This window comes from Ictidomys tridecemlineatus, chromosome 2 (genome assembly GCF_052094955.1).
Source record: "Ictidomys tridecemlineatus isolate mIctTri1 chromosome 2, mIctTri1.hap1, whole genome shotgun sequence".
Lineage (NCBI taxonomy): Eukaryota > Metazoa > Chordata > Mammalia > Rodentia > Sciuridae > Ictidomys > Ictidomys tridecemlineatus.
This window is the reverse complement of record NC_135478.1, coordinates 220,144,173-220,214,712: the sequence shown is the minus strand read 5'-3', so window position 1 is coordinate 220,214,712 and position 70,540 is coordinate 220,144,173. Positions and strand designations below refer to the sequence as shown.

At 46.4% G+C, this 70,540-nt stretch overlaps 3 protein-coding genes across 10 annotated transcripts in view; 1 reads left to right on the top strand and 2 right to left on the bottom strand.

Annotated features, from left to right (window-relative positions):
* Zyx (zyxin) overlaps window positions 1-1,273 on the bottom strand; it is a 9,437-nt gene extending 8,164 nt beyond the window's left edge. Inside the window, exons 1-2 of one of the 5 annotated variants that reach the window (XM_013359283.4) lie at window positions 1,035-1,273; window positions 1-217 (exon numbers count right to left, since the gene is read on the bottom strand). The exon at window positions 1-217 is cut by the window's left edge and continues 3 nt beyond it. In XM_013359283.4, coding sequence (XP_013214737.2) covers window positions 1-205 — 205 coding nt within the window. In that variant the 5' untranslated portion in view covers window positions 206-217; window positions 1,035-1,273. Of the gene's footprint in view, window positions 218-367; window positions 657-1,034 lie in introns of those variants that run through there. The other 4 variants (XM_021727236.3, XM_078040688.1, XM_005326616.4 and 1 more) reach the window with 4 other exon arrangements.
* Window positions 1,274-24,916: 23,643 nt separating this feature from the next.
* Window positions 24,917-34,430, top strand: Fam131b (family with sequence similarity 131 member B). 4 transcript variants are annotated; one of them, XM_078040686.1, is made up of 7 exons: window positions 24,919-25,102; window positions 27,579-27,688; window positions 28,036-28,071; window positions 28,370-28,463; window positions 28,756-28,953; window positions 30,560-30,703; window positions 30,918-34,430. In XM_078040686.1, exons 1-7 carry the CDS (start codon window positions 25,075-25,077, stop codon window positions 31,388-31,390), a joined length of 1,083 nt encoding a protein of 360 aa, XP_077896812.1. In that variant the 5' UTR covers window positions 24,919-25,074; the 3' UTR covers window positions 31,391-34,430. The 4 variants fall into 4 exon arrangements, with proteins under 4 accessions (XP_077896813.1, XP_077896812.1, XP_021582909.2 ...); XM_005326615.5 differs by lacking the exon at window positions 24,919-25,102 and adding an exon at window positions 26,345-27,478; XM_078040687.1 differs by lacking the exon at window positions 28,036-28,071 and having other exon boundaries at window positions 24,917-25,102.
* A 79-nt stretch (window positions 34,431-34,509) lies between these two features.
* On the bottom strand, window positions 34,510-66,288 carry Clcn1 (chloride voltage-gated channel 1). Its single transcript, XM_005326614.5, has 23 exons — window positions 66,109-66,288; window positions 63,170-63,290; window positions 62,659-62,790; window positions 61,948-62,076; window positions 61,619-61,752; window positions 60,402-60,479; window positions 59,236-59,314; window positions 54,101-54,226; window positions 53,721-53,805; window positions 53,391-53,492; window positions 53,004-53,088; window positions 52,597-52,746; window positions 47,521-47,590; window positions 47,232-47,342; window positions 44,484-44,697; window positions 44,109-44,242; window positions 41,840-42,084; window positions 41,346-41,454; window positions 40,760-40,839; window positions 40,503-40,541; window positions 36,813-36,917; window positions 36,644-36,730; window positions 34,510-36,065 (listed from the first exon to the last, which is right to left on the bottom strand). The coding sequence occupies exons 1-23, from the start codon at window positions 66,286-66,288 to the stop codon at window positions 35,694-35,696; spliced, it is 2,967 nt and encodes a 988-aa protein (XP_005326671.2). The 3' UTR covers window positions 34,510-35,693.
* Window positions 66,289-70,540: the final 4,252 nt, after the last annotated feature.

Sequence of the window (70,540 nt, the reverse complement as noted above, 5' to 3'; positions counted from 1 at the left end):
CCGGGGGCGGCGGGGGGATCTCACCCACTCGGCCCATCTGTGCGCGCTGGGCCCCGGCCGCAGCGGGAGGCTCGCTGTCCCCCGGCCGGAAAGGATTCACTTTGGGCTTTGGGGCCACCACGGGGCCGAACTTCTTCTGCGGGGCGTAAAAAGCCGGGGCCGAGACGGAGACGGAGATCGCAGGAGGCGGACGGGGGGCCGCCATGGCCGGGCCGGGCTGCGGGGAGGTGATGGCCAGGTTACCCAGCGGCGCCGGGCCGAGGACCTCAGGCGGTCTCAGTTCTCTTCCGCGACCCCCCGCCCCTTCCTTGCACCCGGGATCCCGCGCCACCTCCCCGGAGACCTCGGGGCCTCTCCCGCGCCTCACCGCGGGCCGGGAGCTTACGCGCCGCGTCTGGGGTGACCGCCTCGGCACCGGTCCGCGGACTCTGTGTCCCGGTCCTGCAGCCTCCAGCCAGCCGGGGAGGCACGCAGGGAAGAGGGAGGGAGGGAGGGCGGGGAGAGCGCGACGCCGAGACCATACAAGGAGCGGCCCGGAGAGGGGGCGGGGAGAGGCGGGGAGGGCGGACAAGGCAGGAAACTCCCCCAGGAAGGGGCCCTGATCCTGCACGGGGCCGGAGGCTCCGCGATGGTCCGCCCGCCGCCGCCCCCGCTGCTCCGGCCCGGCAAGACCACCCTCCCCAAACACAGGCCTCTGATGTCATTTCCTGACCTGCCCCCCCCCCACCGCCCGACCCGCGGGTGCAGGAGATCTGACTCACGTCCCCAGTCCGGGAGAGCCGGCGGGCATGTGTCCCAGAGGTCCCGAAGCAGCCTCGTCCCCCCACTCCCGACCTGCCGTTACCTGCTCCCCTCCACCCCCTGCTGCTTCTCCACTGAGCCGTCAGCCCCGCGCCCCAGATGCCCTGGGAGGCTGGCAGGACTGGGAGGAAAGTGGGCTCCAGGGTGGGTGGAGTGGTGTAGGGGGAGTTCCCTCTCCTTGCACCATCACCTACCCCCGCCCTTTTGTGGCCAGAGGGTGTGTAAACACCAACCTCAAGCTATCTTGGGGGATGCTAAATTCCACCGCTGGGCAACCTCTTAAGGCTTCTAGGAATCTGCATCGCCGGCGCCCCCGCCAACCGTTGCGGGAGGGAGAGTGCGAGCAGCGGAATCAAGGTGGGAGGGCAGGACCTAGGTGAAGGTTGCCCGCGGATTTCGGACGTGGGAAGACAGACGTAGACGCAGGCGACACGTCCCCGCAGTTCTTCGCCTTCCGCAGCCCATCTGCTCAAGGAGCGACGGCGGAGCTCTCGGGGATTTGGAGACTTCACTCGGTGGAGCCCCCCACTGGTCCGACCGGATTCCTCAGCCTGCGATTCAGCCCCAGGCTACGCGTAAGAGACCAGACCTGTGTTCTTTCTTCATTTTAACTGCACGTGGAAACCTACCCAAGCGTTTCCTGAATTCTTCCCTACTCACCACGTCATGCTCTTCCTCCTCTAGCTCAATATGCACCCTCGGGCGCTCCCGTTTCTTGCATCTCGTCATTCCTGACTGATATCTGAGACAGTCTCTTGTTCACCCCCTATTCAGTTTCCAGTCCCTGACCTCCAAATCCCCTACCCCCCCCCACTGTCAAGGAACATCTAGGCTAAGATTTAGGGTCATGCAAAATAATCTCGTGACTTTATGATGAGAAAACGGGGTTTGTGAGCTGGAGAGATGGGCTCAGGTCACATGCAGGTCAGGGTTCATTGCCCCCTACCGTGTAAGTCTGAAGCAATTGCTGGCGGACGCTCAGAGCAGAGTGTAGCCAGAATGCGAAGTTCCAGCTTGATGCCCAACTGACAAGTTTCTTTCACTAGGCTTCACTTTCTCTATGAGGGTGATGGTATTCAGTCCACCCTCCTTGTTGGATTATACAGAGAAATGAGTGAAGTACTGTACCTGAAAGTGCTACATAATAGTATAATTCATTAAGTTCCAGTCCTGCCCAGAACACCCGAGTATCTTCCAACCTGATTAGCCTTAAGGCAATTTTCCCTTCCTGATTGCCAGGCCGACTTCTCATGGGTCTTGATGTATGTAGTGAGTGCCCTCTCCTTCCTTCAACTTAAGTCCTTAATTATATTTAAGACTACATCATCACTACCTTTTCAGACCCCACTCTTCTTTCTTTTCTTTTATTGTCTTTCTCACTAATATTTCTCATAGCCACAACATGTGTGGTCATGCATGAAAGAAAAAGAGAAGTGCACACCTCTCCAACTCGCACCAGCCAATCCTGAGCCTGCCCCTATGAAGATCTGTTAGAAGCATGGTTCTGGATTTCCTGTGCATGTTGGAGATTGTCTTTTGGGCTCCACAGGCCAATAGTTTCATCTCCTTCTAAATATGCTCACATGGGGGGGGGAATAGTTTTCAGATAATGTTGTAAGAGTCAAAGCCAGTTACTCTCTAGAAGCTCCTTAAGGGATGTGCATGTGCAAAATAGAATATGTGTAATTGTGAGGCAGATAAACCTATTTATAAATCAAGAATAGAAGGGTGCGTAGGCAGGCTTAGTTTTACTGACAACTAAGAGCATCTGGGATGCAGAATATTAGAGCTAAGAGTTTTAAACCAGACATTCTCAATACAAGTATAAACACAGAATTTCCCAGAAGGACAGATTCACTGGCCCAGAATATCTCAGTGGAGCTTAACAATCAACCTTAAAATGCAGACCATGAACAGGAACTGCCCTAATGACTCTTAGGTATTTTTTTTCTTTTTTCGGGGGCGGGGGAGGTACTGGGGATTGAACTTAGGGGCACTCTACCACTAAGCCACATCCCCAGCCCTACTTTGTATTTTATTTATAGACAGGGTCTCACTGAGTTGGTTAGCACTTTGCTGAGGCTGGCTCTGAACTCATGATCCTCCTGCCTCAGCCTCCTAAAACCATGGGGATTATAGGTGTGTACTACTAGGCCCCGCGGGTATTTTCTTAAGCAAGTAATTCTGATTGGTATCCTCAGGCAGTACACTTAAAGTATAGCGAATCAGTGGATGTCCTCACCTAAAGCATACCCAACAGCTTTGGCAGGGCCAGTGAGAAGTAAGAAAATAGACACTCACCTTTACTGCCTAAAACATCTGACACATCTCCAAGGATTTATGCTTTCCAGGTGCCAGAAAGTTTTCTTCAAAGGTACACCGCATAAAGAAGTTTAAAACATTCATGGAAGCTGGGCATGGTGGTGCAGGCCTGTAATCCCAGTGCTCAGGATGTGAGGCAAGAGGATTGCAAGTTTAAGACCAGCTTCAGCAACTTAGAAAGATCATGTCTCAAAATAAAAAAATAAAAGGACTGGGATGTAGCTCAAAAGTAAAGCGCCCCTGGGGTTCACTTCTTAGTAAATAATAATAATTAATAAATAAATAAAAATCATGGAACAAAAGGGAAGAAGCAGGTTAGTGGCAAAAGATGAATTCCAAAATGAAAAGAGGGATTCTGTCAGGAAGCTCAGGTGACCAGAGGAGCAATTTGGTACTAGGCACCATGTGAAGCACTCTTTAACAGTAGCAATGCACCACTGTGACAATAACAACAGCAGCAATTGTGAACTGTTAGGACTGGAGGTGTAGCTTGATGGTAAAAGCAATTGCCTAACGTGCACAAGGCCCTGAGTTCAATCTCTAGCAACATGCAGCCCACACAAAATAGCACGCACTGAGAAAATGCTTAGTGCGTTGTTACAGGTACAATGCTGAATTCTTTATATTACCTCCTATTTAATCCTCACAATAAACCTGTAAGAATAGACATGCTATCCCATTTTTTATTGAAGGAAACTGAAGCTAACTAGATGTTGGATCTTCACCTCCTAAAGTGCATAATTTTTTGCAACACAAATCTTTTGTTATTTAAACATTCCTGCCACTCCCAGCCACCTCCAGCCTCGCCTACACCCTTTTGTTCCCTGGCTTCTCTTCTGGAGCTCCAACCTAGCCCTCCACAGCCTTTTCACTGCTGCCAGGACCTGAACCCCCTTAACTTTGCATTCATGGACAACCATTTCCTTTGACACACAGCATCATCAAACTCCATCTCTCTATCTGCATGTAGACACACACATTCTGTATCTGAGTTGTACATGTCTGAGCTTTGGAGAACAGTACGTTTCCATAAGATTTCTAAAGAATTGTTAACAGCAGTTAGCTTTCGAGAATAGAATCAGGAATAGTTGCAGGTTTTGATACTGTTTATTTCCTCCTGAGAACATGTGTTATTTTTATAATCCAAAAGAAACAGAAGAGAAGTGAAAGATGGACCCTGTCTTTGTGCTTGACTCGTCCTGCGTACACAGCCTGCAGTTTCTCACTTGCTGCCAGATTTCCTGCCCTCCTGGTCTCCTGGGCTCTTGCTTGTCAATACAAAAATTTCCTCTCTGGTGGGACTGTAGACCCAATGGAGGGTGAGGTGAGGATGAAGATCTGGTGAGGGTTGGAGGATAGGGTTACTACCTGTCCTCCCACCCCACCCTAAATTCCTCCCATTACCTGGCCCTGCCCTCTAAGAGGGCCTACCAAAAGTAACTAGCTCCTCCAATGACCTGGCTCTGCAAAAGCCATATAAAAGCCAGACCCTTGGGGTGGCCTGCCGCCATTTTGCCCCCAAAGATGTGCCCCTCTGGGGCTGAACAAAGCATCGCTGGTCCATGAGGTCTCCCTGTCTCCCTTTTTCTTTTGCTTTTTATATTCTGTGCTTTCAAGGGTGAAGGGGCCAGCAAGATCCAGGGATCTTGGCAGTCAGGGCCAAAGCCAAGCAGCTTCCTCCTCTGCACAGGGACTTCTCCCCCAATAGAAGGGCAGGACTGACAACCACACACCCCTACCCCCACCCCCCAGCCCCACACCAAGCCTCCTTTCTTCCAGAGCATCCATTGCACTTTCTCTCCCCTTCCCCAACTTCAGTCCAACCAATAGTTACCAATAATATATATTCTAGGCATTCTCGATATAAAGACAAGTAATCCTTGTTTTTGTTCTCAAAAAAAAAAAAAAAAAATCTTTTCGCATCCCCACCCAGTAGTGTTTACTAGTTGTGGTAACACTGATGGACTTCTCACCATGTAAACCTCGCTCTCCTATCAGGTGTCTGCCATAGCAGTGAGGGTTCAGGACCAGGGCAGTGGAATCTGCACAGGGCATCTGCAGAGCAGAGGGCAGGAGTGCTCCACTCCAAGGGCTGGGCAGATGGGCACCCACGGGCACAGCAAGTGTCAGCAGGCCAGAAATGTTGGGGGGGCAGGGAAGGCAGATGGTCAGATGGCGAAGAGTCAGCAACCGTGGGAGCTGAGAAGGGCGGACAGGAAAAGAGTCCCGGGCACCCACAGCAGCACAGGCAGGTTGCTGGCACCAAGGCAGTCGTGAGCAGGGCATCTGCTGCTTCCTTCTCCCTGCTCCCAGAGGAAGCCAAAATCAGAGCCTGGCCCTGGAGTGGGAATGTTTGTCACTGAAAATAGCCAGCGAAGTCATTAGGGGGAGTAAACGTTTCAAGGAGTGGAGGTTGAACTCAGATAGAAAACCTGCCTCGCTTGAAATGGAAAGTCCATCTCTAGTTGGTCCTCCACCTCCCCTGCCTTTAAGAAGCTACCCAAAAGGCTGATAGCACAGAGGAAGTGGGCTCTGGTCAGCTAACCCTCAGAGCTTGCAAAAGCTTCCTTAGCCTGCGGGTCCTTCCACCCACTGAGTTGCTGGTTACCTCACCACCCAGAGGTGTGACCAAAGTTGCAGATGGACACTGTCTTAGAAAAAAAGGAAGGGTCTACCGGAACAAAAGATGCTGAGACTTGTCAACATGTGTTATGGTGTAGATATGAAGTGTCCCCCAAAAGCTCATGTGTGAGACAATGAAAGAAAATTTAATAATGAATGATTGGATTAGAAGAGGTTTAACCTAATCTGTGCATTGATCCCTGATAGGGATTAACTTGGTGGTAACTGAGATGGGTGGGGCGTGGCTGGAAGAGGTGGGTCCCTGGGTCCTGCTTTTAGGGTTCATATTTTGTCCTTGTTGAGCAGAGTTCTCCGCTTCCTGGTGTCAAGTTCCCATTGCCCTTCTCTGCCAGCACCCTTCCACCATGATGTCTGTCTGTGAACTGAGACCTCTGAAACCAGGAGCCCCCAAATAAAGTTTCCCTCCTTAAAATTGTTCTTGTTGGCTCTTTTGGTCTCATCACTGAAAAATCTGACAGAAACAACACGCTTCAGCAAACCAGTTCTGGCTTTTGCCCCCAAGCGTGAGAAGTACCTGGAGGATGTTCTGCCACGCAGCAATCTGTGTAGTTCTAGCAAAGGTGTTCTAGTCTGCTCTGTAGCAGCAGAGTAGGCCCCGCCCCATTCCTGGTAAAGATCCAAATGCTTATGTAATTACTGAGTGAAACTGAGTTGCAGAATTTTTGGAATTGCATGCTAGATCACAGTAGACCCTGTATTTGATAAAATATGAGGGTTTTTATGACATCTCGAGCCATTCATCTATTCATTCCCCAAATATTTATTGAACACATACTGTGTGCTGGGCTTTTTGTTAGGTGCCGGGAATATAATACTGAGTAAAAGCAGGCATGACTTGAGCCCCTCATGGTGAGTCCATGCCCGTAGGGGATACTCATCCAATAATTATGGCCCAAAACTGCAATGGTCACAGGACCTGAAAGAGGATATAATTGGGAGATGTGACCTGGCCCTGGAGGTCAAAGAAGGGATTCCCAGCTGAGACCTGAATGATCAGCAGGAGTTCACTAGGCAGCAAGGGAGGGGAAGCATGCCGACAGAGGAGCAGCTCCTGGGAGGCCCTGGGATATCTGGAGACGGCCACGTGAGAACGCAGAGTCAGGTGCAAGCACTGCGGGGAAAGAAGGCTGGATGGTGTGCAGAGAAGCTGCAGGGCACAAGGAAGAGCTTTAGTTCTATCCCGAGGACAACAGGGAACTGCTGCTGAGCTTTAGATGAAAAGAAAGGCATGAAAAAAGTTGAAAATATCCCCCTAGAGGTGGTGTGCACCGAAGCAGGAGGGGCAGTACTGAAATACACACGGAAGAGGCTACTATCGCGCTCTGACGCAGAGGGGTGGTTTGAGGAGATGGATGAAAATGCACAGATTAGAGAGCTTTTTTAGGACACAAAGTTATGGGCAGAACTTAGCAATGGGTTGAATGTGGGGAGGGAGGCAGGGAGAGCCGTTGACCCAGCCCAAGTTCTGGCCCCATGCAGAGTGGTGCTTTCCATTCAGAGGCACAACTGTGGGAGTAAGAACATGTGCTTTGTTCTAGTCATGCCCAGAATGAGCCAGAGTACGATGGAGTAGGTTACCCACACCCAGAGAAGAGAAGGGAGCAGAGGAGAATTATAGGGAAGGTTTAAAGTCATCTGCTTCTGAGTAGTAATTTGAAGTTAATGATTGGCTGAAGAAATCACCTATTGAAGTTCTGTTAGCTTTCTGTCACTGTGACAAAATATCTCAAATAAATCAATTTAAAGGAGGAAAAAGGTTTATTTTGGCTCATGGTTTCAGAGATTTCAGTCCATGGTTGTTTGGCCCTGTTGCCCTTGGGCTTGTGGCTGCATAGTTCATCCTGGTAGAAGTAGATGGCAGTCAGAAAGCAAAAGGAGAATGAGAGGAGGAGGCGATTCTACTATCCCCTTCAAGGGCATGTCCCTTGACCTCCCAGGAGCTGCTCCTCTGTCGGCATGCTTCCCCTCCCTTGCTGCCTAGTGAACTCCTGCTGATCATTCAGATCTCAGCTTGGAATCCCTTCTTTGATCTCCAGGGCCAGGTCACATCTCCCAATGACCTAACTTCCTTTCATTAGGCCCCGCCTCCTAGATGTTCCACCACCTTCCAGTAACACCACAAGCTGGTGGCCAGGCTTCAACACACAGGTCTTCTGGGGATGTTCAAGATCCAAACCATAACACAAGTACTGCATGAAAATCGAGAGGACTTTGATGGAGTCCAGCATTTGGTGGCCTTGTAGAAGAGGGAGACACGCACCCTTCCTCAAACTCAGGTACAAATGCCCTTTCCCAGGCCTCCATGTCCCCCAGCAGAAATGAAAAAAGAACACCACTCCTCTGAACCTCCCTGTACTCAGGGCCTCACCTCCATCCATTCTGCCTCAAGACCACCAGAGCTCATTTTATTAAGTCCCATAACCCCAATATGCCAGTCCCCTAAAGAAGCCCCAGGTTCTCGGCTCACCCTGCATTTCACTCCCCTGCCAATCCAGGGGTGCCAACCCAGGGTGCCCTCTAGAGCTCATAGGCCATTCTCAGCTCATGCTCCTCTTCTTGGAACAGTTTCTGCCCTCTTGCCCTAACCCAGCCTCCTCTGAAAACACCCCTCCTCTGTAGCCCTTCCTAATGGCAGTGAACGTCTTTGCTCCACAACCTTCTTTCCATTGGTCCTGACTCTAGAACAGATACCTCTGTGAATCTTTATTGTTTTGTCCAGACCATTTTCCTTCCCCTTGTCCCTAAAATCTCCCAACTTCAAAATCTCCAGTTAGCTCACTACATGCTTCTATGCCCATTTGCATTGTCATCTATCACCCTGGGCCATACATCTTCATTTCTTGAACATCATTATGTTCTACTTCACTGTCACTCACTCAACCATGACTCTGCTATGAATTCTTAGTCACTTCAATATCTGCATAGATGATTCTTCCTTCCACTTGCCTCTGTGTTCCTTGAAATTCTCTCGCCAGATGACTTAATTCTACTTCACCAGCACCCCCATGAAAAAGAGAGAAATATCATTTGAGCCATATACATAATTTTAAAATAAAAAATAAATGACATTAATTTTAATAATGTACCTTAAGCCAATATATATCCAAAATATTATCATGTCAACATGTAACTAATATCTTAGAAATTATTACTGAAATATTTTACATTTTTTGGTACTAATTCATGAGAATGGTATATATTTTGCATTAGCAGCGTCTCAATTCAGAATAGTCCCATTGCAGTGTTCAGTGGTCACACATGGCCAGTGGCTACCATATTGCATGATATAACTTCAAATAGAATTTTTTCCATCTTCTCAATATCATACTTTTAAACCACCTTTTCTCCAACCAGCTCTTTTTTATTTTCTAACTCCTTCCCTTCTTTTACCTTAACTCAAATAAACCTTCAACCACTGAGACCTTTGGTTCATGTCAGCTCTTCTTTCTACCTCCCTCATCATGCCACCATACCAGTTTAAATTCCTTGGGCAATCATTAGAATCATTCCCATGTGTCTACTCTCAAAGCCCCCATACCTCTCTCATACTCTGATACTCACAAACCCAAGCCTAGCCACCTATTAAATGTATACGTGCAAAACAATATCTGAAAGGAAGCTGGGTGTGGTGGCACATGCGTAATCCCAGTGATTTAGGAGGCTTAGGGAGGAGGGTTGTGAGTTCAAAGCCAATCTCAGCAGCTTAGTGAGGCCCTAAGCAACTTAGTGAGACCCTGTCTCTAAATAAAATATTTTTTAAAGAGGCTGCTGAGGATGTCACTCAGTGGTTAAGCAACTCTGGGTTTAATCTCTGATACCAAAAAAAAAAAAACAATATATATATAGAGATAGATAGATAGATAGATATAGATATATATGAAAGGAAACACATCAGAATATGATGATCGATTTTCTTTTTATTTTTTTCTATGACAAGTGCTTGCTGGTTGTGCAATTTTTTTTTAAGTTAAAGAGAGAAATACACACACACACACACACACACACACACACACATATTACCTGAAGTTCCAAGCTTCCAGTCTCCTCTGGACTTTCTTGTCTGGGTGGGTTCACTGGTAGGCAGTTCTTGTCTACGACAATCTTTATTGACTCATTGTGTGAACAGCCCTCAAGTGGACCTCCATCCAGGATAGCAATGACTTATGCCTATCAGTTTACCACAGTGACAAAATCTTAACCAAACAATGACTCGAACACAAACACTGGAGTTACACACCTATTCTTAAACACAAAGAACAAAAGAACAGTTCACACTGGAACTCATAAGTTAGAAAGAACACCAGTCTTTTTAAAATTTTATTTTGTTCTCAGAAAAAAAAAATTTAACATGAGATCTGCTCTCTTAAAATAATATTCTTTATTATGCTGAGTAAAATAAGCCCATCCCAAAGAACCAAAGACCAAAGGTCTACTCTGATATGCAGATGCTAATTCACAATGAGGGGTGGGGAAGAATAGAGGTATTTTGGACTAGACAGAGGGGAGTGAAGGGGAGGGGAGGGGGCGTGGGGCAGAAATGATAATAGAATGAATCATACATTATTACCCTGTGTGCATATATGATTACATGACCTGTATAACTCTACATCATGTACAATCAGATGAGTGAGAAGTTATACTCCATTTATGTAGGATGTGTCAAAATGCATTCTACTGTCAGGTATAACTAATTAGAACAATTTTTTTTAATTGTTCTTTTAAATTCACTTCATCTGTAAGAAGCTAAGGAGTCTACCTGAACAAAAAGACACTGAGGAGCTTCTTCCACAGGAGGCCTAACGCTGCCGCTCTGTTACCGCCATGTCTCTAGTGATTCCTGAAAAGTTCCAGCACATTTTGCGAGTACTCAACACAAACATCGATGGGCGGCGGAAAATAGCCTTTGCCATCACTGCCAATAAGGGAGTGGGGTGAAGGTATGCTCATGTGGTGTTGAGGAAAGCAGACATTGACCTCACCAAGAGGGCTGGAGAACCCACTGAAGATGAGGTTGAACGTGTGATCACCATTATGCAGAATCCACTCCACGACAGTACAAGATCCCAGACTGGTTCTTGAACAGACAGAAGGATGTAAAGGATGGGAAATACAGCCAGGTTCTGATAGACCAAGAAAAAAGGCCCTGAATTTTGGTCAGAGTTAGGCCACTTACAAAGCCACTTAGAGTTATGTGGCTTTGAAGATCTGAGAGATAGGTTTTCCTTATCCGTGAAAGGATAGCAAGACTCTTGACTTTCAGTCAATTCCAGCATGTAGCCGTCTGCAGTTAATGCTCTGTGTACCAGCTGCTCTTTAATTTTCAGGAAAACACCTCTATGTGTCTCTCTGGACCCAGTGGACCGCTCATAGGAGGTGGCCGACTGCAGCCACGTCTACCCGTGGTGCATTATGTACCATTCAGGAAGATCAGGATGGCAAAAGAGGTTCAGGCAGGCAGACATTGCCAGAAGCAGATCTTCACCCAATCAAGCATTTACAAGAGGGGTTCAGGCTGAGGTTGCAGGAAATCTCCAAATCCAGAGTGGACACAGGGTTGGAAAACTTAGAAGAGAGTACATTCAGGAATCTGAGGGAGGCTGTCAGCTGTCCTTGGTGACAGAGACGGACTGACAGGAAGGTGTTCCAATCAAAATGCAAAAATACCTGCCAGGCCACTGTGGCAGAAAGGAGTCTTCCAGTTCCAGGTTCTCACTGGCTCTCCTGGAAGGAGGGCTATAAAACTGACAAGTCACAGCCACTGGGGCTGGAGAAGCAACCACCATCTGTATTTCATAGCCCATCCCTTCCTTTCTTTGTAAATGCTCTGAGATCTGTGGTTGCTGGAGCAGCTACTTTCTGAAGATCCCGCCTTGTTCTTTTCTCTGGGAATACGTATTATTTACCTGGCTCTCACTCCTGGTTGCTCAGACTCTCGGTCCTGCTTCTTGGGTCCTCGCAATTTAACTGGTCATCTTCCACTTGTGACCTGGTAATGATCATGGTACCCTGAAGCCCTGAATTGTCTGGGGTCCTGATCAGGAAACAGCAGGAATGTCCACACATTCTTCTGGGCCCTCTGAGAGAGATGCAGGAACCCCACAGCCTAGAACTCTCAGACTGGTCTTTCTCATGAGTAAGTCTGGGTGGTGTCTTAGCTTTCTTTGTGTTCTAAAACAAAATACCTGAGATTAGATACTTTATAAAGAAAGAGGTTTATATTGGCTCATGGCTTTGGAGGTAAAATATCCAAGTTTTGAGTGGTCACTTCTCAAACCTCATGTTGCATCAGACACGGTGGATGTCGTCATGGAGTTAGCTTGGAGCAGTACCAGCACTGAAGGATGGTGCCAAGCTTTACCACAACCTACTCTGACAGCACTCAACCCAGCCCTGAGATATCTAACCCACTTTTGCTTAAGGGCACTAATCCCTTCAGAAAAGGTATCCTCAATGACCTTTAATCACCTCCCACTAGGATCTACCTCTTAACCACTTCTCCACCTCTCCAAACTGTTATATTAGAGACCAAACTTCCAGCACATGAATCTTTGGAGCACAAATCATATCCAAACCATAGTGGATGGAACTAGGGAATCTGAAGTAGTTGTCTTTCAGACTTTCCCACAGACCTATCTCCCCCCTCCAAAAAAAAAAAAAAAAAAAAAACTAGGCAAGTCCACTTACGTGTGATCTGAAGCACAACTTCTACGAGAGTCTGCAGGGAACATTTGCCTGGGCACTCTCCTCTGCTGAACAGGAACCACAGGATCCTGTACAAGATGGATTCAGTGATGCTGAGCTGCCCATGCAGGAAGCTTCACATGGAGATGTGTACCTGGCGGTGCACCAAGGTCAGAGCACCAAGGCCTCTACTGGTCCTCATCTAAACACCAGAGTGAATGCACCTAGAACCCGGTATTTTGCAAAGGCTTCAAACTTTATCAAATAAGCAATCCATGCTGCCCTTAAGGCTTCTGTCTTCCTCAGTGTCCATCAGGTCAGAGACTGATCAAATGAGGCCTTTTTTCTCCACAACTGACAGAAACTAGAGGGTTTTGCTCTGGACCATGGCTTCCTCTATAACTAACTGCTCTGAGATGTCCTTCCTTTACCAGCCAACTTGTTCTGCTCAGGGAAGGGCCCTGCCTTAGCATGGAGGCCTGGGACATTATTCACTGATTGCTTGGGAAACCCAGCTAAGGGTGGGGACTGGAACAACCTAGCCCAGCAGGGCAGATTTGGCAGCCACTCCCTATTCTGTGCAAATACAACACCCACATTACCAGTACTCCCACTCATCTGGAACTTAGCTCTTTTCAGTACCCATATGTGAATGGGGTCCCTTGTCAGCAATCAAACTCCCCCAAACCCTACTCCTGGTGCTCTGTTCACGGAGCACTGAGGAAATTACTTCCTTTAAAAGAACACAGATCTGGGGCTGGGATTGTGGCTCAGCAGTGGAGCTCCCCCTTAGCACGGGTGAGGGCCTGGGTTCGATCCTCAGCACCACATAAAAATAAATTAATTAGTTAATGATATTGTATCCAACTACAATTAAAAATAAGTACATAAATATTTAAAAAAAAAAAAGAATACAGATCTGCATCATATCTAGTCCTCAGACCCTTGTGATTTCCACCCAGCCCCCAAGATTGTTTTTGCCAGTTTTCTAGCATCAATACTCCCATGTTTGGTGCCTTAAGCACATGGGGTCCCCTCTGAACCTCTAAAAGCTGACCCAAGGCTGAGCTGCCTGCATAACCTCCTCCAAGCCCCAAGATGCAGACTCCAGCCCCTTCCTACATGTTGATCACTGAGACTTCATGACAAAGCTCTCCTTTCAAGGTACTCTAAGGAAAGATCATCTCTGATCCACTTTAAAGTCTAGGAATGTAAGTAGCTATGGCCCTCTCTTCAGCTTATGGGCACACCTTTAAAAATGTCAAGAGTGGGCAGACCCCGCTGCCCCAGAGGCCGCTGCAGTGCCCAGAGGTCTTTTCTCTGGTCACTGCCGATGCTACTTCTGATGCTACCTCTGAGGTCGCTACCACTGAAGTCCGGAGGTCTCCTCTTCTATCAGCTACTGCCATTGCTGCTGCCTCCGATACCACTGCTGCCACCCCAGGTGGCCTGGAGTTCTTCTTTCTGGGGGTTGCTGCCCATGCTGCCACCCAAGACATCACTGACCCTGAAACCACTGACACCAGCCCTGCTGCTGCGTCCCTGAGATCGCCCACAGTCACAGTTGCAATCCCCACTGTAGCCACCACTGCAGCTGCTGCTGATGACACTTTTTCAGAACCACTGCTGCCGACAGGCTATCTGCTGCCACCAACCACCGACATTCCTGAGAGACATCTGAGACAGGGCTGAGAAACTGTTGAACACTCACAGAGACAGCTCGACTTTCCAGCAAGATTTATTTTATTTTGTTTTTCGATTCACTAATATCTGTACCATATTTGGAATAGGATTTTTTTTTATGCATCAGTGTGTGGAGGACAGTGATATATAATTGATGTTTTGCATTTTTGTTGTATTCTTATGTCTTTAATTTTTTATCTTTGTACTCTTCCTCTTACTCGTCTGTTTTCTTGGATTTTCTTTCCAACTTTTCTCCAACCAACAGCCAATCTCTATTGGCTCCCTTCCATTCTTCCTTCGAATTTTTGCTTCTAGCTTATCTCTTCCTCCCTCATGAACATTGTGTACTACACTACCTCTGTTCTCTCATCTACCATTCGAAATTGTACACCATTTTAACAAATTTTCTGTTTATACTATAGATAGTTATTGAACTTATCATTTTGGTTTAATGTGAGAAAGCGGTAGACGCCTTAGTGGGAACTATTAGTTTATTGTGAACACTGGGTGCTGTTGATATGGGTCTCACTAGTAAAAGCGAAGCGCTGGAAACCTTCAGGGACACAATAGGTCTACAGGGCATAATTTATCCTGCCTTAGATCCAAGCTTCTAGATGGGAAAACTCACTAACAACATGAGAAAAAAAAGGGGGGGGGAGGATAAAGCGTCTCAAACAAACCAAGATGCTTTAATGACAGAAGCCGCTGATAACAGTAGAAGAAATGTCCAAAAAGGAGTTCAGACTGTATATAGTTCAATTAATTTGTGAAGTAAAGGATAGTATAAGGAGGGAAATCAAAGATAAACTACAGGAAGTGAAACATCACTTCAATAAAAAGTTAGAGATTGTGGGGGGAAAAAGCAGAAATCCTTGAAATGAAGGAATCAGTAAACCAAATTATAAATGCAATAGAAAGCATCACCAACAGACTAGACCACTTGGAAGACAGAACCTCAGACAATGAAGACAAAATATATAATCTTGAAAGTAGAGTTGAACATGCAGAGAAGATATTAAAAAATCATGAACACAACATCCAAGAATTATGAGATAACATGAAAAGACCAAATTTAAGAGTTATCAGAATAGATTAAGGAGCAGAGATACAAAGCAAAGGAATGCACAATCTTTTCAATGACATAATAGCAGAAAATTTCCCAAACCTAAAGAATGGGATGCAAAATCAAATACAGGAGGCTTACAGGATCCCAAATGTAGAAAATTACAGCAGACCCACACCAAGACTCATTATAATGAGAATGACTAACACAGAGAATAAAGATAAAATCTTAAAGGTTATGAGAGAAAAAAATCAAATTACGTATAGGGGGAAAACAATTTGGATCTCAACTGATTTCTCAATCCAGACCCTCAAAGCTAATAGGATACTGGAATAATATATTCCAAGCTCTGAAAGAAAATGGATGCCAACCAAATATTTTATGTGCAGAAAAATTAAGTTTCATATTTGAAGATGAAATTAAAACCTTCCATGATAAACAAAAAATTAAAAGAATTCACAACTAGAAAACCTACATTATAGAGCATTCTCAACAAAATATTCCATGAGGATGAAGTGGAAAAAGAAAAATGTGAAAACCAGTAAAGGGAGGATCTACACTAAAGGAATATTCATCCAAAGGAGAAACTAAGTCAAATTAAAACCCAGAAATAAATTAAAATGACAGGGAATACAAATCATATCTCAGTAATAACAGTGAATGTTAACAACCTCAACTCATCAATCTAAAGACATAGATTGGAAGATTGGACTAAAAAGCAGGACCCAACAATATGCTGTCATCCAGAGATTCACCTCATGGGCAAAGACATCCACAGGCTGAAGGCGAAAGGATGGTAAAAAACTTATCACACACATGGATTGCGTAAACAAGCACTGGTTTCCAACCTTTTATCAAACCAAAGTTAATCAGAAGAGACAAAGAGGAACATTTCATACTTCTTAAGGGGAGTATATATCAGCAGGTCATAACAACTATAAATATTTATGCTCCAAACAATGGAGGGAGTATATATCAGCAGGTCATAACAACTATAAATATTTATGCTCCAAACAATGGAGCATCTATGTACATCAAACAAACCCTTCTCAATTTCAATAGTCAAATAGGCTACAATACAATAATACTGAGTGACTTTAACACCTCTCTCACTACTGGACAGATCTTTCAAACAAAAACTAAATAAAGAAACTATAGAACTAAATAATAAATCAATAATTTAGACTTAACAGACGTATAGAATATTTCATCCATCAATGAGTGAATATACTTTTTTTTCTCATAGCTCCTTTTCTAAAATAGACCATGTTTTATGCCACAAAGCAACTCTTAGTAAATAAAAAAAGGATGATATCCTGCATTCTATCAGATCACAATGAAATGAAATTAGAAATCAATGATAAAATTAAAAATATAAATTACTGTAAAAAATGGAGACTAAATAATACATTATTGAATGATGAATGGATAGTAGACGAAATCAAGGATAAAATAAAAATTCTTAGGGGTAAATGAAAACACTGATACAACATATCAAAATCTCTGGAACACTATGAAGGCAGTACTAAGAGGAAAGTTTATTGAATTGAGCGCATTCATTAAAATTAAAAAGTCAACAAATAAATGACCTAACACTACTACATATCAAAGCCCTAGAATAAAGTACAAATCAACACCCAAAGCAGCAGAATTAAAATCAGATCTGAACTCAATGAAATCAAAACAAAAGAAACAACTGAAAAAATTAACAAAAAGAATAGTTGGTTCTTTGAAAAAATAAATAAAATAGATGAACTCCTGGCCATGCTAATGAAGAGAAAAAGAGAGAAAACCTGAATCACTAAAATACAAAGTGAAGAAGAAACTATCACAACAGACATGTCTGAAATGCAGAAGATAATTAGACACTACTTTGAAAATTTATACTCCGATAAAATAGAAAATATTGAAGACATTGGCAAATTTCTAGAGACATATGACCTACCCAAACTGAATGAGGAAGGAGGTCATACATGATTTAAACAGATCAGTTTCAAGTAATGAAATAGAAAACACCATCAAGAGCCTGCTAATCACCAGGCGCGGTGGCTCATGCCTGTAATTGCAGCAGCTCAGGAGGCGGAGGCAGGAGGATCATGAGTTCAAAGGCATCCTCAGCAATTTAGCGAGGCACTAAGCAACTCACTGAGACCCCGTCTCTAATAAAATACAAAATAGGAATACAAAATAAAATACAAAATAGGAATGTGGCTCAGTGGTTGAGTACCCTTGAGTTCAATCCCTGGTACTCAAAAGCAAAAATTAAAACCAAACCAAACCAAAACAAAACAAAAAGCCCACTAACCAAGAAAAGCCCAGGACCAGATGAATTCTCAGCCAAGGTCTATAAGACTTTCAAAGAAGAATTAACACCAATACTCTTCAAATGAAATACTATCCCATGGAAGGAGAAGATCCAAGATATTCCACCAGAAAACTTCTAGAACTAATGAATGAATTTTCAGTCAAACACATTCCCATAAATCAGCGATGAATCCACTGAAAGAGAAATTAGAAAAACTACCCCATTCACAATAGCCTTAAAATAAATAAATAAATACAATACCTAGGAATCAATCTAACAAAAGAGATGAAAGACCTCAACAACAAAAACTACAGAACACTAAAGAAAGAAATTAAAGAAAACCTCAGAAGATAGACAGATCTCCTGTGAGCCCAGATAGGCAGAATTATATTGTCAAAATGGCCATACTACCAAAAGTGTTACACAGATTTAATGCAATTCCTATTAAAATCCCAATAACATCCTTCATAGAAATAGAAAAAGCAATCATAAAATTTATTTGGAAAAATAAGAGACCTAGAATAGCTAAAGCAATCCTTAGCAAGAAAAGTGAAGCAGGAGGCATCACAATACCAGAACTTAAAATATACTACAGACAGAGTTATAGTAACAAAAACGACATAGTATTAGTACTAAAATAGATTTGTAGACCGATAGTACAGAATAGAGGACACAGAGACAAACCCACATAAATACGGTTATGTTATACTAGACAAAGTTGCCAAAAACATTACCTGGAAAAAAGATAGTCTATTCAACAAATGGTGCTGGCAAAACTGAAATCCATATGTAGAGGTTTAATTAAACCTCTATCTCTTGCCCTGCACAAAAATCAACTCAAAGTGGATCAAAGATTTAGGCACTAGTACAGAAACCCTGTGCCTAATAGAAGAAAAATTAGGCCCAAATCTCTACCATGTCAGCCTAGGATCTAACTTCCTTAACAAGACTCCTAAAGCTCAAGAAGTAAAATCAAGAATCAATTAATGGGGTGGAATCAAATTTAATAAAGCTCCTTCTCAGCAAAGAAACAATAAAAAATGTGAGGAGAGAGCCTACAGATTAGGAGAAAATCTTTACCACATGCACCTCCAATAAAGCATTAATCTCTAGGATATAAAAAGAACTCAAAAAACTTAACACACACACACACACAAAAATGAATAACCCAATCAACAAATGGGCTAAGGAACTGAATAGACACTTTGCAGAAGAAGAAATATAGTTGATCAACAAATATATGAAAAAGTATTCAACATCTCTAGCCATTAGAGAAATGAAAATCAAAACTAAGATTTCGTCTCACTCCTATCAGATGGCAATCATCAAGAATACAGGCAACAATAAATGTTGGTGAGGATGTGGGGGAAAAGGTACACTCATACATTGCTGGTGGGACTGCAAATTTGTACATTTCCACCACTATGGAAACCATGGAGATTCCTCAGAAAGCTTGGAATGGATCCACTATTTGACCCAGCTATCCTACTCCTCGGTTTTTAGTCAAGTCAATGTTTATAGCCAGCTCAATTCTCAGTAGCTAAACTATGGAACCAACCTATGTGTCCTTTAATAGATGAATGGATAAAGAAAATGTGGTATGTATTAAATGGAATATATTCCTTAAAGAAGAATGAAATTGTGGCATTTGCCAGTTAATGGATGGAGCTGGAGAATATCATGCTAAGTGAAATAAGCCAATCCCAAAAAACCAAAGGCTGAACGTTTTCTCTAATACACAGATACTAATTCACAATAAGACAGGGGGCACTAGAGAAGAATAGCTTTACCTTAGATTAGGTAGAGAGAAGTCAAGGGAAGGGAGGGGAGGGGTTGTGGGGACAGGAAAGATAGTAGAACGAAACAGACATTATTACTGCATGTATATATGTGACTGCATAACCAATGTGATTCTACAACATGTACACTCAGAAAAATGGGAAATTATATCCCATCTATGTATGATACATCAAAGTGCATACATGTATTCTACTATCATGTATAACTAATTAAAATAAAATTTTAAAAATGTCAAGAGGGGCTGGGGATGTGGCTCAAGTGGTAGCGCGCTCGCCTGGCATGCATGCGGCCCGGGTTCGATCCTCAGCACCACATACCAACAAAGATGTTGTGTCTGCCGATAACTGAAAAATAAATATTAAGAAAAAATTTCAAGAGTGAAAACATATGTTTCAATTGGATTTTCTGAGCCTAGTAACTTTATTTAAAAAACAAATGAACAAGGCAGGCACCAGGGTGCAGGGTCGTAAGTTCAAAGCCAGCCTCAGCAAATAGTGAGGCCATAAGCAACTTAGTGAGACCCTATCACAAAATAAAAAAGAAAAATGGCTGGGTATGTGTCTCGGTGGTTAAGTGCCCCTTGTTCAATCCTTGAAATCAAAAAACAAAAAAAAGAACAAACACAAATGAACAAATGCATAACTAAAGCTCTTTTCTCTTTTGGGGGGGGTTTTCCTGTCTGAATTGAATTTAAAACTCAAATTCCTTCTCTGTCCAGCTGGATGATCCTGGGGATAAGAAAATTAACTGACCTCTACCCCTGACTCTCAACTGCAATGCTACCACACTGTTTCCCCTACAGAGCTGTATAAAAACAGACTGAAAACCCTTGATGGACTGCAAAGTGATATTTGCATATTATCTATTGTTATTTACTTACTTTTCCTCTCTTCCCCACCTCTCTCCCCCATTACCTGACTCTTGGTAGATGATCTTGTCTCTTTGTCAGAGAGAACAGATGCCAGCAGACAGGAATCCCTCATCTTTCCAACACCAAACATGCAGACTGCTGCCCTCTCCCATCTTTCCTTCTGCTAGAATGCAAGAGCTGGATTCCTCCTGCTGAGCCTAATGTCTCTCCCTGAGCTCCCCCAACACACACCTGCCACTGCCTAAGCAATCAGTGCTGTCCTCTTGGACTTGGAACCTCCCCTTCTCAGCTGGATCACTTCCTAGGCCTTTAACAGTGATCTAATGTCTCCCTTTAAAACAATAGTAATGCATCATTAAGGGCTGGGGTTGTGGCTCTGCCTTAGAGTGCTCAGCTAGCATGTGTGAGGCCCTAGGTTCAATCCTCAGCACCACATATAAATAAATAGAATGTATTGTGTCCACCTACAACGTATATATATAAAATGCATCGCTAAGCTGTTGTGCTTGTGTGTATAAAGGCAGCCCCCCACCCCAGCTTTCACACCCTCAGTCTTTCAGATAAGAGGAAAGAACCTACCATAGTTTTTGAACACCCCAGATACAAATGAGAAGATACATATCTTACTAGGCCATTTAGTTTGCGACTGCTAACACGATTAAAGTCCACACAGAGAGGGGTGATGAAAGAGGTGATCCCTCCACCAGATGCGTCTTTGGAGGCTAGGAGTTCTTAAATGGTTTTATGCCCTGGACTCGCAATCTGGAAAGCCTATGTTCTCCCCTCTCAAAATAATATTAAATGTGTAAAATGAAATAAATATGATTACAGCAGAGCAAGGTGCACACATCTGTAATCCCAATGACTTGTGAGGCTAAAGCCAAATGGCAAGTTTGAGGCCAGCCTCTCCTCTGAGTTCAATCGACAGTTCTGGGGAAGAAGAGAGAAAGAGAAAGGGAGGAAGAAAGAGAAAGGGAGGAAGGAAGGTAGGTAAGAGAAAAAGAGTGGGAGGAAGAAAAAGAGAAAGAAGGAAAGAAGAAGGGGAGGGGAGGGGGAAAACAGGGAGAGAAAGAGAAAAGGGAAAGAAACAAAAGTGAGAGAGTGGAAATTATATCAAAATAGAGTTATTATAAAATTGTGTTATAGTAATGTATTTGCTTCTTTATAAAAGCATTAACTAAGGATCTGGGGATATAGCTCAGAGGTACAGCATTTTCCTATATGCACATATACACAAAAGACAAAGCATGAAATAAAAAATGTAAAGGCAATGGTGATGAACATAACAGATATTGTAAAACAATATAATGACTATCTTATAACCATCTGTGATTTGTACTAGTGACAAAGACACAATACAACACCTCTGATTCTACAGTCCTTGCTACCTACATGTTTATAGAAGTCAATGGGAATTACAGTTACAAGTTAGTGCATATGAAGAAGTCATTTTTCCCATCCAAGGTTATGGATTCTTTACTCTCTCCATGCATCCTAGAACAAGAATATAAACACTATTGCTACTGATCAGTTCCTTCTGTCCAAGAACTACCGACAGGAGGCCAGCCTCTCCTAAGCCAGCAAAACAGAGGTTGGGAGACATGATTTCACCTTGGGACTGTGTCCCAAAGGCGACCAGTTAGGAAGTACAATGCACACAGGGGCATTCTGCCAAAGTCCTATATTTTTAGATTTTGGAAATAACCCATTTAATATTATGATTTCATTGGAGGTCAAACTGTATTGTATGAATGGACTTAGAGCCTTGTGAAACATGAGCTTTCATCAGGAATTCCATAAATTACTTGGGATAGAAAGACTGAGAAATCATGGGAAGAATGTGTGTGTATTTTAAACAAAAACTGTTATACTCTCCATTTTATAATAACTTTTATAGGCCTACCTTTTATAATGTTACAATATAGCATGAATATTTCCCCATGTCAACAAATGCTACTATACGATATTATTAATAGTGGCATATTATGCTATTATAGACATATGTCATGATTTATTTAAATAATTCCCAGGTATGATGTTAACAGCTTTGCTCTGATGAGTGCTGTAGGTTAAATATTTGTCAACATTCTATTTTTATTCCTTTAGAATATTTCTATAAATGGAATAGTTGTATCACAATTTAGTAACAACCACAAGAACAATGCATATGTTAACAATTTTTTGATTGGTATTGTCAAATTGTCCTCTAGAATGATTGTTTCCGTTCCTACCAGAACTGGAATCTCTGGCCTTGGCTCAGAAGGTGTCAAGGAGACTGGGAGAATGCCCTAAATGATGGGAGGGAAGAGGACCCTGACAGGGAGTAGAGTTGGCCTGGACTGAGCCTAGAATTAATTTGCTTTTCTCTGGTGCTGGAAACATCCTCAGGACAAAATGTGGGAGGAGTCTCCAGGGCCTGGGATTCCTCATGCTAACCCGATTTAAGTCATTTGGATAGATCAGCCTTGTATAGCTTTGGGAGGGGGACCAAAGGAAGGCAATGGTAACCATGGTACAGGATTACATAGTACAATATAAATATATTACTCAATGATTACTGTAAGGGGACAGCAGTTTATGGCAGAAGGTAGTTGGTCTAAGATCTCTGTATCTGGCCATTCACCTGTCAATGTTTTCTCTGATCAAGTAATAGGGGTTTTAGGGCATTGAGACTAGTATTTTTTCTCGTTTGTTTTACCATTTTTCTGTTTTCTTTACTTTGCAGCAAAACAATACATTCCAGAAGGACTGAAACTATTTGCTGTTTCTGTTGTATCACCGACAATAGTAGATGAGGGGGAAAAGAAAGTACTTTTTTTCTTCGTTGTTGAAATAAGGCATCAGTTGCTGCCACAAACTGTACTGATTTGTTACAATCCAAGCAGACCTCTAACTGGTTCTTATCTGCTTCTCCCCTAAGGCGTTATATCGTTCGATTTGGTTTATTTCTTCATGCACATAAACAAAAGATCAATTTCTCTCCATAATCTCGCCTCTCAGATCTGCAATTAGATTACTAGTATTGTCTATGGCTTAAATGTGTTCCCCCCAAAATCCAAGTGTTGGAAACTTAATCCTCAAATTCGCACGATAATGACATACAGAGGTGGGGTCATTTGGAGGTGATTAGTATTTGATGCAATCATAAGAATGGAACTCCCATTTTGGCATTAGTGGCTTTATAAGAAAAGAAAGAGACTAGAGCTGGTGTGCTTGTTTTTCCCCTATGTGATACCTGCCAGTCATGTCATGATACAGCAAGAAAGCCCTCACCAGACTCTGGGCAAACACCACACCATGCTCTTGGACTTCCAGCCTCCAGAACTGTGAGCCAAATAAACTAATTTTTTTTAAAAATTTTTTTCTAAGTTGTGGTTGGACACAATTCCTTTATTTTTATTTATTTACTTTTACGTGGTGCTGAGGCTTGGATCCAGCGCCTTGAATGTGCTAGATGAGCACTCTACCGTTGGGCCACAACCCTAGACCTAAACTTCTATTCTTTATAACTTACCTAGACTTCAGTCTTTTGTTATAGCATCAAAAAAAAAAAAAAAAAAAAAACAGACTTTGCCCGCATCTTCCGGAATTCCATAGGATACAGCTTCCCATTCATAACTGAAATGTTGCAAAGTTGCATCCATAGACTTCTTTGCTAGAAGCACACATCAGGGGCTCTGGCCCACCATCCTCTCTCCAACTTAGGGAGGAACATCAAAGCTATGGAGAGCAAACACATCCTGGACTAGTGTTTGTTTATCTTCCTTGGGGCTAACCTGACCTGCTCTCACAATTTGGGCTTGCTGGGACTATTGAGACTAAAGGAGCTCCTTGCCTCTTCTTAAGTGTCTTTCCAGGACTCCACTTCTTCCCTGTTATGACATAGTGCCCTTAGCCCTTGCAACTCATGGAAGGAGACCACCATGACGCCCTTGGTATCTTCCTCGCTTCTTCCCACCAGAGGCCCGCCTTCCCCTCCCTTTCCTGCTTCGTGACACCCACGCTCTCCTTAGTCCGAGGAAAGCAAGGCTTAGAAAGTTAAATGGGACTTAAAACTATGTCTTCCAGCCAGCCTCGCGTCCTGAGGTTTTTACTGCACTCAAGCTGTGATTGAATTATCCCGACTCCCCATCCCAGGTCAGGCTTGGAGTTAGATGGCCCGCACCGTCCCCACACCCATCGCAGAACGTCCAGCGAGCACAGAGCACAGGGAAGCTTCACACACGACCCACTGGCAAAGACTTCACGATCTGTTTGGGTGGACAAAATAGCGCACAGGAAACGCAGAGCAACCAAAGCTGTATCCAATCACGCTCCCATGTGCGTCCCAGATGCGGCCCCAGGAAGAAAACAAGTGTTTGCGGAATTTGGTCTCCAAGGCCCTTCGGTGGGGCTTGATTCCCACCCCATCCTACTTTCTAAACCTAAAGCATTCCCACCCCCAGCCCTCAAAGTCCACCCGCCGGCGTCCCAGGGTGGGCCCTGGGTTCCTGCCCCGGCTCCCAACACGCCAGCCGGGCACCCTGGGATCCCACCCGCACCCCGGGGAGGGGTCTGGGAAGGGCAGGCGGAGGGAGGCGGCAGCGGCGCGGCGAGGGGCGCGGGGCGCGCGGCGGCGGGGTCGGGGCCAGGGGCGGGGAGGCGCCGGGCGCAGCCAATCCCCGGGCCGCCCCCTCCCCGGCCGCCGCGAGCCGAGCCCGGGCGGGGGAGCCAGGCGGCGGCGGCGGCGGCGGCGGCGGCGACGGAGGCTGCCGTGGGGAGGGATGGAGAGGGGAGGGGGGAGCGGAGCCGAGCGGAGACAGCCGCGGCGCTGCAGAGCGGCTGGGGCGGCGGCGCGGCTCCCGGTGCTCCCCCCGGCGCGCGCCCCGAGTCGGTGAGGGCCCGGCCCCGGAGGCCCCCGGAGCCATGGGCTGCATCGGCTCGCGGACTGTGGGTGGGTACCGCGGCCGGGCGCGGGCGGCGGAGGCCGGGCTGGGCCCCGGGTCGCTCCTCCGCCCCCTCCCCCATCCCTGCCCTCGCCCCTCCGGGCACCGCTGCCCGCGCCCGCCCGGCCCGGCCTCGCGCCTCCACTTTCCCTCCATCCGCTCGCGGTCCCTCCGTTCCTCGTCCTCCCGGCTCGCAGCCTCTGGCGCCTCCAGGGCTTCCGTCCCTCTCGGCTCGGTCCCTTCTCCCCGTCGCCTTCCCGCAGGCGCGGTCCCTCTCCCTCCGTCTCTCTGGCAGCCTCCCTCGGCTCCTCCGTCGCTCTGCCCTACTCTCGGTCCCCTCACCCTCCACCTCCAGGCCGTCGCCTCTACTCCGCGGTGCCCGGCGCCTCCTCGCCCCGCGGCTTCTAGAGCAGCCCCCTCCCAAGAGCCCCCTGCCCCGCTCTCGGCTCCGAGTGCCTTTTGCACGCCCCCTCCCCATCCCGCCAACCTCCCTCTGGATCGGGTGTTTTGCCCCCAACCCTTTTCCTCTCGGTTGCCTTTTCCCGTCGCTCCTGCCTCCCCCGATTTGCTTTGTTCACGTGCATTTTCCCTCTGGGGCGGGGGCGGGAAGAGCCTGGTGCCTGGGGAGGGAACCGGTTCCGCGCCCGCAGGGAACCGGGCTGGGCTGGGGTGGAGGGGAGAGCGGTGGACACCTGGACACCCGGCGGAGGCTGGGGCTTGGAGCGTCCAGAGGGGCCGGAGCCCGCTTCCCAGAAGGGTGGGGCCGGCGCCACGGAGGAACCCGGGGACCCGCCGGCACCTGTCAGCGGGGGCTGTCGGGGCGGGGCCGGCTCTTTATTTACCTTTGCCTGGGGGAGGTGGAAGGCGCCTCCTAATCCGACCTCTTCCTTCAACCTCTGCCCTACTACCGCCTTTCTATCCCCCACCCCAGACACCCTTTCTGCTCTTGCGGTTTAACAAATTAATCCCACCCTCTCCCAAACCCCCAATTTTTCCCTTTCCAACTCCCAATTTCTCCCGCCTACACGCCCCAGTGAGTGACCTCAGGCTGAGAGAATAATTCGTGTTATTATTACAAACAAACTCACTCTCCGGAAGCCTGATTTCTCTGAGACCCGATTTATTTCCCTGGAGACCCCCCTCCTCCTCTGCTTTCACCCCTTCTCCCCTGTTCCCCTTCCTCCCCCTCCCTGCCCCCCAAAGCTCTGACTCAGCTCTCCCTCTTCCTCAAAGGCCACCTTTCCTCCCTCCCCTCTCTCCCACTCTGCCCTCCGCCATCTCTCTTCTCCTCAGAGATTGTTCTCTGCCTGCCCCATTCCTGCTACGTGCAGATGTCCATATTTTGTATCCCAGTCACAGCCACCGAACTGACCCATCTCAGCATCCCCGGAGGTACCCAAGGGGGAGCTGGCCAGCTTGACAGGGGTCCTACCTCCCCTAATCCCATTAATTCCAACCCCCTTCCTTTTGTATCAGTGATGCCCCAATGCCTCCTCATGTCCAAGACCCTATTCAATGCATCCTTCCCAAGAAGGGACCTGTAACCCCAACTGAGTCACAAAACTTCTTGGTGTAGAAGATCCATAAGAGCAAATGGTTCAGACAGCCATTTGATGCTTGAATCCCTCAGCAACTACCCAAGAAGTTCTTCCCTGAGACTTCAGACAGTGCCACTCTGCACTAGGGCTACGCATCTACCCCCTGGCTCCTTGGTTCACGCGCCTTGGTTCCCTCACATTGCCAGCCCTCAAACCTGTCTACTCTTCCCATGTCTTCAGTTTTCTTGAACTTGCCTCAAATTCCTATACTTTCAATGCCAATTTTGCAAAGTCCCATTGTCTCCTGCTTTCCTATCCCTCCCCTTGAATCTGTTACCTGTCTCCCAACAGTGCAGTGTCTCCATCTCACCCTTCACTCTTTCTCCTCTCACTGCTTCTCTGGGAACACATGAGCCCTTGCCACTCTGCCTTTATCCTCACAAGTTCAGCAGTTCTTACGGAAGGTCTTTTCTTGAGGGAAGTCACATTTCTCCCCATCCCCACCCAAATAACAAAGCCTAGGCAAGAAGCATCTCCTTAAAGTTCTGCTCCCTTTTGTACTCTGCAGTTGGTGAAAAACCCAGATCCCATATAGAAACTGTCAGATTGCTCTGGACAGAATGGAGGATTGTTATCCTACTAAAATCCAACCTCTGATTCCTCCCCACTCTATGTAAACAACAACAACAAACAAGGCCATGAAACACTTTTTCTGAGTGTGCTATTCTTGGTGGAGCTAAAACTGAATGTTTTGGCTCAGCATTATTATTTCTCTCACCAAAAATATTGGGACACTAGGAAATGGGAAATCAGAAGAAAGCATGACAGTTGTTGAGAAGAGATGGGGTATGTATAGTCCCAGTCTGTGGCCTCAGCATTCTGTGAGAAAAGACAGAGGACAGGCCCAGGGGACAAGAGTGAGCAACTAACCTTCTGGTCCCTTCAGGGAATGAGGTGATTGCAGTGGACTGGAAGGGTCTGAAGGATGTGGACCAGATCAACATGGACAGCACCAGCTCACTGCATGGGAGCAGCCTCCACCGGCCTTCTACGGAGGTAAGGCCTCCCTGCTTGGCTGCCCCCTTTGCTGGAGAACTCAGAGATCCCAAGAACAGCCATGAACGGAGCCCCTAAGTATCTCGCTGCCTGATCTTTGAATTCCCTTTCCAAATTTCATGGCAGCATCCCCAAAAACTCCTTCAGACTGACACTTTTACAGAACATTTTTTCCCGCTTTTCTGAAAATACATGCCAGCCGTTCCCACTGAGATCCTACTTCCCCACGTTAGCCTCAGGAAAGCTGGCTGCACTCGGCATACTTCTAGACATCCCTCTGAGGAATGTGGGTTTACGCACACCCTTGGAAGTGCCTACAATACCATTCCCTTTCCTCTCTCCTACAGCAAACGCGAACTGATTTCTCCTGGGACGGCATCAATGTGAGTGCACTTGCGCCCAGCCTTCCCCAGTCCATACTAACCCCTCTTCTTTATAGTCTCCCTTAGACCTTCCAGAGGACACGCGCTGCCTAGCTCCAGCAGGCACTGTGGGCCCTCCCATGCTCCACCGTGTCCTCCATTTTCAAGAGTGATTGGAGTATATACCTCCTGGGGACTCTAGGATATATGACCTGCCCCAGTGCATATTATTTGTAGAAACCACGGACCCCTCTCCACTCATAGAACATCCCTATACCTTCTTGTTCTTCTGCTCCTCCTCCCATATTCCCCATTGCAGCTCTCCATGGAGGACACAACTTCCATCCTTCCGAAGCTTAAACGAAACTCTAACGCCTATGGCATCGGGGCCCTGGCCAAGTCATCTTTCTCAGGTGAGACCTGCAACCTGGAGATGCATCCAGACAAGGGAATACTTACAAGCTCCTGGTCTCTGTCTCCTCATCCTTTCAGGCTTGATAAGGGCCCACATCCCCACACTCCTGAGTTATTTGTTCTTTTTTCCAAGCTCCTATGTCCTCCTCGAGGCTTGTCCCTCTTATGTTGAGTCCCGTGGGATACTTGCTCTAATGGGATGGCAATCCTGTGGCCTGGGGCAGGGATGATGGGGGGGCAGGGTCTAATTTGCGATATTCTGGAGGATATGGAGAATGTCTGGCTCCTTAGGGATCTCAAGAAGCATGAAGGACCATGTGACAAAGCCCACAGCCATGGGGCAAGGCCGGGTGGCCCATATGATTGAGTGGCAGGGCTGGGGAAAGGCCCCAACCATTCAGCCGCAACATAGCCATGAGGCGGTGCGCAGGGACACGGATGCCTACTCCGACCTCAGCGATGGCGAGAAGGAGGCGCGCTTTTTAGCAGGTACTTGAACCTTGAATCCTCAAGAGATATGTTTTGAGATGACCACAGACTGACTCTCCAGACTGTTTCCCTATGCTGACCCCATCCATATGCTGACCCCAGGCTTACATTTCCCAATAATTTCAAGGGTTTTGACCGGATGCTGAGAAGGGCCGTCAAACATGCCTGTATTATGATCTTACAAATGAAAGAAATTCTAAGGGATTTGTGAGCCCCCTTATCCTGATGCTTTCTCTCCTACATTGGGGGACTACCCCATGACTCCCTTAGTAGAGAGAAATGCAGGAGCCTTGGGCTTCAAAGCCTCTGCTTCTACTCATGTTTCTAGAAGTGAAAGAAGGCCAGGCCTTGGGGATCTCTTCTAGCCTTAGCCTGACAGCATTTCGTGTCAGGAATTCACTTACTGGGCTCATTACTTGTGACAACCTCTTCATGCTCAAGGGAACTGGACTAGGAGACAGCGGTCTGCAGAAGGAGTTGAGTTCTAGGAACGCAGCATAGGTTCCATTACAGACATGTAGTTTACCCATAAGGGTGGCAGAGCTCTTATGACAGGCCTGAAAAAATGCCTACAAAGAGGGATGGGTGTAGCAGCAAGGCAAGATTTGGTGTGTTGGTGGTATGACAGCAGGACATGCAGGGGTTGGGACAGGGCAGTAGCAATACAACCTTCAACTGACTCATCACTTTGACTAGAATAGGGTCCCCCAAGTATGTCTACTATTATACCATGTCCACTATTATACCCTTCTTTCTCCTTCCAGTCCCTTGAGCTTACAGTTTATAACACTGTAGACCCACATTCCCTTGATGTGCCTTTGGGGATTCTCTGTTGTTCTTGAGACTTGCCAGTTAGCTTCTGCTCTCAACCGCCTAATACTAGGTTCAATTCCTAAAATCCTGCGAAGATGAACTTTTGGAAATCCCTAACTTTTAATCTCACTAGAGACCCCCAACTCTTTCCCCTAGGCATCCTAAAGCTGACCTTCTGGGAAGTCCCACAATATTGCCTTGTTTCGAGGCATATACAAAAACTATGCTGTTCAATACAGTAGCTACTGGCCACTTGAAATGTGGCTAGTCCAAATGGAGATGGGCTCCAAGTGTAAAATACTGACTGGATTTCAAAGACTTCCTATTAAAAAAAGAATGCAAAATATCTCATTAATCGTTTTTATTTTTTTAAGAGAGAGAGAGAAAGAGGATTTTTTTAATATTTATTTTTTAATTTTCGGTGAATATAACATCTTTTATTTTTATGTGGTGCTGAGGATCAAACCCAGCGCCCCACGCATGCCAGGCGAGCGCGCTCCCGCTTGAGCCACATCCCCAGCCCCCCATTAATAGTTTTTATATTGATGATATGGTAAAACGATAATCTTTTATACCTACTGAGCTACATAGGATATAAGATATATTGTTCAAGTTAGTTTTACTTGTTTCTTTTTTTATTTTCTTAAATATGGCTATTATGAAGTTTAAAATGAAACTGGTGGCTTGCATTCTGATTCTGTTGAGCTTCGCTGCAGTAGGGTGTCTCTGCCCCCTTTGCGTGTGTCCGCGGGTCCCCTGAGGAATCTCGTGGTGACTGCACTTCTTCTCCCAGGAGTCATGGAACAATTTGCTATTTCCGAGGCCACACTCATGGCCTGGTCTTCCATGGATGGTGAGGACATGAGTGTCAACTCCACCCAGGAGCCACTGGGCTGCAACTACAGTGACAACTACCAGGAGTTGATGGAGAGTCAGGGTGAGAGATGGTTCCAGAACCTAACCCCTGGGGCCTAAGAGGCTCCCCATTTCTGGGCTGCCTCCGTCTACCTGTCCAGGACTTTCCTGTTGGTCTCGACTCTCCCACTGTCCTCCCACTCTGTGCCACCCTCTGTTTTACCTTAGTCTTCTGTGTTGTCATTACTGCCTCGGATGTTCTGTGGCCCCTTCAACCTTCCTGATTCTCTTTACAGATGCCCTCGCTCAAGCCCCCATGGACGGCTGGCCTCACTCCTATGTGTCCCAGGGCATGTACTGTCTGGGATCGTCTGATGCCTGGGAAGCAAGTGACCAGTCCCTCATTGCCTCTCCAGCCACAGGATCCTACCTTGGCCCTGCATTTGATGACTCACAGCCCAGCCTACATGACATGGGGCCTGTCCACCCTGCTTCAGGATACTCTGCTCAGGAGCCTCCACCGTTGCTGGGGGGAGACACTGACTGGGTGCCAGGGGTGGGTGGGGTGGACCTGGCTCGGGGCCCTGCTGAGGAGGAGAAGAGGCCACTGGCCCCTGAGGAGGAAGAGGACGCGGGATGCCGAGACCTGGAGTCGCTTTCCCCACGAGAAGACCCTGAGGTGTCCACTGCGCTCAGCAGGAAGGTGTCTGACGTCACATCTTCAGGCGTGCAGTCCTTTGATGAGGAGGAGGGTGAGGCCAACAACTAGCTTCTTCCCATGCCACTCTCACCTGAGGGGCACGGCTGCAACCCAGACCCTCCCTTGCCCCAGCAGCACAGCTGAAACCCGGGCAGAAGACCTCGGGGGAGCCCTGGACGTCCAGCCCTCGCCTGGAAAGTGGAGGACCCACAGGGGTTGTGTCTAGGCTTGCGCTCTAGAAACCACAGGCCCGGAACTGAGACCCAGGCAACTATACGGCTGTGAACCTGGCATGGTAGTGAGAGAAGAGCCGTGGCTGTGGGTCTCTGGGTCTGCCTGTGTGCAGCCCAGAGACAGGAGGGCAAGGGGCCTGCTGGAGACTGGATCTCAGTTCTTTGCTCCCTGTGCTGTCTGAATGCCTCCGTTCTCCATTTCACTCTTGCTGTTCCCGACTCTGTGTTTCCTCTGGCAGTGGCCCCAGCTTATTCCCACTGTGAGGAGCAGACCTCATGGCTCGGCGGGCACTGAAGGGCACGTAGGTGTCCAGGGTGGACAGTCTGCCCTTGATGGGTAATTTGGCTTCTGAGATCAGGAGCCAAGGAGGAGGTGGAGGTGGCAGCTGGATTTACAGGGAGTTCAAGCATGATTCTCGATCTCAAGGCCTGCCCAGAGTTAAGAGGGTTACTAATGAGATCAAGGACAAACACGGCAGCTTGTTCTAGGATCTCGATCTCGAGTGTCCCATGGTTGAAAGGAGGATCCTACGATCTGGGAAAAGACCAGCTGGGGCTGGCTGCTCCAGCTCTGGCTCCCTTCCTGCCTTCTTCCACCCCTGGCCCTGAGGAGGGTGAGGGACACGAGATCTGCTGACACAGGATGTAGGTGTCCTGGCTGGTGGGGAGCATGAGGGCCAGGGCTCCTCCTACCCACCCTAATTCTCTGGAGCTGTTTACACTTTTCTCTTTGCCTTTTCTACATTTTTATAACTTTGTGGGACTCAGGGTCGAGCAGGGCAGAGGGAGGAGTCGGGTGCTGCTGCTGCTGCCTCGCCCGATGAGGCTGGTGGTTGTGGGCCAAGGTGGACACTGGTTCCTTCTGTCCCTTTGTCAGCTCCTCCCAGAACTCCTGGGAAGGCCTCCCAGGTGTCCTCCCTCCCTCCCTGGGCTGCCTGAGGAGGAAGAGGGGAGCATCAGTGCATCCTTCCTTCAGGATGGGTTTGCAGTGGGGTACAAGCTTACCGTGGGCACCCAGTGTCCACTCTGGTTTGGATTGGAAGGTGGGGACATGGAGCAGCAAGTCAGCCCAGTACTTCTGTGAGGGTGCCTGAGGACAGGAGCCAGTGTGAACTGAGGAGTGAAGCCGGGCAGAACTTGCCCCTACCATTGAAGTGGTGGCCCACTCCTGGCTGATGGCGGAGGTAGAATTTTGGCAGGAGCAGAAGCCTCAGGCTCAGAGCCTGCTTCCCTTTCCTTGTGCTCCTAAGGCCCCAGCTCAAGGCCTGAGTCACACACTCTGTTAGGGGTCCTACTACTTGATCCTCTGCTGGGACAGGAGCACAAGCTACCCATTTTCCCCTAGGCCCGACTTCTGTGGCTTTGGAGTGAAGAGGTCAAGAGTTGGGGTGCTTCTGTCCATCTGTGACCCTTGCCCTCCACCAGTTTCCAACCCTCACACACATGTGCCCCTCAAGTGCAGCCAGTGCTGTCTTCCAGGGGAGGGGGAGAATGGCTATCCTGAGATTGGTTCTCGGCAGAAATGAGAGTGGGCATGGTGAGCCACGGTAGGTGACTGGTCACTTACTTCACCTAATGCTGCCTGAACGGGAGAAAATACCTCTGTGCTTGCTAATGTGTCATGACTCGGCGTACCAGGGCCTCACTGCTAGGAGGTCGGGAAGGGGTTAGCTTGCCTACCCCGGCAGGCAGCTGTCCTGGCCCATCTCCTGCTGCAGGTCGCTGGGGTTTGTGTGCTCAGGCTACCCTCCACCCACAAGGCCCCTGATTCCTTGCCTTATCCGACCCACTCTGTCAGTGCATCACCTTCTCCTCTTTGTCTCATCCCCCAGTACCCTACATTCTACCCCTAGCTCATGATGGATGCCTAATCCAGGAAGCAGGTTCATTCAGTACAGTTCCTTTTTGCTCAGGGCCCTGGGAAGTTCAGAAAGGTAAACTAAAGCAGCTTTCTTTCCTCCCTCCTTTTCCCAACGAAGCCAAATGGTCCCCGATGGAAGATGATTAAAGAGCTGAAGGAACTAGTAGGGTTCACACATGACTGGGGCTTGGTCCCCTAGGTGCTGCCACATCACAGCAGAGTCAGGTGGGGTCTGCCTTTAGCTAGGCGCTCCACCCCCTTCAAGAGGGAGAAGACCTGAGGAGCTGGCCTGGGACCACTTTGGACTCTTCTGGAGGGAGGGACTGCCTCTCTGGTGCTGGGGGCAGGGTGCATGGGGGTTTGCTTCTAGCCTATTTTAAGGGGAGGGGTGGGGCATGTGCAGGAAAAGGCTGGGGGGGTGGGGAAGGGTCGCTTTTCCTTTGGGGTTAAAGGCTGTGCGGCACGTTTTACAGCAGCTCTGGAGCAGAGCTGTTTTTATATTCTTGTGAATGAAATTGCTCTTGCTAAATGATTTTTTTAGGGGGGGTGCACTTTTATTTTCAACTGAATTTATTAAATGAAAATCCGAACCTTCCATTCCTCCCCTTCCATTGTCCCCTCCCCGCCCTCCCCACCTTCCTTCTTATCCTCTTGCTAAGGAGGGGATCTTGAGGGTGGATTCATTATCTTACCCTCGCACCCACCCGTACATCCCACACTGTCTTCCAGGTCTGAGACATCTCCATTTTCATGGCCAGTCTTAGCATGTTTTCTTAATGTGACCTTCTCACCCAGGCCCAAGAGAGATTCTATGACATATATTACAGAGAGAATTCTATATAAATATATAAATATTATAGATTATATACACACGGGCATGGGCTTGGATGCTCATTGCCAATCTCCCTACCCAGGCTCAGCATCTGTCCCTTGGCCTGGGGAGGTGGAAGGGATGCCACGAGGCTGGAGAAGGCCAGAGCCTGTGTTCAACTACACTAAACAGACTGTGGTGGTACCCTCTGACTTCAAGTGTCTTATTTGGGGGATGGAAGAGACTGGGCACAGGGGAGGGGCAGGAGGAGAATGCTGGGGAGAGGACACAACTGCAGAACTAAATAAGGTAGGCAGGGAGGGAGGGTAAGGAGCCATGCTCTGGGGTGAGGAGCGGAGGTTCTGGATGCTCGGCGCACCTGGCATCTCTTTCAGGAAGGCAGGCTAAGGCATGCTCCACAGCCAAGGAGGAGGATGGGACTGCCCGAAGAGTGGGAAGCACCAAAACAGCCTGCCATCTTCAGGGTGCCCTTGAACTCCACACCCCTAGAAGAATCCAAGGAGCTGGTCTAAGAGGGGGCCAAGGATGTCAGAGAGACCCCAGCCTTGGTTCTTAGCAGCAGCTCTAGCAGAGGGTTCTAGGGGAGAGATGACCCTTGTCAGGACAGGTCAATCACTATAGTGGGGTAAGGGAAGATCCATTTTGTAGGGAGGAACCTGGAAACAGAGGGCAACAAGGAAATGGGGCCTTCTGCTAGAGGGAGTCAGGCAATACCATGGAGCCAACCATGTTATTTGGCAGTAAGACACCTGCCCCTTCCATGTGGACCCTTTAGCAACCTTTTCCAGGCATCTGCCCTTGATGGTCTTTTGACACTTTTAACTCACTGCTTGAAGCAGGGGACAGAGGAAGGGAGGTGTGGTTGGCCTTTCCTGCCCTAGCAATGGCCCTAGAGACCAGGCAGTGGATAGGATCTGGCGGCACATGGTTGGAGCAGATGTGTGCCAGCTGGGGCTTCCAGAAAAGCAGCTGTGGACAGTCTGAAGACACATTCTGGGGTGATCTGTCCACAAGGCCAGGAGGTAGTCCCATTTCCCTCTCCAATATGGCTCTTGCAAGGCCACCGTCATTCTGGGCCATTGCTTAGTCTCCAGCTTTGGAAACAAAAGGAAAAGCAAGACCAGGAAGGTGCTGGGACAAAAGCACTGGGGAATTGGAAGGTGGTGAGGGGAGGCAGGGACCCCATCCATACAACAGGAAAACCCAGGAAGACCCATGGGAGATCAGGGGACCTTCCTGGGGATTAGAAACACCTGCCTGGGAATGGAGAAGTGTCTGAATAATTGACCCAAACTCTTCCCTGCCCCAGTTCCGACTCCTCCTTTAAGAATATCACATTTTAAAATTTCTGGGAGGGGCAAAATACAGGTGTGCCCTTCAGGATACCCTGCCCACACAAGTCCACCCTCTGGCGTGGGCCTCTCAGCTCGAGGGCCTGGAAGGCGGTCAAAGGATCAGTTCATCTTCATCCTCCTCGTCCGTGGATCGCAGACTGGGGCCCTGCAAGATGTCAGCCAGCTCCTCTTCTGGTCCTGGGCTCTCCACCAGCTCCAGCTCCTCCAGCTCACCCTCTGCTTTGGCTAAGGCCATGGGGCGAGGGGTCTCTGGGGACGGAGGTGGCACAGGAGTCTCTGGGGAGGGAGGAGCCACATCCCCAGCTCCAAGGACTCCAGCTCCATCCTCGGGCAGGCTCCAGCCCTCTGCAGGAGGCGGGGGTCCCCCAGGGCTCTTTCGAGTTGAAGTTGTGTTCCGGAAGCTGGCAAGGGGAGGGCGGAGCTGCACCCCAGATTTGGTGTGGCCCTCAATAGCCTTCTGTAGCTGGTGAGGAGTAGGAGAGGGAAAGAGGCACAAAGTAGCAAAGAGAAAGATGAGGGCAGCGGAGGGGGGAGACAGGGGAGGATAGACACACAAAAGGAAAGAAACAGGGGGGCAGGGAAGGAGAAGTGGCGAGACAGACATCAGGAACAAAGGAAGGAGACAAGGAGGAGACAAGAGCATGACTGACAGCTCTGCCTGCGGAGCGGCAGTGACTCTCCAGCTCCCCTGGCTCAGGCCCTCTGTTGACCCTTCCTTCCTAGTGACTTTCTTAGTCTCATCCACCTACCTCTTTCCCTCCCATGGCACACTCTTTGAAATGTGACTCAAGCCATCAGCGGAAGGTGATGTGGGGTCTCACCTAGGCGTGGAGAATCCTGTCCCCTTTGCAACTGTAGCCATGGTAGGCTTTGTACCTCCCACTGGTTGCTCCCCCCACTTCCTCCAGTCTCTGAGTGAGACATGGAGAAACGTGGAAGGACTTCCAAGATATCAATACCATTCCTTCCTCACTCGTACCCTCTTGTCCTATGCCCATCTGCCCCTCTGCTCCTCACGGGGGACCCATCATTGTCCATTACCTCTTCCAGTGCCAGGACACCCCTCAGCTTTCCCATGCTGGTCACGTAAGCAAGATGGAGGCCGAGAAGCGAGAAGAGGGTGTGAGTCTGAGTGGGGAGAGCACAGGTCAGTGCACCCCGCACACCTGCCTGTCCTCCCTACAGCCCTGAGTGGCCAGCAAGGCCTTGCCTTGTGCAGGGTCGTTTGCTCCACCAGCTGGAAGGGAGACTGGTCGATACAGCAGCAATCGAAACAGACAGGCTGGCTCAGCTGCTCCTGCTCCCAGGCTTCAATCTGTCAGGCAGAGTAGGACCGTCACCAATATCACAGAGGCCCAGCTTTGACCCGAACTAGCCTCCTTGTCCCTGCTCAGAACCCTGAAACACAGGTGAACCACTACTGACCCTTGTTCCCAGAGGACAGTGCCCCTCTCTCTCTCTCACCGGGCCCTAGACCCACCCTGCACTCTTGGATACCAAGGAAAGGGTTCCTTCTTCTAGTCTCCTAAGCCCTCATCCATGGGACCCCAAACACTGACTTCTGACCTGTCTTTCCAGCCTTATTTTCCACTATTCCCATAGACCCCTTGCTCCAATCAAACCCAATCGCTTTCTGTTCTTCAAATGCACCTTCTGGTTGTCTTTGCTGTTCTCACCACCCGGATTCCGGCACCAACCCCCTCCCCACATCATGTCATTCCTGACTTTCCCAGCCAGTACTTTCCTTCTTTTTCTTCCCTGTGGAGCTCTGCAAGTCTTTCCTTTTCAGAAGTGGCATTGGTTATGCTCGCCCTTGCCTGGCATTTATCTTTCCTCTGCTACCAGACACCTGCTCCTTGATAATGTTGCGTGCACCAATTGCTGTATACACGAAGAAGTTAGCACAGCAACCTCTGATGAAGTCAATCACGCTGAATATGTGTTGAATTTGAGCAGACTGGCATCTCATGGCACTCAGGTAACTTGAGGAAAGCTGGTTTTAGTTTGTTAGTTTTTGAGTTTGGTCTATGATAGGAACATTGAGGCACAAAGGCCAGTATAATAATCTCTTTTTTTTTTTTTTAAACTGGGGATCAAATGCAGAGCTTAAAGATGCTAGGCAAGCACTCTACCTCAGAGCTACATCTTCAGTCCTTTTTACTTTTTATTTTGGGTCTTGCTAAATTGCCCAGGCTGGCCTCAAACTTGCAATACTCCTGCCTCAGCCGCCTGAGCTAAGGTTATGGCATTCTAGCCTGGCTCCAGCGATTCTCTTGACATTAGATAAACACATTGGAAACTCCAAGATTACAAACGAACCATTATGTCATAAATGGACCTAAGAGTTTCTAAAATTGTTCTTCAGTCTGTATTCTCTGAGTGATGTAGTGCTTTACCTACTTATTTCCCTTTTTGTCCAAATCTGTACCTCTAAGCTTCGGAGAATAACAACAAAGGCTGTCACTGAATTCTAGGGTCGAGTGTGTGGTCCACAGAGAGGCTCCCTCCATCTGTCCTTTCCTGAGGCTCCTGGACAGTGACAGTCATGCCTCCTCTAAACTCCTGAATAAAGGTTCCTACAAGGTTTAACCAGCACTCAGCACAGGATGGACGAGCACTTAGCAGGACTGCTGCAGGCAGGATATATTACAGGATGGATAGGGTGGGTCCTGTCCTCTTCCATGATCATTTCTGGCCTGCTCAGCTTCCTTTTTTGCCTCTCCAGCAGCAGTAATACACGCACTTCCTCTGTGCCAAGAATCATTCTAATTGCTTTACGTGTCTTAGCTCACTGAATGCTCCCCCACAACCCTATCTTCATCTTCACGTTGCAGATGAGGAAGCAGAGGCACACAGTGCCCAAGACTCCACAGTCAGCAATGGGTGGAGCCCGGCTTCTAGAACTGTGTGCTGACCAAGGTACAGCCCCTGATTCTGTGTAAAGGGAAGAGGATGCTGCTGTAGGGTCTTGCAAAAAGCTCAGGACCAGTTAGAAACCAGACCTCTAACCGTGTGTACTCTAAACAGAATATGCAGAATTGCTGGGACATTGAATAAATTCTTACCATATTAAATTATTTTCATAATTCCCTTAGTTCCCTTATATTTTTTTGTCAATACCAACATCTTGATATTGTCAAGGTTGTCATCTCATCTGATTTGATCTGAGAAATGTGTTCAAAATATCCTGAATTTGTACCTTATCTTTCCAAAATACCTCCATAACTTGTCACATGGGAGTGGGTAGTTTCTTAAAGTTTTCCTTGGGAAAGACAAGCTGGAAATATATGATCTATCTTCTTTTTATGTCTGGCTGAACTTTATTTCCAACAATCATTAAAAAGCCATATTGATCAGCTGGGCATGGTGGTGCATGCTTGTAATGTCAGTGACTCTGAAGGCTGAGGCAGGAGGATCAGGAGTTCAAAACCAACCTCAGCAATGACGAGGCACTAAGCAACTCAGTGAAACCCTGTCTCTAAATAGAATACAAAATAGGGCTGGGGATATGCTTTAGTGGTCGAGTGCCCCTGAGTTCAATCCTCAGTATAAGAAAAAAAAAAAAAAGACCACATTGATCAAATTAGCTGCCTTTCATTAATTAATTAATTAATTTACTATGATACTGGAGATTGAGCCCAGGGGTACTTTACTACTGAGCCACATCCTCTTTTTTTTTTTTTTTTTTTTTTTAAATTTGAGACAGGGTCTCACTAATTTGCTGAGGCTAGCCTCAAATTTGTAATCCTCCTTTCTCAGCCTACAGGGTCATTGGGATTATAGACATGTGCCACCACATCCAGCTCTGGTTTTCACTTTTTGGTACAATGAAAGCATATGTATTCATATTATCGGATTTAGGAACTTAACAAAATACTCCTAAAATGCAGTCATAGCCCACCTGATTCCTTTTTGTGTCCCAAGGAAGGTTTCTTCTCTTACCTCTGTGATCATCTATTTAACTTTTCTGCAAGTCATGTATCAGAAGGGCGTGTGTTTGGAGGAGTGGCAGGGGAGAAAGGGAAGGTTTCTTTCTTTCTTCCCACCAACCCACAACCTCCTCCTCTGAGCCTGCAGTACTTCTGATATGCAGCACATACTCATTGTGGATGTCCAATAAGATGTTTATTTTAAAATAGAACCCACCATGGCCTTTTGTCAGCTACCCACTTTAAAAGCTCTCCCTCTTCAGGATTTGCAGCCAGCCTGTACTCTTCTGTGCTACACGGAATAGTTGCTAATGGATGTTTTTGCTCCTCTACAACCCCTAGGGCCTGTTTTGATCAGGCTCCCAACCACTGCTCCACATTCTGTTCTCTCCTCACAAACAAGCACAGTGAGAATTGGGTTTTCTCTGGTGGACTTGGTAACTGCCTCTTTAGGAGATAGGCACCTGTCCCCACACATGATTTGTCTTCCTTTTGCAGATCCCAGATTCACTGTCTGACAGTTTCAGGGCCTGATGGGTCTAGTACCGTATCCACCGCCAGGGCAGATTCATCCATGATAGTTTTGATGTGGTTCTTCTCCATCCTTGCGGTTAGAGCTGGATCCATGGTGCCATTTTACTTCAGTTAAGTGCCACCCTTCTAAATGGCCTTTGCCTGTTCTAAAATGTCCCTTAACTCCAGAAGATTCAAAGCTCATTTTAGTACCATGGCCCCATCTTCCCACAGAGGCTCAGAACTTTAACAATTCTGTTCCTCAGAGAATACTGTTGGGCCCATTACATGCTCCCTACTCTCCACAATTATACCTTACTCCCACCTCTCAAAATGCTTCCTGTCCAGGAAGCATTGTTTTATCCTTAACAATAACACAATGAAGAAAGTAGGAAAAAATCATCAATACCTCCATGGGGCAGAACCATCCACCCAAGGTTGCAGTTTCTCTTACTTACCTCTTCAGGTGACATGTTATCCACCAAATCTGTTGAATCCTAGAGAAGAAAGACATGAGTCAAGGTCTTTTTCTTCTCACAGTAGCAACGGTTTCCCATGAAGCAGGAGTCATCTCTTCCTGGCCAAGGCCACAGAAACCTCCTTTCCAAGTCATCTTCCCTGCAGGCATCTCTACCCCTGTTTATGGACCACGGTTTCCCACTTCTCAAAGACAAGATCCCTTTCCCCTAGTCCCTGTGAACACATCTCCTCTCACCTGGGTTGTTTTCTTTTTTGCAGGGCGAGCTCTGCCCAGCAAGCAGCGTAGCAGGCAATGGAAGATGGAGAATCTTTGACCTGAAAGGAGTGGTGCATAGAGAGAGGAAATGGCCAGGGGCTTCTGAGCGGTCCCTGACACTTTGTCACCAAAGGACTGCACTCCCAGGTGCCTCATTTCTGTAGACACGTCTCTTCCACCTCTGCCCCTGGGGGCAGTGATACAGAAAATTGGGCAATAAGACCTCCTCCCGGGGCTGGGGATGTGGCTCAAGCGGTAGCGCGCTCGCCTAGCATGCGTGGGGCCCGGGTTCGATCCTCAGCAGCACCACATACCAACAAAGATGTTGTGTCCGCCAAGAACTAAGAATAAATAAATGTTAAAAAATTCTCTCTCTCTCTCTGTCCCCCTCTCTCTCACTCTCTCTTTAAAAAAAAAAAAAAAAAAAAAAAAAAAAAAAAAAAAAAAAAAAAAAGACCTCCTCCCGCCATCACCAGTCGCATACCTCCTCATAGGAGTAGGCCTTAGGTGGTGAGCTCAGACTCAACCCAAGGCCTGAGTTAGGGGTCTGCTAGGAGGTCTTCACCTGCAGGTTCGGGGGCTTCCAGTGACTGCTTGTGGCCGGGCAGGGGTCCATTGGGCTCTTCCGGGGCGGATGGAGCAGCAGGAAAGGGGGGAGGAGGAGGAGGAGGCAGCTGAAAGAAATAACAAAAATTCTCAGCCTCCGAAAAGAGGCCTCCCTGCCTTTCCCAGTGGGTGTCCTGGGAAATCTAACTCCCCCCCCCCCCCCTGTGGCTCAGGTTCCCGCATCCCTTTGAAGTCCCATCGACAGTCACCTACAACCTTATCTCCTTCAGGGACTGGACTCAGAAGACTGCCTTTATTTCACCCAATCCAGAATTCTGGCTTTCTCCGTCATCCATCCACATTTGCTCTCCGATCTCCTAGTTTCCCTGCACCTGTCACGGTCCTGCCCAGCCACCGCCAAACGGTGGAGATGTCGCTAGCGACCCCTGCCGACAACTTTCTTTCCCTTCGCCCCCTCGGTCCGGCTCCCCCAGGCCCTTCCCGGCTCATCACCTCGGTCTTCCCTGAGAGGTCCTCGTCTTCATCCTCATCCACAAAGGCGAAGGACTCGGGCCGCCCCAGGGGCGCGCCGCCAGGGAGCCCCTCCCCTGCCAGCCGCGCCTTGCCGTCGTAGGGCAGCTCCGACAGCTTCCGCGCCAGGTCCTGGGCAGCTCGCAGCCTCCGCTCCGGACAAAGGTGGCGCTGCAGGAGCGACTGCAGCTCTGAGCGCTCCACGGAGCCCAGCAGGATCATTGAATCTGGGGGGAACCTACGCTCAGCCTGGGGGCTGCTCCGGACTCTGCTCAGCTACCTGGCACAACTGAGCCAGGGGAGCAGAAACCCAGTGTCTGCTTTTTTTTTTTTTCCTCTCCAGCCCTCTCTTTCTAAAAACTCATTTCAAAAATCCTCCAGGGTTGACCTCACTCCATCTCTCCTATTTCACACATTTAGCACTTTACAGGCCCGATTGGTATCACATCAATTGGTGCTAAAGTGTACTTATTTGGATGCTGCCCTCATATAGAATGTTTGCAAATAGAGGAGCTCAGTATTAAAATGGATCAATCAACCCTGTGCAATAGAATGATCTGTGAAAAGTCATTCAAACAGGCTATGACCTGAGCACACTTTGAAAGAAGTACAAACAATGCAAGCACGTGTCTTCTACCCTGGAAGAAGGGAAACGAGGACACTGCCTTTCACATTTGACATGTTATCACTTAAACTGGGTCTTTCTAGACATAAATAAATGCCTACTTTTTCTGGAAAGGTCAGGATATGTTTACAGAAATTCTGCTATAATAATTAACATTTTCATTAAGTTTTAAGGTCATGAAATTGTAGCAGTGTTACTGAGATAAATTGTGCTAAATCTCAGTCATTACAGTGAAAATCCTGTACCTCATGGGCTGTACCTTTACACCAAGGTCCATTGCTTTATAACATAATAGAACCTGCCTTAGTTTAGAGAAAATGTCTAAATTGAGAAATTTGGATATTCTGATTATTTGAAATCAGAACTAACAATCTTAATGGCTCCAAATAGCTCCACCTGATGTTTCTCTATTGCATAATTTAAACACTCACTAGAGAAGTATTTATTGAATATCCAGTAAATATTTAGGACAAGGCATGCTGGAAAGACAGAAGCTATAGCTTGTCTTCCTCACTATTCTTTAAAGGTAGACACTATTCTACCTTTAAGGAATAGTGAGGAAGACAAGACATAAATATATAAACCACAATAAAATAATACAAAGTAGGATGAGCTACCAAATCTGGGCAAGAGGTATGGTGAGGGAAGAGAAATGTGAAGTCACTGTTTACTAAAACCATTCATTACTCCCTAGGGAACAGCTTCATCTCTTCCTTAAGTTGAACATTAAAAACAGATGTGATTTAGTTAAGTAGTAAAAGGCTATGATTCTCATTATTCATGTATTTCCTATTTGTGAATTCACCTACTCCCTAAAGTACATTTGTAACCCCATATCAATATTAGAGGTGCTTTTGCTGTAATTCACAGACACATACAGGAGAACAAAATATTTAAGTTTCCTAATGCTCATGTCCCCATCTGGGGTTGAACAAAATAGTGCTTAGCTTTCTCCTTTCAGCTTGAGTATTGTAAATAAGGATTCTTTTTGCAAGCTTCTTAAAGCCATGATTTTTGCATCTTCAAGCTTTGTAGTTGGTGATTTTGCTGTTGAAAATGACCCCCAAACGTAATGCCATGGTGCTGAAGTGCTGTCTAGTGTTCCTAAGCACAAGGAGGCTGGGATATGCCTTACGGAGAAAGTATGCGTGTTAGGTAAGCTTCGTTCGGGAATGATGACAGTGCTGTTGCCACAAGTTAAATGTTAATAAATAACAAATATCTATTAAATAAAGCACCTTTAAACAGGAACACATATAATATAAGTTTATATGCTGATTAGTTGACAAAATACTGACCAGAGTCTCTAAGGAACCTTATTGCCATGTTTCCCCTAGGGGCAATTGTTCAGTATAGTGCTCACTAATTCTGGGCTCATGGTGACTTTATAGAACAGAAGTGCCTCCAACAATAAGAATCAACTGTATTTATTTAACTGGATTTTTGACCACTTCCTCATTGACCTTTTCCTCTAGGAAGATCAAGATCCCTATGAGTCCAGGCCGGGCCTTCCACAGCAGGAGGGTGGCTGTATAGGCAAGCCTGCTCAACAGAGCCACTTCTGCCTCTGTACAACCCCAGTTTAGGTCACCAGCTCAGAAGTCTGCTTCTTTCCTTCCCACTAACCTTTTGAATCCACAAGTGGTAAAGTCTTGACCGTGGTTGTCTGGAGCAGGTATCGCAATTCCCCGTATGTGCAAGAAGCGGAAACAAACTTCACATCACGTACCATGATGTCTTCAACGAAGATTGTAAATTTGCTATGGAGGGAGAAAGCAGGGTGGGTTAGCCCCCCCCACACACATGCCTATGCCTTTGCTGTCCCTTCCATTCCTCCCTTGAGGTTTGCCATGCACTAGTCACTCACAGTATTTATTAGTACATGGAAACACAAATGTAATTGAAAACAGTGCTTCCCAACATTGACCCTGATCTCCATCTCAACCTCAGAGCCCCATCTCCCTCATCAAATCTGTGCTAATTCCAGGTAGTGTCCCTGACCTGAGCTGGTTCCAACCAAGGTCAGGCAGGTAGGGTAGCTTCTTGACCTGGATGATGCTGTCATACAGGGAGGGCTGCAGGCTCTGAGCCACCATGTTGGCCAAGATAACAGCTACCATCATGGGTAGGATGTGAGCAATTTGACCAGTTAACTCAAAGCAAATCACAGCTGTGGAAACTGTGTGGGACACGGCACCCGTCAGCGCTGCTGCTCCTAGAATGACATGGGAAAGGATCAGTAGGTTAAGGCAGCCATGGTTGGCAAGGACACTTGGGGATGTGATGCGAATTATACAGAATGAGAGATGGGACCTTGGCAGCGCCAACATTCCTGAGATAACAATTTGTCAAGTGTAGAGCTAGAATGCAGACCTGTTAGAAATCCATCCTTTAGACCTTGTTTTGTAATCTTCAGTAAGTCACAAAATCTTTTTGTGTGCCAAGATTTTAATTTACAAGATGAAGGTAGTAATGTTTAATCTATTCTTTGTTTTTGAAAGTTTGAATCTTTTTTTTTTTTTTTGGTACTGAGGATTGAACTCAAGGGCACTCAACCACTGAGCTACATCCCCAGCCCAAGCCCAATTTTGTATTTTATTTGGAGACAGGGTCTCACTGAGTTGCTCAGCAACTCACTTGCTGAAGTTGGCTTTGAACTCATGATCCTTCTGTTTCAGCCTTCTGAGCCACTTGGATTACAGGTGTGTGCCATCATGTCCTTCAAAAGTTTGGATAATTTTTAACTGAGCACTTTATTTTTCAATTTTATATATATATATGTATGTATGTATGTATGTATGTATCTATCTATCTATCTATCTATCAATTATACCTGAGGTGCTTTCCCATTGAGCTATATTTCCAGCCCTTTTTAAATTTTGAACTAATTTTTTATCCTCTAGAGTTGCTGATATGATAGGCATATGCCACTGCACCCAGCTCCATAATTGGTTTTTAAAATACTATGTTAAGCTGGGTGCTGTGGCATATGCCTATACTCCCAGAAACTCTAGAGGCTGATGCAGAAGGATCACAAGTTCAAAACTAGTCTCATATCTTAGCAAGTCCATATCTCAAAATAAAATAAAAAGGGCTGGGGTGTGGCTGGGTGGTAAAGTGTTCCTGGGTTCAATCCCCAGTACCAGGAAAAAAATTTTCTGTAATAAAATCATGATGTTATTTTACTTTGGGCCTTGATGCCAACAATTAATGAAAACCCAAGAATCATTCTGTGGACTTGGAGCAATGAGACCTGATCAGATGCTGATTCTATGCCTCAACTGTATGAACAGAGATTAATTTCTCCGTGATCCCATGCTCTCGCCTGTACAGTAAAAGCATCCTTAACTGATTTCTAAAGCTGTTGCTGATTCAAAAATCTTATGATTCTATGAATCCATCTTGCTTAATTTTTTTAGTTGTTTTCTCCTCAATCCAAATAGTCCCTCCTTCACTGACTACATTTTTTACTTAAATATAAATATTAGACAGCCTATGGTAAAATGTTGGGATGGTATATGTAAAAATGGAGCAAGAAAAAGTCACAGAGGGAAATATTGGGAGGAATGACACTACTGGGTGATGCGTCCAACATACTTCAGAACATTGTCTATCATAGGACACATAAACCGGGAAGTGTCCACCGATGGGGAGGGACACCTGAGAGGCATGAAGATAAAGAACAGTTGACTCTAAGGGATGAGTGGGTAAAGAAAATGTGGTGTATGTACACCATGGAGTTTTATTCAGCCATAAACAAAAACTGAAATTATGTCATTTGCAGGAAAATGGAGGAATTAGAGACCATTATGTTAAGCGAAATAAGCCAGACTCAGAAGGTCAAGGGTCATGTGTTTTTCTCTCATGTGGAAACTAGAGAGGAAAAAGGAACAGAAAGGTGGAGGAGGGAATCTCACAAAAATGGAAGGAAATCAGTAAAATAGAGGAAAAGGACCAGGAGGAGGCAGAAGGGGAGAGAAAAAGGCAATACTGGGGAAGGATATTGGGCAAATTATATTGTGCGAATGTGTGACTACATAATAACAAGTCCCACCATGGTGTATAACTATAATGTAACAATAAACAGTATGGGGAAAAAAAAGAATCTTTGACTCTAAGTGGCAATGGAAGACATTATAATGAGACTGGGAGCAAGGTACTACATGAGCCATAAAGCTGGTTGGTGCTTCTGGATTTGGGTGAAGAGGGGAGGGTGGGAAAAGGCATGAGGATCCGGGGGATTATATCAGTCCCTTTGATGGCTCCATCCCAGAAGTCACTTCAGAGTAAAGGAACTAAGGCTCAGGCAGCTTTCTCCCTGGCTGTCCAGGTAACAAGTAGCAGGGAGAACCTAGAGCTCATGTCTCTCAGCTGTCGCTCCTGTGTCCTTAGTCCTTATTAACATTAGCCCCTTTCAGATGGAGTTTACCCGAGCCAGTCACCTGCTTTATTGGTTCCATGATTCTTAGGAAGGAAAGAAAAAACCCTCACTGAATATGCAGACAGGATCCAAGATGTTTCACATTTAGTCCCCATTATCCCTCATCCACATGAGGAAGCTAAGGCCTGCAGAAGTATAATAGGAGCTGGTGTCAGAGCCAAGGGTTGGTTATTGGCACAGAAGTTGAATTAGATGGCCTCAAATTGAAACCATATTGTGTACATTGCAATGAAGACGTATTCAGAGAGTTTGATTGTGGGAGTTTGGGGTACCCAATGTTTGTTACCAGAGGATGGGAAGTTTCTCACCAATAACTGCATAGCCCCCAGGAAGGATCTTGTAGATGATGTCATCAAATAAGATACCTTCAGGGAACAGCATGGCCATTATCTCTCCTACCAATCTTCCAAATGCAGCTCCTAGTGGGAAGATAAAAGAAGGAACTTGCCGTGAAATCCAAGTTCTTTATTCTCTCTGTTTTCAGGATAATCTCTCATGAGTGTTAAGGGCAAAATACAAACTTCCAGCATCTCAGGTTCTTTCTTGATTCTCAGAACCCTAGATTGCAGCTACCGGTTTGATGCCATCAGAACTTACCTAGCACAAACACAGGCATGAAGCCTCCACAAGGTATGGGCATAGTGGTGGCCACGATGGACATCCAAAACTAGGGTAACAAAGAAGTATTAGAACCCCCTCTCAACTCTGCCCAACACACACATTCACACACACACTCTCACTCATTGTGGTCCTTCCCACCTCAAGAGTCATCACAGAAATCCAGGGATAGCTAATCCTCTGGAAGCCATCTTGCCTGCCATCTTTTCTACCAAACCAAAAACTTGGTACTTTTGGGATGAGGGATCACGAAAGACAACAGGATAAGAAAGTGCCTGCAGATGGCTAAACTAAATCCCTCCTACTTTGAAAGACTGTTTCCCTTTTGGCAATCTGCAATCAGGAATAGAGCTCCAGGGGACTCCCCTTTCAAGCCCCAAAGACGCTGAGCCCACTGTACTCACTTAACCCAGACAGTTCGCCTCTAGAGCAGCCTGAAACTCTTCAAGCTAGATTTATTTTCCTGGTCAGGTAATATTTCTGAAAAGGAGCCCCAGCTCTAACTGGTAAGCACTTAAGTCCTAGTGACTTATTGCGTAATGAATTTAGCTTCCAAGTGTCTTTACAAAGCCCCCTATATGGCGAACCTCACAGAGAAACCTGAGCTATTTGCTTTGAAAAATTAGATCTGGGGACGGGGATGTTACTCAGTGATGGAAAATGTGCTTAGCATATGTGAGGTCTTGGCTTTGTCCCCCACCACGCACACACAAAAAAATCAACCTGTCCTGAATGTACTGAAAGGAAGAAGCAAGAGCCCAATTAGGCAGCCAATACAATAGAAAAGATCTCCAAGGTCAAGTTCATAAGGTAGTATTCCAAAAGAAATTGGGTCAATTTTAGCTAAAGCAGTATGCACATTCTAAGGCAAAGAATACAAATGAACTGAGAAACAGAATGAAAAGAAAATAGTGGTTGAACATTTGAAATATCTGCAGAAGAAATAAAGGCATGAGACTAATATAATAATATAATAATATAATAACTCAGCAACAGGTTTATGATTGCTTCCAAAATAAGTAAGCCAATTGTAGATAAGGATCTCAAACTAATTAGGTGCAAGATGGTAACAGCTAAAGGTCAAAACAAACTGCCATGATTAAAGGATTCACATTTTTTTAAATTGCTCCAACTGCACTGCAAACTAATGAGAAATAAAATTTTTAATCTTCTGGACCTTAGAAAGACTTCCCATCAGTCAAAGCTGAATTGAAGAGACAGTAACGAAGACTCTGAAGAAGCATCATCCCATAAGCTCTGAGATGAGACAAAAGATACATTTTTTAAAAAAAAATGGTTTTTTAGTTGTTGATGGACCTTTATTTTACTCATTTATTTATATTTAGTGCTGAGAATTGAACCCAGTGCCTCACACATGCGAGGCAAGCACTCTACCAATGAGCCATGACCCCGGCCCAAAACACACTTTTTCATGACAGAATATGTCTGTTTAAAACAGTTGAGAACCATAACGTTAATTGCGCAAAATGAAGAAAATATACACTGAGAATTTCTTTGGGTTAGAGAATGCATCTTGAGATTGCCTTCTCTGCACTGGCACAGTGCTCTGTGAAAATTGGCAGGATTGAGGTAGGAAGGAAGGAAAGATGATAGGCTGGCCAAACAGTGTTCATATAAAGCAGAAAAACTATTGGAGCTGAGTCACTAAAATACCTAACAGAGTGATGCTCATCCAGGAGCACTTATTTAAAATGCAATGACAAGACCCCACTGGAGGCCATGCATCAGACTATCTGGAGACAAGATTCTAGGTAATTGTAGCTTAAGCTTCTTAAATTATTATGACATTTAATAGTTTGAGACCTCTTGAATTATTATGAACATCTTTTTGGAATAAGTACAACAACACCACAGGGATTTTGAAGGCTCAGGTTAAGCCAAAAGCTCCAGTAATACCAATAATCGATGACTGGTATGTCTGATTTCAGAGGATGAACTAGATTATCCTCCAAGATATGTGTAAGAACATGTTCAGGATTGGGGTGGGGCAGGACTCTGAAGTTATCAACCTCCATAGCACAAAGAATGACATGAGATTAGCAAGACTTTTTTTAGCTATTGACACATGAAAGAAAAGATCCAGAAGTGATGTGGAACACAACTCCCAAGACTTTAATCACCAATTACAGAGAACTAGGAAACTAGAGACTTATTTCCTCAGATGCCACTACATATAGACTCTTCGTGAGACAGAGTGATATATGATCAGGCAGAAAGAATTCTACAGAGAACATAATGTTCTCAGGCTACGCTGCAAACATATTGATAGTAGGTAGTAAAGTTAGACTTATTTAAAGGGAAATCGAGAAGCTGGAATCACATTCATAATCATTTGATTTATAATACGATGATACTTTCCATGGTTCAAGATGGAGAAAGGTGAAAATTCCCTTCCTCAAAATTATGAAAGAGCTGAACTAAGAACCCCACTTGTTTGTATGACACTGCCAGAAGTCCACAGGCACTAAATTTTAAATCCAACTGTGGAAAAGCAGTTTTATTCACTGTTATGTTTTGCATATGGTGTGAGTGCCCCAAGGTTTCATGGTTTGAAATTTAATTCCCATTGTGTGGTATTAGGGGGGGTGGCAACATGACTATGGTGTTTAGAGGTAGGGCCTTTTAGAACTGGCTAGTATGAGATAAAGTCATCTAGGTGGAGTCCTCATGATTAATTCCTGGTGGCTTCATAAGACGACAAAGGGAATACAAGAGACTGAATGAACACTGAGATACATATGTGTGCTCCCTTTTGCCACAAAGCGGTCATCACCCAATGAAGTCCCTATTCTTTGTTGTCCAGAACTGGAGGCCTGAAAGAATCTCTTTGCATTACAAAGTAGACTTCCTAGGTATTTCTTTACAGCAATGAAGAACAGACTAATATGATAATTTTTACATTTTAAATTGGCTATGTTTGCTATTTCTCAAACTTTGGAAAAAAAGAAGGGCATGGTTGTGAGTCCAATGATTAGGCAGTGAAAATGCTGGGAAACATCATGGATTTGTAGCAATGAGTGCTTTTATGTTTATAAATATTATAGAATATTATGAGCTTGCTGCAAACTGTTGGACTTGAAATATAGCCCAGGAAGTATGTGCTACTTTTTCTGATACATTTATGATGTAAATATTATCAATAATATTGTGAGAAATTAATTACAATTGAGGTCTTCTATAGCATCCAAATTGGTTTCTCAAAATAAGTTTTAATCTTTAAGAGCAATCCAGATACATAACTAGAAATCTGGGGAGGTGGGAGGTGAAGGGAAAATGTTGAAAAATATACAGTATATTGTTTCTATAAAACTTTTCAAAATCTTGACTCTTTAACAGTGTATGTAACTCCAAAGTTACAAAGTAACTCAATTTAGAGATATCAGAAAAATACAATTATCATTACTGGACAATAAATTCTGAAATATCATTCAAACTGCAATCCACCTACTGCAGATGGACTTGTAGACTCAATGACCAACACGGGGGCGGGGGGGGGGTTGGATTTATAATTAGGAAAACAAACTCTGTAATGAAAGTCTAGAAATCAAATACCTAACAAGATGCTGACAACTTTTTTATAACAAAATTCTTAAATATTTTGAAGAAATAAAGAAGAATTAAATTAATAAAGTGTGCAAAATATGGAAGTGAACATTTCAAATGAACTGGGGGAGAACACACACAAATACTGCTCAAGAAACCTGTAGCGGATCTTGAGAGTATGAGTTACAGAGTGGAAAGACCGGGTGTGTGAAACACTTGATTCTCGTACTTATAATAAGGTCATTGAAAAGCACATTAAAGGAGCAGAAAATAAAACAAGAAAGGATCTTTGAAAATAAGTTTTTTCAATTGCAAGCATAAGATCAGCTAAAGATCAATGATCAAATATTACATGGTGGCACATAGCAAGTGTTTAGTAACATTTTTTGAACAAATGAATAAATAAACCTACTGTATTGTAATAACAATATAAATATAACTTAGTGACTTGTGTCCTGGGCAAATATATATTCATAAAATGTTTTAATGAACAAGTTAATAGAAAGGTATTCAAAAACATGAAAGTTCTGTATAGGCAGACATACATATGAGAACACTAATATAGAGAGAAAAATGTTGGGTTACTTAAGCAAGACACAGTGTTAGTAGAAGGATAATCATAGAAAAAGGAAAAGAGGCAATCAGCAGTTGTCTAGATGTCACACCAGGGCTGGAAATTAAAAATGTCTTTGTACAGGGTAATAATTGAGAAGGATATATATATATATATAAAACCTATGATGGGCAAGTATGAAAAAGAATAGATATAAAAAAGATCCTAATTGAAGTTAGGAAAAAATGGTTTGAGTTGAAAGATCCTAATAACTTAGCTACCTAAATGAAGAATCATAACATTTATAACAATTATTTATAGTCAGTATTAAAATTAATTTTAATATTTTATCTCTTTTGAAATTCTAGAAAAACGATTATCCATAATCTGGGGAGAAAATCTATGTGCAAATCACCTGAAAAATGAATTATCAGGGGCTGGGTTTGTGGCTCAGTTGTAGAGTGCTAGCCTAGTAAGTGTGAGGCATTGGGTTCAATCCTCAGTACCACATAAAAATAAATAAATAAAATAAAGGTATTGTGTCCATCCACAGTTAAAAAAAATGTTTTAAAAAAGAATTATCAGTTACATGGAGAATGAAGTACTAATTATCTAATATGTGGGAGGAATTTGGTTAATTAATGCAAGGTTTCTACACAGCCATCTATATTGCCAAGCTCTGTTTACTTGGCTTCTCAGATGCCTTAATAAGAGAACAAGTGGAACCTCTCGAAGGGTGATTATAATTATGTCAAACATCGTGAAATTGATATGAACGGAGCAATTAGCCCAGATCTGGGTTCACTTCTGCAGCTTCTATGGTTTCTTCTGTAAGTTCTGAGAAAGACCAGAGAATTTCTGCCCCCTCTTACCCCATGCAAACCCTGGGTACCTAGATTGAAGACATGTTTACGAGGTCTGCAGTGGGGCAGCAGTACCTTCATGATGAAGAAGAGAAAAATGATGATGACCACGTTGACTTGGGGGTGAATCCACACAGCTGATCGGCCCAGACTTTCAGGGTCACCTATGTGTTTTACCCACGTATTGTTGTCAAACAAGGTACTGATGGCTTCGCGAGGCATCAGCTGAGGGGAAGAAGCAGAGCAAGCAGGTTCTCCAGGGAGAGACTGTATTTCCTTTTTTACATGGAGAATGAAGAACTCTTTCCCCGGCCTCTCTGTTCAAGGATCCCTTTTTCCCTTTTCCCAGGAGAGTCCACCCATGGGCAAAACTATTCAAGCTTCACAGCCTGAGCTGTCTCCTCCCTTCCTGATTGAGGGACCTAGTCCCTGTGCAGCGACCTGACCCCCAACCCCAAACCCCCAGTCTCCCTAGGGCTGACCTCTCCAGCCATGAATTGACCCATTCCTGGTGGAAAGGTGAGGGAGGCGATGACAAAAGTGACAATTCCAGGATACAGCAGGCGGCTGAAAGAGAAACAGAGTTAACCCTCCCCCCAGCCTAGCCACCCATGGTGAATACCACAAGAACTTTGGCAAGCTCAAGTTTCCTGCAGTCCACTCTAGTCTCTCAGGTCTTTCAACAAAGAGCATTCTCTTTGCCAAAAAAAGTAATCATTAGAGAGGAGCCCACACAACTTGCCCTTCTAGCAGTATTCCTGCTCCTACACGCCACCTAGAGGCGTTTACTGCCTTCTACAAAGAGAAAGGGAGGAACTTGAGAAATCAGAACATTTAATGGGTAGGGCAAGGGAAGGGCAGTGACTCACTGCTTAGCAAGAAACTGGCTGAGGGCCTTGTTCTTTCGGACACCGAGCATGACTTGGCGATGCAGATACACAAATACGGCTCCCAGGAACCCACAGCAAATCCTGAGGGCGTAAGTTATCGGGTTGGAACCTCACAGGCCTGACACCCTCATCCCTCCAACCTAGCCACTGCAGGGAAACAAACCCCAGACTCCCTCCTTCCCTTCCACCCACCTCCCCGCACAAGCCACACCTCCCCTCGCCCACCGCACCTCCAAGCCTGGTCCCTTCCAATCCACAGCTTCACCCCACACCCTGCTCACCACACCTAGAGCAGCTGGCCCCACTGACCCGATGACAGCAAAGGCTGGGAGCTCCTTCAGGTCAAAGGGGAAGTCCATTCGGAAGTTGGTTCTGAACAGAGCAGTGATGGTGACTGCAGGATGAGAAGGCAGGGTTCCAGTGGGGGCTCCACCGCCAGCCAGATGTGGGCCATAGGGTTCCTGCCCCTTTGCCCCCAGGCCTGATTTCTCCTTTCTTTGTGATTTCCATGTTTCTATACACAATCACTCCATAGTTGTACTCCCTACCCCATGACCTAGGTCCTTGTCCTATAACCTTGGGCCTGCTTCTAAATTATGCCATCCACTCCTTTCCTAAATTGCCCCCCCCCCATGTCCTTTCACCAGCAGCCTTAGTCCCAAGGCCTCCACCCAGGGCCTCGCTGTTACCAGCATCCTTGTTCCACACTGCCAGCACGCGGAACACAAAGGCGCTGAATGTGGCTGCAAAGAATCCTCGCCAGTAGTTGCGAACAGCAAAGTAGGTAGAGGTGACCTCGATGCTGAATAGCACTCCTATGGGGACAGGGAAGCGGGGTCAGCAAACACTGCCCCACTGTTCCACTGCCCCACTGCTCAGACATGGGGAGTTTTTGCTGAAACTTCAATCTAAATCTGGGACAGGCCAGTGTAGAAAGGAATGATCTCTTGGTGTTGCAGGTTGCACACCACAGGCCTGCCAGGCTGGAGGAAAAGGTGGGAAATGGATGTGCCCGCCACCCCCAAACCATAAGGCTCAAGTGGCTGTGTCCTCCCACCCCTTAGTATGTAGGTTTGAGTAGTATGTAGTTCACAACTATTGAATATCAATAGATGTTTAAAGGCAGTTGAAAACACTCTGTAGGAAGGTTAAAAGGAGGAAGCTTCTAGGGCAGGTATTCCACAGAATTGCCAGGCAGAGCTCAGAATTCACTGGGACTCTCTTGACACTGCCTACCTCCAGGGGCTGGAGTTTGGAGAAGTAAGAGAGCAGCAGGGGATTTACACAAGCTGACAATTCCAAGAAAAGAAAGAGGACAAATTAAAACAAACAAACAAAAATTAACATAGAAATCCTGACTGAAAGGGACCAAAGCAAGAGGGGTAACCAAGGCTGGAAGAAGATTAAAAACAATCATACTTAAGAAAGGTGGGTGGGGTAAAAGGGTAGTAGTCCAATTAGTAGTCCTCATTAGTACTGTTGCTGAGAGTAATCACTGGAGTAGAAAATGAGGAGGGAGATCTATAGAATAAGAGTAAGGGACGTGGAGACTAAGGAAGGAATGCTAATGAGTTTATAAAAACAGCTTTCAAGAGATTCAAAAGAGATAAACCTTTAAACACATTAAGAGTTAGTGGGTTAGACTTAGTAATACACTGTCTCAAGATAAAAAATTAAAAGGAGATCAGTGGAAGAGCAACCCCAGGTACAAACCCTAATATGAAAATAAGTAAATAAGGTTTTTGTTTTTTTTTAAAGTGGTGGAGTTTAATTACATGCAAAGTAAAACTTGATAACAAAATTAACTAAAACAAGACTAAGTCTCATCTTTAGTAAAAAATGAGGGAGGAGACCCAGCATATAGTAAGATGAATGGAGATGAGGTTCCAGTGAACATGGCAAGATTTATCCCTTTTCTTCCTACAATGGATGGTAGGTTGTTGGTGTGCCCACAACCCACAACCTGCCTTCCCCTTTGGATAGTATCACAGCTGTTAGGAATTTCTTCTCCCTGTTCCTTATCTATAAGTCATCTCTCTCAAATCCCACAAGGGCCTCTGCCTCCTCTTCAGCAGGGGACAGTCAACTGGTTACACTGAGTTAAGTGTGCCCAGGAATGGAGCCCTATGGTCAGCCCCAATGTCACCTCCTCTGGGTAACCACGCCAGCTAGATCTTTTCTTCAGGTAAAAACTACCCATTTTCATCTTACTCTCTCTGAATTTGGATTATTACAGTTCTCGTTATTTGTTCAGATTTATGAAACCAGTTTAGTACCTGGCACAAATCAGAGAGGAGTGAGAAAGGCTAAGATGAGGAAGGAAGAGAACAGAGTGAGTGGCCTCTCAGCAGGAGGCACCAGCCCAAGGGGACCTGGGGCAGCTTTGCTGGCCACTCCTGCTGCCTTGCTCTTCAAATCCCATCAGGGGACGCCGATGCCTTTTGCCTAAGTGGAGGCGTCCCCACAGTGGGGATCAGGTGGAGCAGCTCCCTCCTTTCCTCTGTCAGTAACAAAAGCAAAATCAGCTTTGAGTGGCCTCGGTGAAACTTTCCAACTTATTAATATTTTACAACAATTTTTTGAAATCCTGGGTTAGGTTTTCTTTCCTACAGTGTGGATCTGGGACACTTTCCCTAGCAGTCTATCACTGTATGCTCAAGAATGAGAGCTTATTTTAACATTAGCCTGAGCCAAACACAAAATGTGCTTTTAAAAGGAAACAAAGCTTTAAAGAAACAAACTGCTCACCTCTTGGGTCTGGGATACTGCTCTCGTCTACTCTGACTCTTTCTCTATTTTTCTGTGGGTTTCTATGACTCTATCCAACTCAGGGTGTTGTCCTTGGTCTCCCTCTCTTGCTCTCAATTTCACTTTGCCTGCAGTGCCAGCTACACCTACATACCAAGATTAGCAAACCTGTTTTTGGCCCAGTTCCTGGGTTTTGGACTTACCTAGCTAGCTGTCTACTTGGTATTGCTTGGATATGCCACAGGAATGTCAAGTTCAACATACTCAAAGTGATCTTTATCAGCTCCCCAGCTGTTTCACTTCCCATGTCCTCCGCCTTGGTTACTGATACCATTGTTTTGCTGCCTTTGCTGGAAATCTCCGTGTCAGCCTAGGCCCCTCCTTCTCTCCTATCTCTCCAAACCTCACATAAATCACCAGGTCACACCCGTTTTTCTTTCTACCACTCATATTTATCAACCTCTTCTCAATCTCTTCTACATCTGCCCACTTCAGTCTTTTGTCATCTAGCATTGGGACTATGACAATGGTCTTCTTGTTAATCTTAGATTAATCCTGTTAATCCACAGGCCAGTTCTATCCTGCACACATGTGCCAAAGGGATTGGACAGATATGCAAAGCTGGTCATGTCTCTTCCTTCCTCGAAATCCTTCCATGGCTTCAGAGCACTTCCCAAAGTCAGGTCTGTGTGATACAAGTCCCCCAAGACAGTGGCTGCCAAAAGGATTCTGTGGGAAATGTTTCCAGCCACATTTGGGGCATTCACCATGCAAGTCAGCATCTCAGCTGTTCTAACAACCCTTCCAGTTTTTTTTAAAGAAAAAAACTATATGTTTAACCAAGCATTTTCCAACGGATTTGGTCTTGAAGCCATTTTTTACCTGTTATGTCTATTAACACCAGGAAGAACTGTGTTCTGTAAAGCACAATTGGGCCAATCCCAGTTTAGAGAATAAAACCTACCTTCCTGTGCATGGCCTGTGAAGACCTTCAGGTTCTGCACATTTACCTTTCCAGACTCATTTCCTATTTTCCTTTTCCATGCCCCCTAATAGCACTCACCTATATAATGGCAGTTTCCCAGATCTTGACTTTGATGCTATTCCTCTGTCCAGTATACCCTGCCTCACTATCTTTCTTGTAATTTCCTGCTTATTAACAAAACCTCATATTAAACACTGCCCTTTGTAAAGCCTCACAGGCTCCCCAGGCAGCCTAGGAGTAGGTTCCCACTGCTGCCCAGGCTGCCACTGGGACACTTAATTGGGCTGTGATGATCTGTGTGTCTTTCTTCCCTTTCAATCATGAGCACCCAGCAAGCACAGGACTGAGCATGGTGCCTGAGAAATAATGACAGCAAAAAGATGTTTGTCATTTCAGTAGACTACTGAATGATAATTCATTCATTAGTGTAAGGAACTGAGTTGCCTACGTGGTGAATAAATGATCTTAATACTAACTTTTCTTTCAGAATTATTCTATATTCATGAAAAAATAAATCAAGTAATGCCATCTGCAGAGACCTTTAACATTTATCATTTAATACAAACAGCCTGAGCACAGTACCTTCATTTCCAAGTGCTTAATAATTAATTTTTTCCTTCCTTTTCTTTTTTCTTTTCTTTCTCGAATAGGTGATTGAACCCAGGAGCACACTGTCAGTGCCAGAACTACATCCCCAGGCCTTTCATTTTTATTGTGAGACAGGATCTTGCTAAGCTGCCCAGGCTGTCTGTAATCTTTCTGCCTCAGTTTTTGGAATAGCTGGGATCACAGCTAAGTTCTTAACAATTTCTGTGTTCAAAGCAATGATTTGTAACTTTCCTATGGGTTATGCCTTTTCTGTACTCTACACAGGACCAAAAAACCTTTATCATTCACCTCAGAAAATTCCGGTTTTACATAGAAAATGTAGATTCTTTACTTAAAAAAAAAAATCTTGGCTAATAGAAACAAAATTAGAATAACAAAACTTTTTGTCTAAAAAACATTCTTCAGATCTTCTGAAGGTTAAAGAGTAAGTAAAAGCGAACATGAATATAGAAGTAAGTGTGAACATGTAACATGAGTAGAGGTTCAAACACAGTGCCCTCCACTGACTAATGACTTCATTGACTACAGCTGACAACAGGAGTGCAAATGGGTGCCTGCTTGTGTGCTCACCCAGTCGCCCATGCTGCGTGCTTTGGCACAGGGTCAGCACAAGGCAGCAGGGCATGTTTGCATTGACTTTGAACTCTGACCTGTGCCCTCTTCCTGAGCCAAGCCATTTTAGTGACCTGAAAGACTCCTCTAGGGAAAGACCGATCACATTTTCAAAATTGAAAAGAACCTCTAGCAGGTGGTCAATTGAAAAGCATATGCCCCTTTCTGTAATTTTGTTCCTTCAGTTATCAACTTGGTAACCTTTTTTGTTTTTTATCACCAATGACTCCAATGAATGACCCATATTATCCCTGCCCTGTTAGGGTGGCTATACCTGATTTTGATGGCTAAATAAACAGAACAGCCTCTTCAACCACATCCATGATAAGAAAAATTACTGGAAAGACCACTGCTTGCTTCATATGGGTAGAAAGAGTCAAACTAAACTATAATTTGTTATCAGGAAAAAAATTCCACAAGGACCCCTCATTTAGAGATTGTCCTTAATCTAAATAAAGTCCACTTAAATTCCCACATCCTTAATAGAACACAGCAAAATGTAAGCTTTCCCTCGGAGAAAGAAGTACATGGATTCTAACACAAGACATGATACATGGCAGCAAAAGATTTGATGATACAAATGGGGTTTAAATAAGTAGAGGACTATGAAGACTGCCTTGGTTTGGATGCCTGGCAGCTTACCAACAGATGCCCTTGCTCCAGTTACTTGCCCTCTCTGATTCAGTTCAGTACTCTCCTCTATGACTTCTCACTCATACAGCTTTTAGCAGGAACTGAACTTAGACACTGGTAAAATGTTCACTAAAAGCTGTCCTCATGATAATAGGAAAATGGTTAGCTCCAGCACTGGGTGAGGCTGACAGTGAGAAAGGCCAGGCAGGTGGCCTGAATGTGGGAGGGGGAACTTGCCTCCAAGTGGTGTTCCAAAACAGCAGCCAACCCCCACAGCACAGCCCACCGTCAGGATATCAGTGTAATAGTACGGCTGCTACTAGGGAGAGAGAGAGAGAGAGAGAGGCAGGAGGGAGGAGGAGGGCAAGGGGCAGAGGTGGGGGAGACATGTAGGGACAGCAAGAAGGCAGAGTTAGAGGCCTAAGTCATGGGGAATCATTATGGTCCCATTGCCCCTGCGACTCCCAGGCCAGGAGAAACTCAGTGAGTGTGACAAACAGGAAGTGACCTCGTGGCTCAAGGCCCAAACTGAAGATGAACAAAAGTGAAGCCAATATATACCAGGCAGGTAAGACTATAAGTGACCAGAGAGGGCTAGAGATGGGGACACTCGTGGTGAGAGTGGGAGTAGCAAAATAGTCAGGAGAGGACAGGCAGAAAAGTGTCAGCAAATTCCGCATGAGACAGCAATTATTCTCAGAAGACTATTCAGTCCTTTGATGAAAAAGCACAGGGGACTGAGGTTAGGGGTGATAATCTCTGGTCACTCCCTGGATGCCCACCCACCAGCCCCTTTGGTGAGCATGACCCTCTCCACCCTTAAGCTGTGACAGCCACTCAAACCTCTTCCAAGTCTGGCTCAAGCAACTGGGGTGGGGAGGAAGTGAAACTTGCCTCCAACAGGGGCTGCAAAGCAGCATCCCACGCCTACCGCGCAGGCTGGCACCAGGAGGTCAAGCTGCCCAGGCACGGTCTGCAACAGAGAAGCACGCGGGGCCAGGGGGTGGCAGGGTGGGACGGGGGGAGGGATGTAAGCAAGATCAGGGTGGGGGTCAGGAACTGCAAAGGGACAAGGGCAGCACAGGAGGGATATCAAGGGGAACTGATGGAGGATCCAGCCATGTGGATTAGCAGGGTAACATGAGGGCAGACCAGCCCAGTCACCATGGGGGGGCACGGATCAGGACAGGTGTGCACTAGGAGGACAAGCACAGGCTAAACGGAGGCACTAGACAGCTCATGTGGGCAGGCAGGGCCAAGGAGAATAGGAGAGTGGTTAGTGCAATGTCCCCTCCAGCATCATGGCCAGCCTGGAGCAGAGGCAGCCCTCCCAGCCCCCTGTGCACACGTGGCTGGCTTTCTTCACAACTGGCGCCTGCGGTGTTCCACTGTCTCAACCTTACCTCATAGACCCCACAGAACATGGACATGAACTTGCTCAGGACAGCAGCACAGATGCTGGCGATGTGAACAAAAGGGCCCTAGAAGAGAGGGATAGCCAGGGCTCAGGGTGAGAGGCTGCAAGGCAGGGAACGTGTCAGAGGGTTCAGTGAAATGAATATTCCCTGCTTCAGGCACTTGATGAAGTGCTGGAAAAGGGGCAGACAGAAGTTCTGCCTCTGAGAAGCTTCATCAGAGAGCGAGATGATAGACCTGCATGTTTTCTTTTCAGATAATGCCAGCCAAGAGGCCAATGAGGGAGGGTGAGAGAGAGATGGGGTGGCTGAGGGCAGGTGGTGACATGTGCTTAGATAAAGGCAGCCTGGTGAGGCCCCTCCTTGGGCCTGTTGAAACAGAGTAGCACCTTGAGTGAAGTGAGCGAGCCACAGGAGAGTCAGGAGGAAGAATGAATAAAGCAAGTGCAGGAGTCCCACGTGGGATGAGCTTAGTGTGGTGGAGGGATGGGAAGAAAGCCCTGTGAATCGGGCACAGTGAGCGGGGCAGGCTGGGAGGCTGGAAGGTTAGCAGACGGGAGGGTGTCATCAGCCCAGATCTTGCAGTCTAGGGTGAGACCTTCAGATTTTAAGTGGTATGAAAAGCTGCAGAGAAGTTACTGATCAGAGGTCAGATGTGACCTATTCCATTTTATAAAGATGACTCTGGATGTGTGGAGTGTCCTCAGCAGGGGGCAAAGGGTACATGAGGATGAACCGAGACCAGAGGGTGACACCTTGAAGAAGCACAGCCTGTTTCTTGGTCTCTGTTTTCTCATGTTAAAATAAGGGGATTGTGGCTAAGGCAGTGGTTCTCAACTAGGTGGAGGATTTCACCCCCCAGGGACATTTGGCAATGTCTGGGGGATTCTGGTTGTCATAACTGGAGTTGCTATTGACCTCTATGGTTAGAGGCTAGGGATGATACTTAATACCACGCTGCACAGGACAGTACCTCTAGCACAGAATTTTCCAGTTCCAAATGCCAACAGTGCCCAGGTTGAGAGACTGATCTAAAGGAAAGCCCCCCAGCTATGACGTTTTTGACCTGCATCCCCAGGAGAGGACCTTCCCAGTGTTCCCCCTCCCTGTTGCCTCTTGGCTTTGCCTTTAGTCCATAACTGCTCCCAGAGTGCCCCTAGATTGTTCTCTCTCCTCAGCTCTCTCCCAGTGCAAACCAGACCCACCTCTTTTCCCACAGGGATGCCACTGCCCAGCCCAGCAGTCAGGGCCACCACCTTGGCCACAAAAGCTTTGATTGTGAGGTACTCCTTCAGGACAACCCCACGAAGGATTGTTTTCATTTCAGGGATTCCAGAGCCTGAAAGCGTTAAAGAAGGGTCATGGGCAAGTCTGAGCTGGAAATGAAGCAGGAGATGGAGGGGAAATGGGGGTTGGGAGGGGATCATGGCAAGGCTCCCAAAGGGCTGGAAGTGGGGCTGAAGGCTGGGAGGAAGCCAGAGTGGAACAGTCTGCAGGCAACAAGACTGTGTGGACTCTTCTAGAAAGTTCTCACCAACAGCCTGGGGAGAGACGAGCTGGCAGAAGAGGGCGCTGAAGAGGATGAGAATAAGCGGGAAGGTGACCCAGGCCAGGTACTGCAGAGGAAGGTTGGGCTGCATCTGGGCATAAGTCCACTTGTAGGCTGCAGGGACACATGCCTGGGGTCAGGGAGGAGATGCTGACAGTTATGGTGAACACTGCCACGCCACGTCTAGAGCACTGCATGGCAGACATACTGCTGGTTGTGCTACCAGGCTGCGGACATCCTGTTTGCCTCTCCTCAGGGATACTACTTTCATTTTACATGTGGGAAACCTGAGTTGCAGGAGGTGAGTGCCTGCTCAAGTTCCCTCTGCCAGTGGAGGCAGGTGTTTGGGCTGTATCTGGAGAATAGACTGTAGCGCATGGCTAGAGGCCATGGGGTAACCAATCCACCCACCTGGCCAGAACTGAGGGGTTCCTGGGACTCGTAACTAAAACTGGGAAGATCCTGGGGAAACTGGAACAAGTGGGTTAATATTAGAGGGGTGTCCACTGCAGGTGGAAGGGACATGGATTTAGGCCTCGAGTCTTGATGGGTTTGGTCTTGTCTGAGGCCAGGTGCTTCAGACAAGTTGTGTCTGCCTCCGTACAGCATCCCCTCCCCAAACCTGCCCTAGGTGGAAATCCTAGGAACAGCCTCCGTGTGGGGAGACGCTGAGGGCACCGGTCCCGAGGTGCCTACCCTGAAGGCTCTTGGCACTGACATAGTCCATGCACCAGCTGACCAGAGCCATCAGCAGGCCCAGGAGCACCAGAAAGATCCAGTCTTCCCCCAACTTCCTTCTCACCACACGTCCCAGGCGGTGGATACAATCTAGGAAGAGAAAAGGGTTAAAAAAAGATAGACAAAAACAGCCCACCAGTCTCTACCTCCAGTGTGTGGTTGAGGAGTAGAGGGGAGGAATTGGGCTCTAGGGTCTTGTGTGTGTTGCTGAATTCTCCTTACACCTCTACCAACTCCCCATAAATTTGTGAGTTCCCCTATAAAGCTTCTGTTTCTTGGGAGGAGGGGGAGACAGTAGGGAACAAGGCTCAGTGTGAAGGAGGTGGGTGAAGTGCTTTTCCCTTAGCACCTAGAGGAGGGCTTCCATGAGTGTGTGCAAGAGGGAGGTACGTACAACGGAGCATCCAGGGTACTCTTGCAATCCCTGTACCTCCTATTCCAGAGTCCTTTACTCCTCAGTCCCCATCACCTTGACATTTAGAATAGTGGTCCTCATCCTTGCTGTCCACCGTGGAACTGGAGCCCATCTTCTTGGGCATCCCCATATCCTGTTCCTTGTCTGAGAATTGCTCTTTTTGATGGCCATAAATCTGGATGGAAGGAGAATGGTCAATGTCTATTCAGAATAGACAGAGGGCAGCAAGGAGACTCACAGACAAGAAATAGAGCTCTTTTGGATCCGGGGTGTTGAGGGCTGCATGCAGGGTACTTTGTGGTCTCCCTGCTCTGACCTTTCTACTCTCCAGTCGCACATTTTCTGCTCTTTCCTGTCCATCCCTACCCCTAACACACACACACACACACACACACACACACACACACACACCCCTTCTTTTTTCCCTTCCTCATCCTGTACTCATTTTGGTTCATGGTAGCCTTCATTAGGGAGGCTAATTCCCACTAGGTAGTGGAGACACAGAGAACCGTACTTAGATTGGGCATCCATAGCTGGTAGGTATTTTAAGTGTCACTATGCTTTCTGTAGGACTTGATAATTTCCAAGACCCCCAGCTCCCTGACACTGACTTCCCTCCTAGGGTCACTCTTTGCACCAGGTGAGGATGAACTGGCCTAGCTAGCACATGACTTTTATTTTTCATTGACTCATAAAAATTGCACATGGGTACAGAGACAAATGACTTGGTTCTACTGCCTGCTGTGAATGCCTTCCTGTGGCACCTGGATTCTCTGTTGAGCTTGGATAAACCCCATCCATCTCATCCCCCAGCCTTCATAAGCATAATGAGGAGTCAGGTCTGATAAGGAAGTCAATCAATCTACTTCCCAAAACAAGGTAACCAGGCCCCACTGTCATGTGAAGGGGATGGAGAGGCACAGTCAGATCCCAAAGCCTCCTCTTGACATTAGCATATGTGACTGTGTGGTGCATGTAAAATGATCACTTTTAACTGCCCCCTTGCCCCCCACTACACTATCTCCAGCCTCTGGGACCAGGTGCAGGCCAGGCCATTTTGCTGATTCTGGGAGAACCACCTAGAAGAGATCTGATTTCATAACGTGAGCATCAGTTTTTACCTGGTCCGGAACCGGCACACACTCATTGCTCTGCTCCCAGCTGTTTCGTCTCCTAGGATGAGGCCGGTGGCCCAGGGAGTCAGTGTTTCCCTCAGAACCCTGCCTGGGACCCAGAGCTAGAAGATACTCCCAGTGGAGGTCAGAAAACTGGGGCTGCCTCGGCTCCCTGAGGTCCCAGGCTGGCATAGCTTAGGAAGGGTGTGCTTCCTACCGAAACCTAGGTGCTACAGGACCAGATCCATTGTGCTGGTCCAGCACTAACCACCACACTGAAGCAGGGGAGGGGAAGGCAGAATCAAAACCCAAGTCTCTAAGTGATGCCATGCCTGGGACATGTTGACAGTCCTCTGGGCATGTGAAGGGTTGAGGAAATGAAGTGGATGAAATGTGGGAAACTGTCATGTACTTGGGGGTTCATTATACCATCCTCCCTGCTTTGTGTAACTCTGGAATTTCCCTTCATACGAATCCAAACTAATTTTTTGCTTTCAAAGACTTGTGGAAACCAGCTGAACCCCTCTCCAAACCAGTTTGTCATTCTTTCCCATGTGGTTTCATGCACGTTCGGCCAGTGTCCTCACTGTCACCAGAAAGTGCCCTAACTGCGCTTTCCCTCGATTTGTCACCCTCCCCCTCTAGAAATGACCAGTACCCTGTTGAGAACGAGGGTACTCACGCTGTGTTCCAAGGCCTGGGTCAGAGGCCACAGTCAGGTGCCACCATCTCCAGAAACCACTATCTCACTATTGCAGCCTACATGACATTTATGTCCTGCTCCCCAAAAGTTCCACCAGCCCTGTGCTGCCTCCACAGTTTCCCTGGGGGACTGGTCAGGGCTGAGGATCCTCTTGACTCCAATGCTGTGAATCACCCGCAGAGCCCACCCCTCAGGCTTCCAGCCTCACACCTACAGAAACACAGGCTCCCTGTCAGCAAAGCACTTTCTAAGTCTGATCTGACCCTCAGGACACCTTCCGCTCTCCGTCTCTGCAGTTTCTGTGGCGAGAGGTAGACTTACCAATCGTGGCCTGTAAACTTTCCAGGGTGATTTCACCACCTTCCTTTCCTTGGGCCCAACTCTATCTCCTCTCTTCTAGATGTCTGAACCCACTGATCCCCACCCCTGGAGGATGCTTCTCCCTAACTAGTTTGCCAGTTCCTTTCTAGGACCAGCACCTTTCTAAGTGGTTCACACTTAATAGGTTCTTATTTGCTCAGTCTTGTCATCTAAGAGCTTTCCCCCACTCCCCACCCGCTGTGGTGCTGGGGATGGAACCCGGGACCTAGTGCAAGCAAGACAAGTGCTCTACTACTGAGCTATGTCCTCAAACTCCTAAAAGTTGAATGCATCTCTCTGCTCATTTTGACATGGGTAGGTTTTTGAATTCTGGCAAGACACCCAGCCTGTTTTCTCTCCTTGTCTCGACTCCTTTCTTCTGCTTTCTGTAGAAGAGTTTGTGTGTGTGTGTGTGTGTGTGTGTGTGTGTGTGTGTGTGTTCTGTGGTAGGTTGCATGGCAGAAATCCCCCAGGGTCTGCATGTGGGAGATGCTGGTAGCACAGAGCATGTGGGCCCCAACTTGAATCACCCTGTGTGGGTTACGTAAGCACGAGCTTCTCCTGGATCTGTTTCTGCCAGTTCCCCACAGGAGTTGATTATCCTGTTAGTAAAGGCTACATGAATATGCACGTATATTTCTAGAGTGTACACTTAGGTGAGCCCATACCCTTGAAAGGGTCTTATAATTTGAACATATTACCATGGACTTTTACAAAGTTGAAAGGTGCTCTTTCTTTTCACCTAATTCCTATCTCACCCATCCCTGGCCCCACCTTCTCCCCTGTCCACCGCTTCCCTCCCCTTAGGTCTTTACCTGTGTGGGGTGGGCGTTGTGCCGGGGGCCTGCGTCCTTTCGGAGCCGATGCTGAAGGCCCCCGTTCTCAGATGGCAGTCCATAGCTGGTGCAGTGTTCAAAGGGCATGTACTGGTACTGGGGGGCACTTCCCCACCAGCTTTGTTCACCCCCATGCCTCTGTGACTGGGATCGCTCCATGTGGCCTGCCCCCCAGCCCTAGCCAGGCCTTGGCCTGCTTGCCCCCGTCCTCCCCCCAGGGCAGCTCCTTAAGCTTCTGCTCTCGCCTGTCCCCAAGGCGTCTGGGGCAGCATGCCCACCTCCAGCTATTTATAGATGCCTCCCCATCACATGACATGCCCCCCCCAGCCACATCTGATCTGCTTGGGGTCGAAGCAGGTGTCAGTGTAGTGCTGGGGTGGGGGTTGGGATAAGAACCTGTGGGACAGCCCCACAGGGAATTCCCTTCACAGGCCAGCAGCATTGTCCCCTCCCTAGTCACTAGTAGGTTTCCAGGCCCAGGTCAGTGATTCCTCTATAAATATCGCTGGGGCAGGGTAGGGAGCTGCTCAGTGTGTTCTCCAGGCTGTGTGCTGCACTGGTCTGCACTAAGCCCTGGCTCCCACCTCTCCCTCAGCATGTGGAAGGCCAGGGGTGTGGTATGAAGTAACTAGAAGGTCTGGAAACGCTGGCCAGGAAACTCACCTGGGAGAGCAGCTGGTGCCTCTCTGCCATCTCTCCCTGTTGGGTGGTCTCCAGCTCCGTACCTTTGCAGGGTTCAGTTCTCATCTAGATCTTGTGCTTCTGTCTGGCCGACTCTCTAACCCATTCCATTCCCTGCTGACTCCTTCAGCTCTCTGCCCTGGTCTGCCAGAGGCTGCTAATAACCTTCGGTGCCACCCCTTGATCCCATCCTTATCACCCTCTGGGTGTGGAACACTTGAGGGAAGCACTGGTAATAGCCTTGGGTTCTCGAACTTCTCCCCTTTCCCAGACCCACATGTATCAACCACATGGCCAGCCCAGATCTACGGGGAAGGATTGAGCTCCCACTTAAACTGTGGTGCCCATGACAGCTCTGTCAGCACAGGCAGATAACAGGGAGAAGCGGAAATAATCCAGAGGCAAGGTGGTGGGAAAGGAGTGCTTCCCATGATGAGCCAACAAGCAAAAGACAAAGGGGAAGTCACCTCTTTATTCTTCCTCTTTTAGGCCAATAAATAATTTTTGACCGAGGCCAATCTGCTCCATCCAGCATTGTGTCTATTTCACAGGCTTTCCTAAGAAGATTCCTTCCCAATGATCTCATTATAGACGAAAGCTATAAACTGAGGCAAAATTTAGGATCCATCCAAATTCAAGGACCAGAAGGTAGGGACACCAAATGTCTAGCCTACAATGTTTAATTTTGACCTAAACTAAATGGAATCACCCAAACAATCGGGAAGATGGATACCATTAAAAGTACCTTTTCCAGGTGCTCAACATTTCTAACATTCAGAGAAATGAAGTCAAAACCACGAGATATCACCTTTTAGGATGGCTACTATCAAAAAGATAAGAGGTAAGTGTTAGAGAGTATGCAAAGAATAGGGAACTATTGTGGACTTGGGTGAGAATCTAAACTGGTACAATACTTATGGAAAATAGTATGGAAATTCCTCAAAAAATTAAAAATAGAAATACCATATTATCTAGCAGTCCCACTTCTAGGTATCTGCCCAGAGACAAATTAATCACTCTAAGAGATATCAACACTCTCTTGTTCAATGCAGGACTGTTCACTACAGCCAAGATATAGAAACAACAGATCAACAGATGAATGTGATGTGCATATACAATGGACTATTATTCAGCCTTAAAAAGAAGGTAACTGTCATTTGTGACAACTTGGATGGATCAAGAGGACATCATGCTAAGTAAAATATGCCAGAAACAGAGAGACAAATACTTCATGATCTCACTCATGGGTGGAATCTAAAGCAGTGGAACTCACAGAAGCAGAGAGCAGGGGCTGGGCTAGGGGTATAGGTCCTGGGGAGATGGTGGTCAAAGGATGTAAGGTTTTAGTTATCAAATGAGTTCTGGAGATTTAATGTGTGTGGTGAGTATAATTAACAATACTATACTAAGTGTCTGAAATCTGCTCAACACACACACACACACACACGTACACACACTCCGGGTAACTGTGAGATGATGGTTAACTCCCTTGATTATAGTGATCACTTCACAATGTATACGTATACCAATACATCAAGTTGTATGCCATAAATATGTAAGATCTGTATTTGCCAATTATATACCAATGAAATTTAAAAAAAAATCTCGTCTTTTCTACCATTAGTCCCATAAATCCTCAGACCTATCATCCACCCTTCGAGAATGACAAATGTTTGTGATTGTTTGAGGGACTAAAGGTTCTGTGAGGCTACCTGCTCTTACTGCAGACAGTAGATAAGGCAAGCTCCAAGGAACTGGTGCGAAATGAAAGGAGTATTTCCTCAACAAAGAAAATGGAGTGAAAAATGACATTATACTGTTGGAGGCCTTCAGAAACAGAAAAGATTTTTCACTTGTTTGTGAGGTCTGGCTCTTTTAAAGGTAATTGGTTTTTGTACAAAACTGATACAACTATCAGATGCAATTGCTATTTCCTTCCTGCCCCTGAGAAACTCAGCCTGATCTCGATTCTCAGACTTGGAGGCAGAGACCAGAGGGGTCAGGAAAGTGCTCACACCTGCCAAGTGGAAACATGTAGTCCTGAAGGAAAGCAGACTGCCACTCCAAGAACCAGATTCTTGTATTAGGAGAATCAAGAACAAACCTGCCGGCTGATGGAACTGCTGTTTGAAGGAAGTTATACAGAGTGGCCACAGGGGGCATAAGTGGGAGGGAGGTTTGTTTGGCAGGTAAAGGTGCTTGTATAGGATAGTCCTATGCGTCTCCCTTGGAATTTAGGTATGGATTTTCTGAGTTTTTCTTATTTTCCAACTCCAAGTCCAGCCTCCCCAACTGATGGGGCAATAAATCCGACAGTCATCGTGTTTTCAGGAGTCACTTTCCCTCTGCATGGCTGGCAGCACAGCATTCATGCCCCGCTTTCTAAATTTCAGCAAAGCAACTACAACTACCTCTGAGACACTTTCTCTTTGTAGAAGACCCCACTGGTGCTCATTTCTCCTCTACTCCTTATTGGGTTTTGCTCTTTCAGGACTCCTTGATCCTAGGCTGGGGATGTAGCTGTCATTATGATGGAAAGCTTGTCTAGCATGTTTAAGGGGCCGAGTTCTGAGTTCAAGTCCCAGCACAGGGTGAAAAATCCTTGGTCTTTTTCTGTCTATTCCCAGCAGAGTAGGATTTCCCTGTAGTAATCAGCAGGCCTCTTTCTCCCTCTTCTGGCTTTCTAAATATGATAATCTTTTTCCTGCATCACATTTAATCCTCATTGGGGCCTTTGAAGACAGAGACCTTTTCCTCATTTTTAGGTAAGGGCAACTGAGGTTCAATGTAAATTATCTTGGCCAAGGTTTCTAGTATCTTCAAAGGCAGGGCCAGATTTGAAAATCATACCTAGAAAGTTCTAGAATCCAAGTTCTTAATGCTACATTTAATTTATGATAAATGATAATTGAATCTCTGGGCCTTGTTTTCCTTCTGAACAAACCAAATAAAAAAAAAAATCAGTGGGAAGACGACTCCCTGTGGGACCTGGGGAGGCAGCAAACTCCTTGCTCAGGGCCTCCCCAGGCTCTGCACTCCATCCCCAGTAGCCACTCTCCTGTCTTCAGACAGCTCTCCCTCCTCTTATGATTGCAGCTCTGGTCTGGTATATCATTTGCTTCATTTCTTCCTGTTTTCCTTTTCCGTTTGTGAAAACAGGATGGGGAAGGGCGGCAGAGGGCAGCCCCCAGCTCAGGGAGGGGGATAATTTTAGAAGAGAATCCCCTGGCAGAGGTAAGTGGGGGAAGGGAATTGAGTTGTGAAATTCAACCTGATGCCCTGATTCAAGGGCAGGTGGCAAGGACAGGAACTTCTGCTCAGCAAACACTGTTCTGTAATTCCCAAGCTTTCCCGTCTTGAAAATGGGTTTTTACTCCCACGATCCCTGCAATTCCTTAAACTTTCCTAGATTCTTGTATCCCTGACAGCGTGACCAACTGGTTTCAGTCCATTTTTTGTGCTCTTTGCCCCTGGTATTCTTTCACACTGGATCCTCTGTCTGGTGACATGCTTCAGCTTAACTATACCCTTTCCCTCTTCTTAGACAATTGCCCCACCACCACCCACTCTGTACTCCTCAGCAACTTTCCCCAAGTCCCACAGCTATTTCCCACCCAAATGCTCTTACAGAATTTTTAATCTCTTGCTAAACCTCTGAAGCCCACCTGTACCTGCACATTTGTCTCTAGACATATACCCCAAGAGCATAACTCAGAATCCAGTGCTTCCA

Excerpts from the sequence above, each read along its gene's own strand:
- Fam131b (XM_005326615.5), top strand. The coding sequence starts at position 27,379 with ATGTTTTGGCTCAGCATTATTATTTCTCTCACCAAAAATATTGGGACA. Across the intron at positions 27,689-28,035 it reads TCCACCGGCCTTCTACGGAG|CAAACGCGAACTGATTTCTC; the intron begins GTAAGGCCTCCC and ends TCTCTCCTACAG. Across the intron at positions 28,072-28,369 it reads TCTCCTGGGACGGCATCAAT|CTCTCCATGGAGGACACAAC; the intron begins GTGAGTGCACTT and ends TCCCCATTGCAG.
- Clcn1 (XM_005326614.5), bottom strand. The coding sequence starts at position 66,288 with ATGGAGCGATCCCAGTCACAGAGGCATGGGGGTGAACAAAGCTGGTGG. Across the intron at positions 59,315-60,401 it reads TGTTCTGTGGGGTCTATGAG|CAGCCGTACTATTACACTGA; the intron begins GTAAGGTTGAGA and ends TCTCCCTAGTAG. Across the intron at positions 54,227-59,235 it reads TTTTGGAACACCACTTGGAG|GAGTGCTATTCAGCATCGAG; the intron begins GCAAGTTCCCCC and ends CTGTCCCCATAG.